General features: G+C 40.3%; 3 protein-coding genes and 1 pseudogene across 3 annotated transcripts; 1 reads left to right on the forward strand and 3 right to left on the reverse strand.

The window, feature by feature from the left end:
- Nucleotides 1–902: 902 nt before the first annotated feature.
- Nucleotides 903–1531, reverse strand: LOC115482912 (annotated as a pseudogene).
- Nucleotides 1532–4118: 2587 nt separating this feature from the next.
- LOC111596372 (transient receptor potential-gamma protein) lies at nucleotides 4119–14044 on the forward strand. The gene is given in 26 exon segments (XM_023310573.2): nucleotides 4119–4218; nucleotides 6020–6062; nucleotides 8895–9076; nucleotides 9134–9359; nucleotides 9362–9463; nucleotides 9466–9500; nucleotides 9557–9680; nucleotides 9683–9888; nucleotides 9950–10132; nucleotides 10203–10436; nucleotides 10438–10575; nucleotides 10577–10741; nucleotides 10794–10850; nucleotides 10852–11063; nucleotides 11148–11261; nucleotides 11980–12010; nucleotides 12012–12176; nucleotides 12248–12442; nucleotides 12504–12729; nucleotides 12792–12990; nucleotides 12992–13137; nucleotides 13193–13419; nucleotides 13421–13463; nucleotides 13530–13648; nucleotides 13709–13819; nucleotides 13821–14044. Coding segments are annotated over 23 exon segments (3363 nt in total). The 5' UTR covers nucleotides 4119–4218; nucleotides 6020–6062; nucleotides 8895–9076; nucleotides 9134–9151; the 3' UTR covers nucleotides 13944–14044.
- Nucleotides 14045–16667: 2623 nt separating this feature from the next.
- Nucleotides 16668–40102, reverse strand: LOC111596272 (fibronectin type-III domain-containing protein 3A-like). Its single transcript, XM_030223160.1, has 4 exons — nucleotides 39014–40102; nucleotides 30242–30414; nucleotides 21619–21917; nucleotides 16668–21550 (listed from the first exon to the last, which is right to left on the reverse strand). The coding sequence occupies exons 1-4, from the start codon at nucleotides 39969–39971 to the stop codon at nucleotides 17734–17736; spliced, it is 5247 nt and encodes a 1748-aa protein (XP_030079020.1). The 5' UTR covers nucleotides 39972–40102; the 3' UTR covers nucleotides 16668–17733.
- Nucleotides 40103–48342: 8240 nt separating this feature from the next.
- Nucleotides 48343–49995, reverse strand: LOC115482913. The gene is made up of 2 exons (XM_030223161.1): nucleotides 49506–49995; nucleotides 48343–49118 (listed from the first exon to the last, which is right to left on the reverse strand). The coding sequence occupies exons 1-2, from the start codon at nucleotides 49993–49995 to the stop codon at nucleotides 48343–48345; spliced, it is 1266 nt and encodes a 421-aa protein (XP_030079021.1).
- Between the last annotated feature and the right edge of the window lie 1605 nt (nucleotides 49996–51600).

Consider the following 51600-nt stretch of genomic DNA (forward strand, 5'->3'; position numbering starts at 1 on the left):
ATACGAAAGTATAGACAATTACAGCATGCGTACGTATACCGTTAGCATGCACTACTCATAGGTTTATTATACTATTGGTATATATGTAGTATATATTCAGTGTTACTACTAGAATTTATTAATAAATGTATTTTATTTTAAATACAAGCTAAGCTAACGATCATTTAAGTAAATATTAAAGCATTTTTAGGTACATTTAACTCTGTTTCTAAGTCATTTGTTTATTCCAATAACATTATTAATTGGGAATCCTTAAAAATAGGTTCGATGTATTATGTGTATATACATACATATGCATATATTAGTCAATGCTTCTTAATTTAGAAAAAAAAGTAGAATAAATTTTAAGCGGACGTAAACTAAATAATAAACGAACTGTTCAAATATATATGAACATGTTCAGAATATATTTGACACTAAAACAGGTATAAGTGATTAATGTAGACTAATTTACTTCAAATCTTAAATTGAACGTTATATTATTTAAAATATTGATGATTTACTTCATTTCTTAAATTTAATCTTATATTATTTAGAATATATTCTCAGATATTAATGGGTAAACGGTATAATCCTTAGTTTTGTTTTATTTTTTAATAGAACAAAATACATATTTTTTAAGAAATATTCCAGGCACGCTTTGTGTCATTTTGTACTAATTATATGGATCACATTTTTCTCATTTCATTTTATTTCATGACATTTCATTTCATGACATTTTATCAGATTTGGGTTAGAGTATTCTATTACTATTGGACGACTCTGTGCTTCCTTCGCCTTTTCCCGTTTCTGTTGTTTCTACAAGCAATTTATAGGGTATTTCGATACAATCATTGTCATCGCGGCTGCTTTCCGTATCATTCAAATGCGAATTGCCAGTATTATAGACGCTGCCAATATTTTCAGATTGCTTGTTCTTTAGATTTTTGGATATTCGCTTTATTCGTTTGGCGCTTTTTACCCGGTTCAAAATACTTTGGATCCAAGATCAATGGCATACTTCGTCGACCATTTCGCATAACATGAATGCTGCCGTGTGGCAACGATTCAGTTCGTGACGGAGCTAATGAGCCATCAGTCATTGACATCATGCCAAAATGTCGCATCATAGCAATCGCCTCCTTCTCCACGGTGCTTTTGTCATCCCAATCTGACATTGTCGCGTGCTCACCTAACGGCTTAGTGCCAGCTATCATTTGAATACGCTCCATCATGGCCAGACTGGCGCCTATTTCCTTTGACTTTGTGCTTCGATCTTTCTCAATCTCCGCATTCCGCTCCGCTCTTCCCGTTTAGCCAAATACTCGTAAGTTGACTTTGGACGCGGAGTAAAGTCTTGCTTTTGCTTGGCTTCATACGCTAGCTGTCCATGTATTAAATTGAAATCAGGCTGTAAATCGACCAAATCATCCTCGAAGTTTGTTGATGGAGCCCAGGCTATTTTATTTGCTAAATTTATATATATATTAGTAGGGAACCAAACGCTGTCGGTGCAAATGGATTGTCTACGAGTGTCTACCCCCGTCAACATAACCTTGTTCTTTTTATTTTGCATACAACCGACACATGTATGCAGGTATGCATATTTGCATTTGTATATGTATGCATGTGTGCGTGTATGTATAGTTGAGTTCAGTTGCATTGCCGGCTAAATTACAACTAACTATGTAGTTAACCAGTAACAAGACCGCTACAAGCCTTTAACACGCACTTTGAGCTTTATAAGACACTTACTTATTGATATAAATAATTTAAAATCCAATTCTTAATAAAAAAATTCTCATACAAATTATTTACAATTTCTTTGAATTTAATTTCATAAATTCTAGAGTTGTCTATCTCTACAAAAGCAGAACGCGTTTTGGTCTTATTTAGCTAGTTTATCGAATACCACATGAAATTATCATGTAAGTTTAACAATTTTAAAGAAACAAAATAAAACCAAATTATTTATACATTTATAGAGCTACATAAATTAATAAATAATTTATTTTTTTGCAAAGGTATAGTTTTTTACCCCGCATATGAATGTACAACTAAAATCAGACACAATGTACATATATTTATCTCGCTCTAACATCATGAATTACTATGCGCAATACAACAAAACGCCGAAAGAATTGCGCCAAAACAGTCGAAAAGCGAAAAGAACATAGAAAAGAATGAAAGTTTATGGCCGCGAAGCTAATCTTTAATACATGAAGTTTGCGCACATATATGTATACCTAAAGCACCGGTAAATATATAATTATCATCAATTAAATGCTCAACTTACCGTTTTCAAAATGCGATTGCACTGCGGTGCGGCGTTTTATTTGCACACCTTTTGTTTATGTTACACAAGATAATCTACACACCAAGCCACAAACATTTACATTTAGTGACCACAATTTTTAAATATTGGTATTTAGGCACATATTAAACGTATTAATTTTGGGAGAGTTTTCTAAAAGGCCGCCGTCGCCTTTTGCACATTTGGCAAATTTAGCGGCGAGTGTGACAGTGCGTGCGAACAGAAAAATGCAAATTTTGATGGAATGTGGATGTGGAGGTTAGTCGACTATTTACAAAAATACTGTAAATACTAAAACTTAATATCAATGAAGGTAATATCGATTATTTTCCAGTTAGGCGGCAAAACGTATTTTCTTTAAATGGGGGCTGGCGATTGATTTAAGTTACTACAATTTTTTATTATCTAAGAATGGTGTTCGAAATATTTTTTATTTCTGAAGCAAGTTTATCTGTATGAACGATCAAATTTACCATTGTTCATTGTTCCAATAGCCTTGCAATTGCTGAAAGGGCCTTAACGGGTTATTAGGCAATTTATAATCTACAGACTCTTAATACTCTTATATATTTGTTGCAGGCAAAGAGTTGCAATATTTTGGCCACACCTTTTTCTCTTCACCCACACTTTAGAAGCCTACTTCATCATATTTCGCAGGCTAGTCTAATGATGACATCCTTTTTTCAACATTGTCGGTTACTCCTGCCTGTCTTCAATACTACACTCATGCGCATTGCGGCTGAAACAGCCGGTCATGATTTTTATTAATGAAAATCCAAAAAGTTTTTGCCTTCAAACTCAGTGCAATCGCCTGGCTTCCCAGTTGCAATTCGACAACTGGCCAAGGCGCATGGAAATTCGGAAAAATTCGGATAATTCGCAACGATAATTAACGAGTGAAAATATAAACAACGAAAAAGTATAATTATAAATTGCAAGCATTTGGTCAAAAGCTAAAAATTTAAATATATTTACATTCAAAAAAATCCTGGAGATATTAAATCTTAAATTTTCTCTCTTAACGTGTTTAAGAAATAGCTCAACGAAAGAAAAAACTTTTGTTATATGGTATCTGAATGGCAATGTGTCAAACACACCCTCAACTTCTTTGCCTGAAGTTTCTTATGTCAATATTTCATAAAAGCAATAATTGATTTATAGGTCAATCTCCACCCAACTTTCTGACGCCCTTAAGCGTTACCTAATTAAAAACTTCTCTTGTGGCTGTGGGATTTGATAGTTCACATAGTTTTACTTTCTATACACATAACGGAAGTATATATGCTTATTTCGGTACTCTAATTAGACGTTGATTGTGCATTGTAGTCAGGTGTAACCGACTGAAAAATACTCTGTATAAGCTGTGCATGAATTAGAAAAATATCTTATTGATTTGTATATGGACATCAAAGTTTCTGCAACTTTTAATCAGATTTCGTAAATAGAGTAAATATATGAATTCACCAAATTGAATGTATTCAAAGGTTCAAAACAAAAACAAACTTATTCATGCGTCTAAAGTGAAAGGAAAAACGTAGAAATAAATTTTCAATAAAGTTGCGAAAAATTCCATGAACATTGCGTAAATTTAATTATTTATAGAAACAAAACGACGTGATTAAACAACGCAAACGGAAAAATCGATCAAAATATTAATTTAAACAAATATATACATATATTTATACGGAAACTATTTGTTTGGTTCGAGTGATTCAACAATAAAGCAGAGGCGTGCAAATTTTAATTGAGTTTTTCAGTAATTGGCAATTTCTTATTTCTTCAAAAGTTCAATTTTCAATTGTAAATTTCGAAAGATTTTTTGAGTTGCTGTTGCCAGTCGAAAAGTTGACGTGAATACTGCACTGGAGGTGCTTCGACAGCAGACGCGTTCGATTGCCGCACTCAAGAGGAAATCTCAACTCAAGGTAAATGCATAAATGGGAAAGAGCGAGGGCTCACAATGGCCGATGATAGCTGAGCACCCTCTGTACATCGCTGCTTTGTTTGTTCTCTGTGAAGTGGGTTGGCCACTTGTGCCAGTTACTCAATTTTATGCAGTTTTCAACCAAGTCAATGGAAATGGGCGAATTTGTGTTGCAAAGAAATTCAAAGGGTCTCCAAGTCAATTATTTCCATAACACTTATTTTTTTTATCTTTTGAAAAACAACTCAAAAATAATATGTAAATACCTGAGAAATATTATTTTATGATAAATTTACAAATAAGTAGTAAAATAAAGTTAGATTGTCTTCGTCAAAGCAGTCGACTGTTAAATAACCAGCTCAAATACAAGCTTTTCACTTACACCCCTTGCCGTACGTACGCTTAGAGGGCGCTAGTTAAAACTCTTTGAGCTCAAAAAAAAAAAAAAAACAAAATACAAAACACAAGCACCACGTAAGGAGCAACTGTCGGTGGCCTTAGTAGACGGCCGCTTCGGTTACAGTGAGTGCAGTGCCCTGAATTAAAATGCGCTCAAGGACAACAACAATAGCAACAGCAACAACAACAGCTGACATCAAGAAAATGCCAACAGCAACAAAGCTGCAACTAAACGTAGCAAAAAGTTGTTATTAATTGGAAGGCCAACGTTGCGAATACGTAACTTTGAAATATACAAAAGGAAATAGTTCACTGTATATATGCTATTATTTATTGTATAAATGTTCATAACTCTTGCAATTGAATAAAAAAACTGGCTTAGCAAAACTAGTATAATTTGGCTTGGTGCCGTTACAAGAAAAGCCACACTGCTCCTAGCTCGACATCGACTCTCACATTTCAGTTGTAAGAAAAGAGTACACTAGTCGTATTCTCGATAATATATTTATTTTTGAATAAAACAAAACCAAAATACACTGATAGAGATAGGCCAAGCGTACGTTTCGTCGCTCTCTTGCACTGCCAGAGAGCAACTGGAGTGAGAGCCGGAAGCTTAGTGCGATCGAGAGTAAGCCTCGCCATTTTGTAGGTCACTTTGTTGTTCCTTGCTTGAAATTCTATCTCGCTCTTTTAAATTTAGGCAGCATGTGTGTATGTATATATAAGTGTTCTATGTATGTATATTCTGCATGCACAAGCAGCAAATTCAATTTTATTCACATTTTTTCCCATTAAGTGGGAATCCTATTATAAAATAGTTAAATAATGTCGATTGCATTGTCGATTAATAGAAAGTTTGCAAACGACATATTCATATTGAAACAGGATTTTTTAGGTATTACAACTTTGTGCGTACTTTGACTTGTCCTTCTCTGTTGTCTTTGTGCGAGGCTTCTGAGAGCCAAGTACTACGTGCCAAGGACGCGAGGGTGCGTATTCCACAGGCACAAACACTAGCACAAGTTGATGCCGGCATCAAGGCACAAGGACACTTGAGGGCCATGCGTGCAACACTTGTGCTCTCCACTCGGCTTGTCCCTATCTCTTGTAGGTAGGTGCAACAGCGTCAGCATCAGCACAAGCTGAATTTAAGGGGAATTAACTGTACTATGAATTGTCTCAATATTTTGTGAGTTGTGCTATAAATGCTTCAAAGGCAAAGCATGGCCTATTTAATGATTTTTCTATTAATCGAACATTTTTTAGAATAACTAAATCAACTGCAGCAATTAGTTGTTTCACTAAACTACTAAGCCATATTCTAACATGCCTTTAATCTGTAGGCTATGCTTATCAGTTAACTGTACTAACACCTCAATTTATTCTGCTTTATCTTTTGCTAGTTGTCGAAATGGAGCGATGTCAAAACGGCAGAAGAAGGAGAAGGTAAGTGAAATAGAAACTCAACTGTCTTAGGGCTGGATTGGATTGGAAACTTGTATTAAAGAAGCTCGAAATAAGTTTAAGTTTAAGTTTCAAAATGTCGAATCCCAAGATTATCTTTAATGTTTTTCTTAGACGCTCGATCAGTTTTAGATAGATCATGCAGAGAGAGAGAGAGATAGAGAGAGGCCGAGAAAGAGACATATAGACAGAGAGGCCGAGAGGCAAAGAGATAGTGAGAGGCAGACAGTCAAATAGAGAGAGAAAGACGGAGAGAGAGTCAGGCAGAGACAGACAGGGAGGTGGATATAGAGGCAGACAGACAGAGGGACAAGGAGAAAGAGAAGCAGACAAAGAGGCAGAGAGACAGAGAAGCCGATAGATAGACTGAGAGAACAATAAAGAGGTGCAGAGAGAGAGAGACAGAGACAGACAGATAAACGAGAGGCAGAAGGAGTGATAGAGAGAGAGACAGGCAGATATATCGTTAAATCAAGAATGCATATAATAATTTATAGGCACGCCTAAGACTCCTTCTTTCTCTTGGCTGTTGTTATACCCTGGAATAGCCACTTTCAATGGAAACGGATAAATATGATTGGGAATGGAAATGGCAACGATATAGTGTTAACAAGCAGGTCAAAATCTGTTAAGAGTTGCTGTGTTAAAGGTGTTTGCGCACAGTTAGATTGTTTTTTAGGTCAATCAATAGCGTTTCAATGGTTTTCTGATTACTTTGTAGCCGCTAAGGTGCTGCATTTATATATTTGCATGTACACACTTGTATGTGTGTGCAGGTGTGTGTTGGCCATGTGTGTGTGCGTGTGCGTGTGTGTGGCTGTCGGAAACTGTTGACCATTTTGTTTTTGTTTTGTAGCGTTGCGTGTTCAGGACCTACGACAACCAGAAGGCAAGGCACCTAGGTTAGGTTAGCTCCTGCGCAGACTCATTTTTTCCAACTCACACACATGCATACACACACACACACTCGCTGCACTCGTGTGTCTGCGGTAAATCAATGAAGGTTCAACGTACGCTGTCACGAGCTGCAGAAGTGAAGACAAGCTTGCTACAAACAAAAGCTTGCAAAGCACAACGAATGTCAAATACCCTTTAAAAAATATAATGCTAAAATAAATTTACTTTTAATAGTTGAAGTCTATAAATGAATTTCTTTGTATGAAAATAAAGCTTAGGCAGGAAACGAAAAGATTTATGAAATGTTTTATTTTTTATTATTTTTTCAATCTCGCTTGATACACAATGGGGGCTAAGATTGCTAGACTACTAAACTGCTTCATCTGTCTATATATCATATTAGTCAAGGCATTTTACAATATATTCAGGGTTATGTAAAATAATTTGTAATTGTTCTTAATTTTTATTATAAAAAAAAATATTTTAAATATTTAAATATATTGAAATAAATTTTAAAAAAATATTTTACAAAATAAAAATATATAAAGTTAATAAAAATATGAACAAATATTGAAAATATTGAAATAAATTTATATACATTTTAAAAAAAAATTAAAAACTTAAAAAATAAAAACTAAAAACATTAAATAAAACTTAAAGAAATTAAATAAAAACAAATAAATATAATATTCACTAAACATAGTCTAAAAAACCTTAAAACTCTGCTGCAATGAAAGGGAAATCTCGACGTGGGGCATATTACATAGCAAATTTGCGGGCCCCACGTCCGTAAATGTGTGCGTACACCTATGTAAGCTTATGAAGGTCGTCAGTATTCGTGAAATGCAGCTACAGTAAAGCCTAGCTAATAACGGGCGCAGACTGTGCGAGCCGCTAAAATATGTTTTTACTATGAGAAATTGAAATTTTAGGAAATTATTTTTTATTTTAACTTAAATTATTATTAGCAAGTTTATATTAAAACAATATATATATTACTTTATTTTAATTTAATTTTAATTGTTACAAAATTTTTAAAAAATTTAGAGCTGTTCTTCAACATTCAGCTGAGAATTTTAAAGTTTGCTCCACTTAGTTAGGCTTCACTGTATGTGCACTGGCAGGTGGTGAAAATGCAATTGTTTATATTAATATCGTATGACATATGACAGTTATTTTGTGGTACATACATAAATTCTTAATGTGCTTCATAAATATATTCATGAAATGTTGAATTTTGCTGTCCGCAGTCCGAATCCTCTCTGGCAGGAAGAGCACTGTGCATGTGTGTGTGTGTGAGTGTGTGTGTGTGCATGTCTCTGTGTGTTCTGTATATAATAAGCATATGCAAAAAAAGAAAGCATGCAGCTATTGACCCAGATTTCTTGACGAAGCGCCGCGACCAACTGCATTCCCTCTAGCCCATTTCCCATATAATATTACGCATACGCCTCGTGTGTTTGTTTGCCTTTGGCTATATTAATATTATTATGCTTTTTAATTTGCCACTGATGCTGTTGTCCCTAGCCCTTAATGGCTTCCTGATTACGCTCACGATTGCGACGACTTGCCAGCTATAAAATCTAAGTTAATAAAATCTAATGGGATTTTGATTTTGTGCAAGGACATCGACGCGACAGTTGCGGCCTTGTGACTGTCTCCATGTTAGCTCGCAAGGCCATATTGCAGTAGATTCAGTTTTTTCCTGTGCCAGACATCCTTGAACAACATAATTAGACTCTGCGACTCTTCGAGCGAAATAAACAGACCTAATTGGGCCTAATCAGGTGAATCGCTGGGAACTTTCAGCTGGTGTCGATGGGTTCAGCTGGTCAGCTAGACGACCCTGTCTAGATTAATAGAACCTTTCATTCCGTTGCTGGCTTCACTAACAATCATCTGCTTTCCACTCTGCAGACGAAGGAAAAAAATTGCACTTCATTAGTCCGGCACGTCGGAAATCTGTGCTAGCTCCAATACTGAGTAAGATCAAGAATGGTGTGGATGGCACAGATGCCGGGGATAAGAAGTCGGCAGGCAGCGAGAGCAGCGGCAGCAGTCACATAGCCGTCCAAATCGAACCAGCCAGGCGAGTCAAGGTGAGTGAGCTGCCGATCGCAGAAGGAGCTCTTAAGACAGATCCCATCTGATTTCAGCGCCACAGCATACACGGCATGATGGAGGAGGAGAACACGATACGACCGCATCAGGAGATACGCCAGCTGACGCTGGAGGAGAAGAAGTTCCTGCTGGCCGTGGAGCGCGGCGATATGGCGGGCACCCGCCGCATGCTGCAGAAGGCACAGGACACGGAGTACATCAATGTCAACTGTGTCGATCCGCTGGGTCGCACCGCTTTGCTGATGGCCATAGACAACGAGAATTGGAAATGGTTGAGCTGCTGATCAACTACAACGTGGACACTAAGGATGCGCTCTTGCACTCCATTTCCGAGGAGTTCGTGGAGGCCGTAGAGGTTCTGCTGGATCTGAGAACGTGACCTTTCAGAGCGAGGGCAATCATGTGTGTATTACCCCAACTCCCTCCCCTCCTATGACTTAGCTTATAACATTCCATAGAGCTGGGAGTCCGCCTCGGAGGAAACGTCAACATTTACGCCCGACATTACGCCTTTGATACTGGCCGCCCATCGGGACAACTATGAGATCATCAAGATTCTCCTCGATCGTGGCGCAGTTCTGCCATGCCACACGATGTGCGCTGCGGCTGCGATGAGTGCGTCTTGTCCCGGCAGGAGGACTCGCTCAGGCACTCACGTTCCCGAATCAATGCCTATCGCGCCCTTGCCAGTCCCAGCCTCATAGCGCTGTCCTCCAAGGATCCCATACTCACGGCCTTCGAGCTGTCCTGGGAGCTGCGACGCCTCAGCTTTCTGGAACACGAATTCAAGGTATCCTGGACATGTGATGCGGCTATATTCTAGGCAGCAGCTAATCTGGATCTGCTTTCAGAACGAGTACCAGGAGCTGCGCAAACAGTGCCAGGACTTTGCCACCGCCTTGCTGGACCACACGCGCACCTCGCACGAGCTGGAGATATTGCTAAACCACGATCCCACTGGCCCAGTCTTCGAGCACGGCGAGCGCATGCACTTGAACCGCCTGAAGCTGGCCATCAAGCTGCGCCAGAAGAAGGTAGCCTAATATGGAAAAATGCTTTAAATCGATTTGAAAACCTTTCGTTCTCTCTCCCTCATCTGTCCATTTTGTGGCACATTCGAATGTGCAACAGCTGTTGGCCAGCATTTGGTATGAGGGCCTGCCCGGCTTCAGGCGCAAGAACATGGCTCTGCAGACATTGGACATCATTCGCATTGGCATCTTGTTCCCCATCTTCTCGCTGGCCTACATCCTCGCTCCATACTCGAGCATCGGCCAGACCATGCGAAAGCCGTTCATCAAGTTTATCTGCCACAGCGCCTCGTACTTTACTTTCTTGTTTTCTGCTGATGCTCGCCTCGCAGCGCATCGAGACCTTCATCGGCAGCTGGTTCTGGTCGGACGCGACGCCGATGCTGAATCAGGCCGAGGAGCTGCAGCTGCCCACCAAACGCGGCGCCAAGCCCACCTGCATTGAGTTGGCTGATACTCGCCTGGGTGAGCGGCCTCATCTGGAGCGAGGTGAAGCAGCTGTGGGATGTGGGCCTGCAGGAGTATCTGAACGACATGTGGAACGTCATTGACTTTGTGACCAACTCCCTCTACGTGGCCACAGTGGCGCTGCGCGTCGTTTCATTCTTTCAGGTGAGCATGTTGCACCTTTAACTATTGACAGTCCACACATTTTGTCGCGCAGGTGCAAAAGGAGATGAAATTCAATTCGCAGGCTACTGACCTGCCGCGCGAACGCTGGGGATACCTGGGACCCGATGCTCATCTCGGAGGGCCTGTTCAGTGCAGCGAACATTTTCAGTAGCCTCAAGCTGGTGTACATCTTCTCGGTGAACCCACACTTGGGGCCACTGCAAGTCTCGCTGTCGCGCATGGTCATGGACATCATGAAGTTCTTCTTCCTATACGTCCTGGTGCTCTTCGCCTTCGGCAGCGGCCTCAACCAGCTGCTCTGGTCGGTATTACTGCTGCCTCACAATCACTCACTTTAATACTATTTACATAACTGTCATCACTCTTAACGGCTTACTGGCTTCAGGTACTATGCTGATCTGGAGAAGAAGCGCTGTCCAGAGGTCTCGCCCAGCCTGCTGCTCAACATGAATGGCACCAATGATCCCAATGCCTGCATAGTCTGGCGACGCTTCTCCAAGTAAGTTCTCTAGGTGACCAGGCGAGACTAGTGCTGTTTCTGATAACTACATAACTGGACTTGTTTAGATAGTTCGTAATATGTAGCTTCAGAAGGTTATGTTATGGGTTATTGGGTTCTGAAAGCCAAGCCTTAAAAGCCTTTCTATTATCTAGGAAAATCCCTCTTTAAGCCTTCACTTAAGCTAACTTTAGATACTCTGGCTACTATACTATAATATACTATACAAAAATTGTACTACTATTTTTATGAACAAAGCTCTGTTAAATATATACTACTATTTTCATTAACACAGCTCTGTTAAATATATACTACTATTTTCATAAACAAAGCTCTGTTAAATATATCCTACTATTTTCATGAACAAAGCTCTCTTGTATACATATACTACTATTTTCATGAACAAAGCTCTCTTGTATACATATACTACTATTTTTATGAACAGAGCTTTGTTTACTACTATTTTGTGTACTACTATTTTTATGATCCCCGCTTAGTTCATAAAAAAGTAGTGCAGAGCTTTGTTCATAAAAATAGTAGTACGAACAAAGCTGCGTTCATAAAAATAGTAGTATTTTAGTAGCTCTTAATTATTTGAATATAAAAATATTCGAGCATATTTGCCAATTTCTTCTAATTGTATATGATCTGTTATGTATTGAATTATAACATCTATTTATCGAAACATATTTAATTATAAAACTGACTGCTTCTGCAGCCTTTTTGAGACGACACAAACGTTGTTCTGGGGCTGTCTTTGGGCTGATTGACCTGGACAGCTTTGAGCTGGATGGCATCAAGATCTTCACACGCTTCTGGGGCATGCTTATGTTTGGCACCTACTCCGTTATCAACATAGTGGTGCTGCTCAATCTCTTGATTGCCATGATGAACCACTCGTATCAGCTAATATCGGTAGAGTATACAAATATATATATATATATAGATCAGCTATCAAATAGTTAAGACTAATTACGAACTGCTAGGAACGCGCCGATGTCGAGTGGAAATTCGCTCGCTCCAAATTGTGGATCAGCTACTTCGAGGAGGGCGGCACTTGCCCGCCTCCATTCAATATAATTCCCACGCCCAAGTCCATTTGGTACGCCAGCAAGTGGATGCGTCAGGTGTTTTGCAGCGGCTCCTCGGCTGCTCGACGCGAGCACCTGAAGACAATACGCGTAAGTATTTCTACTAACTGGACTAATAACTTGGCTTACTCTAACTAACTTGTTGTGCTAGCGCAAGGCTCAGCAGGCCAGTGACCGGGACTTCAAGTACCAGCAGATCATGCGTAACCTGGTGCGTCGCTATGTGACCGTGGAGCAGCGCAAGGCGGAGTCGCAGGGCGTCACGGAGGACGATGTCAACGAGATTAAGCAGGACATTTCCGCCTTCCGCTGCGAGCTGGTCGAGATACTGAAGAACAGCGGCATGGATACGAACGTAACTGCAGGACAAGGTGGCGGTAAGCTGCTCTTGGACACACTCGAATCGCTCGCTAATCTCAGTTTCTTCCGCTTCTCGCAGGCGGCGGCGGCAAAAAGAATCGCCAGAAGGAGCGTCGCCTGATGAAGGGCTTCAATATTGCACCGCCGGGCTCGACGAGCTCGTTGGCCCCCGTGGCCGAGTTCTCCACGTCGCTGGATAACTACGATAATCAGCACGAGATACTCAGCTCGACGCTCTCCACGCTCTTCACGCCCAACTTCATGCACAGGCGGCAGAAATACCACGGGCGGCATAGTTGGCGCCGAGTCGCCCACCACGCCCACGCAGAGCCCAGCAGCCGCAACGCCCCCCGCAGCTGCCACGAAGTACAATAAGACCACGCTGAAGTATAACAAGCGCATTGCAGGGCACAAGAAGCGCTGGGGTGCGTCTAGTAGAGATCCTCCCAACCCGATCTAACTGATCCACTATGCTTGCAGGCACACTCATTGAAGCCGCCAAGGTGGGCAACATGAGCAAGATGCTGGGACGCTCCAAGTCTGAGGATTCTGTGTGCAACTCCTCGCATGACTCCACACCTGTGCACGATCAGGTGCGCGTCAGCTATGCGCAGAGCTGCGCTCAGCCCACAGTTAGCTACAGGCAGCACGGCGCAGATGCCCCAGCTGTGGGGGCATCGCTGCCCCAGGCCCCCGCCGCACACGCATGTGGGCGTAGGCGTGGGCGCGCACTTCTTTCACACAACTACAGGTGCAGCAAATTCGGCCTTGAACTGTATTTGAGTCGAGAGGTAAACAGTCTCTGTATTTGTTCCAGGTCTGACCGCCATTGCGGCGCTGAAGCGCAAACGCAAGAAATTCTCATCAAGCAAAAACATTTGCCCCGTCACCGAGTCCATTGCAGCCGCCAATGCGGCGGAGCTCTTGAACGATAAGGTAGGGTAAGGCAGCTGCCCGAATGCTCGACTCTAAATGGATTTTCTCGCACGCTTTCAGACACTCAAACGCGTGTCCAGCTATCCGGCAGCCACTGCACAGGTCTGCGGCCCGCACAAAGACCCGGCTCAGGTGGTGAAGCCGCGACGGCATGAGCAAACGCAGAGCCAAACACGACTCGGTTGAGGCCTCCGCAGAGTTCACTTTATCCATTGATCCATCCAATACGTCGGTCAACTCGCGCGAGCCCCTCATCAGCAGCAGCTGTGTCTCCACCATGGGCACCATTGGCTGAGTGCATAAATATTCAAAAACAAATCAAATAAAGTAAAATAAATAAATTAACAAAAACTTGAGCAAAAGTGAAGAAGTTTTTGCTGCTCAATTTTCATTCATTCACACACAATTGCATTTATATATATATATATATTATATATATCTATGCTTTATGCAGACAAGCCTTCGGATTTGATATGCTACCAATACCAAATATTATTATATATATATATATATATATATATATTGATATATATATGTAACTAACCCATATCGATGTTAAAAGCTGCCTTAGCATTAGAAATAAATCTTAGTATAAGCTAAAGGGGTATACCTGACCTGGGAGATGGCTAAAAAATATACTACAAAAATATATACAAAAATAAAAAAATATAAAAAAATATAAACAAATAATATACATAAATAATAGTTAATAGAAAGGTAAATAAAATAATTCACATATTTATGTGAGACGTTTTTGGAGGCATATTAAATGATTGTACTTGGACCTAGGACTACGAGGTGTTTTTCATGTTTCATACATAAGTGAGATAAATATAGAAAAGTATGAAAGTAAATTATAGCAAATAGCACAATATTTTATACACCGATTTTAACCAAACTCAACAAAAACAATAAACGAATTGCAAAACAGTTAATGATTTTAGCGCCTATGTCCTACAATACCTATAAGTATGATATATTTTGTAGATCCCGTAATAATACTAAAGATTTTTAGATGGTTTTTAGGTAAATGCAAATGTAATTTTGAATTGTATTACGTTGAAACTCACAAATAGTCTTAGATTTAGATTTAAATGCAACTAAAACTAACGGAGATAACGAATTAATTAAACAATGAATAGCAGGAAAATAATAATAATATAACAATAACTGCGATAAGCGAACATCCAGTTAGTTTAAATGTTATACTTAATTTTCTTATAAATATACACACATATACATATACATATACATATATACAAATACAAATACAACTACGAATACGAATACGAATACGAATACAAAATTTACATATCAAACAAAATACGATAACGTCCAACTAACAGCTAATTTACGTTATATATCAGTTAAGATTACTTAAAACCAATTTATGTTTATTGCTTTAGCTAAATATGGTAGAACAACAAAAGTGTTAACAATAAAGAATACAGAATAAAACATTTTAAGTACGCAAGTTAAGTTTTTTTATGCTGAAAATACTTTACTTAAACTAAGTTTTTACTTAATTATCTTTAATTTTTCTGCACTTTATGCTCGTTCATGAACTCAGATGAGTATATTGGCTGCGTGCAAGCCATGTGTTGGTCCATAAACTAGAAACTTCAAGTTTATATTATTACAACTTTTAAGCACTCCACTGAGTGACATGGCAAATCGGGAATATCAGAGGAACACAGAGGGACTTTACGTTATATATCCAGAGTCACAGAAACGAGGCAAATCTGCTATAGCTTTATAGTGTTAAGACTAGACTAGACTAGACTAGAGACTTGAAATTTTAAATATATTGAATGGTGCAATATCATATCAAAATAGTTCTACGGGCAGCAAAGTGCACTCAGCCTACTTCCTACATCTATCCAAAAAAAAATATAGCCACGTTCACTGTGAGTACGGTAAGTGCGTCTATAACAACTATATCCTTCAATGTTTCAAACTTAGCTGGATCTACTTTAGGCATAGCGCTCTTTGGGTTCGTGGCAAAGATCTACTAACTTTAATCTGTGCATAAATCTTGAATAAGTTTTATTATTTGACAAATTTGGAAATGTTTCCAGGCAGGCGCAAGTTCTTGTGACGTGATGAGATCTTCTGAGTCTTGTTCTTTAGTTTTAGAATTTTTTAGTATATATTGTCTCAGCTGTGTCTGATATTAGCTAAAGACTAGTTAGCACTAGTTCCCAATATATATATATATATATATATATATATACATATATGTATTATCCCCACCATATTAAAAAAACCATTAGCAGAATTTTTTTGTATATCGCATTTATTTTATATATAATTATATGTATATATAGAAACATATGCATACACATTTATATATATATATATATATATATACATACACATATTTGTGTACATACTTTTGCAAATAATTATAAATATGCATTATATATATATATACATATATATGCATATATATACATATATACGCCTGTATAATAAACAAATATATATCGACAAATAGTACAATATATAGTGCTAATATAATTATATATATATTGTATATATATATTGTAACCATTTACCGACGTAAACATACATATCTTCAGTATATATTTTGTAATTATTCATTAAATTTCATATTAAACTATGGAAAGAAACGATTATATTAATTTATTTAATTAGAAAAAATAATAATAATTGGAATATAAATCACTTTGCGTTGCATTAGGCTATAAATTTCAAATATTTTTTATCGTATGCTCTAAATAATTTTTATTTATTTATTTTTTATTTTTATTCATATTTCATATTTCGTATTTTTTAATTTTTTCTCCATTTTTGTGTAAAAAATATATTTATGTATATATTTATATAAGTATATATTTGTTTTGTATTGTGTGTATTTATATAAACGAGCTTTTCTTTGCCTAGCTGGGCTTCTGTTGCCAAATCTTCGCAGCATCCTTAAGGATCGTTGAGACCCAACATATATGTGCCGCCTTTAACACGAGATATAGTTCATGTAAGCTCAGTTATAATTGGATTGGATTGTATGCTACGATATATCTTTTATTTATATATATTTATAGCCGCGCTATGGATTTTCGATTTTGCATTTATAATAATAATAAATTGTGTGTATAATAATTCACATGGAAAGTTAAGAGAATGAAAAAAGCGTCTGTTGTTAAATTGGCTCGAAATGGACAAAGTTTCGAACGCAACAGTTCGGAATGGGCCATGGATCTGATTGCATCCAACTGCATTTTGTTTTTATTTATTTATTTATTTATTTATTTTTTGTTTTGGCTATCCATAACAATTGTGCAGCACTAAAGTTCTTTATGCTTGCATAGTTTCATTAGTTTTCAGATACATATATATATATATATAGTTACATATGCATTTGCCAACACACACAGATATAGTAATGCCCGCTATCAGTTTTATACCACGACAGAGCATAGTCTAATAAATTCATAATTTTCGGTATTCATTGTTTATAACTTCGTTCGAAATATTTATAGTGCATAAACATACACATACATTCATGTTCAACAACAATGCGGTAAACAGTAAAAGAGGCTCTGGTAAAGGTTGTAAGAATTTCTAGGTTAAGCTTAGTTGATTTCGTTCGTTTGTTTGTTTGTTTGTTTGTTTGTTTAGTTGTATGTACATTGAGAGTTGGTTGTTGCACAAAATGCTATAGCACATATGGAGATTTTTGTGTGTAGTATACATATGCTTGTGTGTAATCGATTAAATATGCAGTTAGTCACATACCAATATACATACATACATATATGTATGTGTGTGTGTGTGTGTGTGAAGTTGTAAACAAAGAGTTCTTAAGAATGTTCATTGTAGAGCTATAATATATATAATATTGTTGACGTTGTTTAAGGAATTGTTTGTGAAAGTGTGTGGGATTATTGTTGCCTTCTTACAGATAGAGATTTAGGAGATGTACAGTTGGTTTCATATATATATATACACAGACATAAACATATATAAAAATGATAATAATAATAAGAAGATAGAAATGCGAGTGACTTGCAATCACTTTTTTGAGACACGATTTGTGAGTGGCCAGACGATCGATCGCCGAATCAGCCACAGAGCATGTGCACCAGCATTGCCACCAGGAAGGTGACGAATACGAATGAAACCACAAAGAAGACGGCCTTCTGTTGGTCCGTTAGCCGCTTCCTATTGCAGTAGAGCGCCGTCAGCCTGGAGACGAAGCGTCTGATCGTGCCGCCGTGCGGCATGATGTAGTTACTGCTGTTGCTGCTGCTGCTGCAGCTGTTGCTGTTGCCGACGCCGTTGCCGTTGCTGTTCGCGGAGCCCATGACGCCAGCGCTGGCATGCGGCAAGTGCGCATGATGCATGTGGTGTGAGTGGTGTAGATGGTGCTGGTGGTGCAAGTGATGGGCAGCGCTGCTATTGCCGCGCAGCTGCAAGGTAGACGCAGACGGAGCAGCCAGACCCGTCGAGCCCGCTGGCTCGCCAGGGCACGCCTGATGATGCTGCTGCTGCTGATGATGGTGATGATGATGATGGTGATGATGATGCAGCGGATCGCCACAAGCATTGAAGCTAGCTGCAGCCAGCTCATGTTGCAACCGTCCGATTGCCTGAGCATCAGCTCCAACACCACTATTGCCGCTGATTGCCGAAGCACTCACCGAACGCATGTGCACACTGTTCGCGTCCGAGTGCTTGCGGCTGGAACGCTGCGTCGTCTGACTTGGCACTATGGCCGAGCCGTGCAGATGATGACAGGGCGCTGAGCTGGCGTCCAGCTCTTTGGGCACTTGATAACGCAGTGCCATCGACGTCTGGCCATGGAACAGCTCGCCGCCGCTGGTCACACGCACCGGGCACACGCGAAACTGGTAGCAGGTGCCCGCCACAAGATTGTCTATGGTGAACTTGGTCTCTGGTCCGCGGTACAGCTGTCGGTAATCCAGGTTGCTTAGCGCTACGGGCGCCGCATTACTGCTGCTGGTGCTGCGCGCCTTGGGTGAGTTGGAAGTGTCCGAGTCGGATGAGACAACGGCGTATTGCAGCTCATACTCGACGCGATCGTTGAAACTATTCTTCGAGTGCTGCCACTCGAGAGTCAATTGCACTAGCGGCTGGCTCGCCTGGTCCAGCAGGCAGACGCCTTCGTGCACCACTCGCGGCGCCTTAATATTGGCCGGCAGCGTAGCGCCCGTCTCGAATACATACTCCTCCGAGTACTCGCCGTCGCCGGCGCGATCCGTATGCGCATAGATGCGGAATGTATAGCTGCTGCGCTCCTGCAGTTTGTGTATCTTGCACATGCAGTTCGTGCCCGAGTAGACCGTTTGGAATTGCTTGGCCCTTGCCACATACATCTCCACGTAGTACTTGGTGAAGTCTGCGCTGCTGCCACTGAGTGCGCCTGGCGCAACAGCTGAAGCAGAGCCCGTCTTGCCGCTCTCGCCCCACTTGAGCTTCAAGTAATTGTGTCCAGAGCCGCTGCACTCCAGCCGCGGCGGGGCTGGCGGTGCTGGCTGCGTCGTCAGCTTGACATAGGTGCTAAAGAGTCCACTGCCAATCGCATTTACCGCCTGCACACGGAACTTGTAACTCGTCTCGGGTGTCAGGCCGCCCACCGTATAGCGCGTGCAGGCGTCAGGCGTGGCAATAGTTCGTTCGCCGTACTCAATGTTGTAGTTGCTGATGTCGGCGCCATGTGACGCTGGCTTCGTCCAGTTGAGGGTGACTTCCTGTGCGGTGAACTCGTAGCCCAGCATCTGTGGAGCGCCCGGCACGGCGGCTGGCGTCGCTACGCACACAGCATCCGTTGCGGGCCCAGCACCCGCCGCATTGCTGGCCAGCACGCGCAGGTAGTAGCGTGTGTAGGGCGACAGATTGCGCAGCTCCACCAGAGTCTGTGGGCCTTGGTAACAGCCATGGAACTGCGTGCTGGGCGGCTCAGCCTGCGGCTCATCCAGCTGCTGGCTGGCGCTCTGCAAGCTATAACCACTCACAGCCGAGCCGTTGAGCTGCGTCGGCGGCTTCCAAGTGACGGTCAAATGTGTCGCCGACTTGACCACAACTTCCAGCTCAGTGGGTGCACTGGGCGGTGCTGCGGCAGCCTCAAAGCGCAGCCACTGCGACCAGTTGCCGGCGCCGATGCGATTGATCGCCCTCACTTGTGCCTCGTAGACACCACCCGGCGACAGCTGCTGCGCCACAAAGTAGTCTTGCTTGCCGCGATACACGATTTGCGGCTGTTCTTTTGCGTCGAGGCAACGCAGTTGCGCCTCAAATTCCAGAACAGGTGCGCCGCCATTGTTCTCCGGCTGGGCTAGCCTTAGGAGAGCTGCGTAGGGCGTTGGTGGCGCATCGCAATGGGGCTGTGGCGGCGCGGCTGGTGGCACTGCCTCTGTGGTCACATGCCCGATCTCCGAGAAGGGACTCTGTCCGGCGGGACCCTCGCAGCAGACACGCAACTGATAGGTGATGCCTGGCTGCAGTCGCTCGCACATCGCTTCCGTTTCGCTGCCGGAGTAAATGCGCTCGAAGCTGGGTCCCGCGCTCAGTTCCAGATGATAGCGTAGTATATCCGAGCCGCCGGTGTCGGCTGGCGGCTCCCAGCGCGCCTTGAAGTGTGTGCCGTGTATCTTGCCCTTGGCATGTGGCTTGCCCGGCCGGCCGGGCCGTTCTGCAGCCGTGCTGTAGGTAACCTCCGAGGACCAAGGCGAGACACCAGCATCATTCTCCGTGCGCAAACGGAATTGATAGTTGGTGGCGCGTCGCAGTTGCAGGCACTCATAGCGGGTCTCGCCACCTTTGTAGCTGTTCAGGTAACCGTGTCCGGACTCGGCATCCTGCAATTGCAGCAGAAAGTCGCCGTCCTGCGAACGCCGCTCCCAGACGAGCTGCAGCGAGCTCGCGCTGCACGCTTGCAACTGTGGCGCCATCGGCGCCGTGGGCGGATTGCCAGCTGTGCTGTAGCTGCTCACTTGCGAGTAGGCCGACTGGCCGATCTCATTGACGGCAGCCAAGCGGAAACTGTAGACCGTTGTCGACTGCAGCTTGTTGAGCAGATAATGCTTGGCCTTGATTTTGGCCAGCTCCGTGAACTGCAGCGCATTGCCACGGCCCTCGTCATAGTCCAGCAGATAGTATTGAATGGGCGCGCCATTGGCGGCCGGCGCCGTCCAGCGCAGATTGATGGAGCTCCTTGTGCGCGACACTAGCTTCGGCGGCAGCGGCTGGTCGGGCTCACAGGCCGGCGTCTTGAACTCGGTGGGCTCGCTGACGCTGCCCTGCAGCTGCTGATAGTGCACCTGCAGCCGCACCAAATACTCCTGCCCCGGCTGCAGGTCTTGCACAATGCACTCGTACGCCTCGCCGCGGTACAAGCTCTTGTACTTGCACTGCTTGCCCGTGTCGCTGAGCAGCACTTGGTAGCGCAGATCCCGCACGTTGACCAGCAGCGCGTCCGTAATGGTTGGCGGCACCCAAATGATCTTGGCGGCGCGTGAGCTGACATCGATTACCTCCGGCTTGTCAATGGCCGAGATCTGCTCGACGATCAAGGCCTGGTAGTCCTCCTCATCCTCAGCTGCCACGCTGGACGTGTCCTCGCCGTCCTCGGATGTGCCCACTGAGCTGGCACCGCCCACACTGCTGCGCGTAGCTGCCGCCAGCTGCTGTCCCGCTGCTGCGTTTGCCACGTTGGCAACGTTGCGTTGCTGCTGCAGCTGTGGCTGCGGCTGTTGATGCGCCAAGTGACGTCCACGCACATGGCTGTGCATGTGGTTGTTGTTGTGCTGATGCTGGGCTACTGGAATGTTGTTGTTGTTGTTGCTGCTGTTGCTGTTGTTGTAATGCCCATTGATGTCATTGCGACGGGGAGAGGGCGAGTGCGTGGGCGTGGACATGCTGGAGTCTGGAGAGCAAGGGAATCCGTTTAATTCAATATATTTGCCATAAATAAATCATTATAGTACTCACTCAGCTCACGCTGCTTCTCCAGCTTGCGCAGCAGCTTCGTATGCTGTCGCTGGCTGCGCTCGTCTCTGTAATTGGGTGGCGATGGCGAGTGCGGGGAATGTAGATGCGTCTGTGACGTTGGCGGCGCAGCACCGACGCCGACGCCAGCTGTCGCCGCGGCTTGCTGCTGGGCGCCCGACTGCGGCGGCGGCGGCGGTGGCATATGATAATGCGGCGGCCCATTGCCCGTCGGCCCTGGCCCGGGCGGATAGCCGGGCAGCGGCGTATAGAAATGCGATGTGCCATTGCTGCTAATCTGAAAGCGAATGGCAAACGGCTTAAATAAAGCTGCGAACAGTCAAATTTTACGCAAAATAAATACAAATTCTGTAGTTGTCGACGTGGTCGTTGTTGATTTAATCTTTTGCGGCTTCATTGCACACTGACGCTGCCAGCAGTATCCACGTCAATGAAAAGAAATAACTATAAATAAACCTACGCGAATGTTCTTTTTTTTATTTCTGCTGATAAACAATCGCAAAACTACACAAAAACCACAATCTCATCGCGGGCGAAATTTCTAATCATTGCTAATTGGTTGTTTGACTTATGTCGCTCAAAAATTTTCTAATTATTTTTAACTTTTAATTATTTAGCTGAATTTTATGTTCTTTTTCTATAAATTAAATGATAAACAGTATCTGTTAAAACACTATTAACACGCTGTTATACTCAAGTGAGTCTGCAAAGAATGTTTATAGTAGAATGACAGCTCATGCTCAGCTTGTTGTGCTCAAATACGAGTGCTAGCGAATGCTTGTAATAGGGTAGTAAGTGAAATATGTGTGTGCAAACATAGTTGAGTTAGTCTGAATTTTTTTTAATAGAATGTATACGTCTTTTAATTGTTTATCTTAAACAATGTTTTAACCTCAACAATAGAAACTGTAATGAAACTAACTATCGATAAGCATCTGCCTTTATAAATAACCCATCTGGCAACGCTACTCTGCAAACACTTAACAGTTAAGCAGTGTTTAAACGCTGCGCGCGCATTTGCGGTGCAAAGCGAAAATTTAAATCGTTGTGACAAATTGCTCAATTAGAAGACAAAACAACATTTATGACAAGTCTGACGAAACAATATAATAAACACACATTGCATAAACCGGTTATTCCTGGCAATGCAATTTACAAAAATGCAAACGTTGGCAATTTTTTGGTACAGATCTTTACCACAGTCAGACGGGGGAATACCCTGTAATATGAAAAGCTATATTTCTGTCGATTTAAAGCAAATACTTAGTCACTTAGTTTGACTGCATAGATACACATAAACAAAGATAGTGCAAAATATTTATACTATATATTTTGTTGCAAAATATATAGGATATATAGATATGCTCTGCAGAGGTATAAAAAAGCCATTTGAATTAGCATACAATCAAGTGATAATGATATTGCGCAAATACAACGGAAGCTGGCTTTCGCCTTAGTAAATTTGTTGCTGAAAATTTGGTGGAGAATTCCAAAGTTAAAAAAAAAAACAAAGAAACAAAACTTTGTGCACAGCTGAGTCGAAGGTTAAGCACACTAGAAGGCATATAACTATAGAAAACCGACGGCTAAATACCCCAAGAAGCATATCAAGTACAAAAATTTAGCAAATATCAGTTGGGTTTATAGTCAAACTAATAGAATATGGCTAAAAGCTATCAGCCTACGTAGAGTGCGCTTCCCTTAATAACAGAGTTAATAAATTCTATTTACATTTATTATATATTAAAATATTATTTATGTTGCATTAGTTTTAAATTTTATAAATATCTTTTATTATATTGCGCGCAGAAACTAAAATACCCACGCAAAGAGAGGGTATTCTGAAGCGCCGTCACTTTTATTTCAGCAGCTAAGCGTGACGCTCTTTCTGCTGCTCTACATATGACTCCGGAAGTTGTTGGCGCTGCAATATTTTTTTTTTTTTTTTTTTTTTTTTTTTTTTTTTTTTTTTTCGTTTTTATTTCTTTATTTTGTTGCAGCTTATTGTCTTAGACTCTATAGCGCATTTAGCTCTAAACCTTAACTAATGGGAGGGCAGATATGCCAATTATTCTGCACTTGTAGCTACTATCTTAATTAGTTCTAATATTGTCTAGAGGATGCAATCTCTTCAGTCTTCGCCTATTGTTGTTTATAGCCAGGTTGCTTGCGAGATGGTTAGGATGCGCTGCAAGTCTGTCCGCGTATCTTGAACTGTGTCGCCCAATGAGTTCAGCAACTGTGGGAATTGCTAAATCCCTATGTAAGACTGAGTTTCTTACAAACCAGCTGGCTCCAGTCCATCTGCGTAGTGCTTTATTCTGCAGGGTCTGAATTTTGTTCCTTGTAGTCTTCGCCGAGGAGCCCCATAGAGAGATACCATATACGAAGGTTGGGACAACTATTGCCTTGTAGATGGCGGCCTTGCTGCTGTAAGACAACTTGCTTGAAGCTCTCAGCATCCAGTCGAGGGTTTTTAGCTTGCTTTTGCATTTTGAGGTTACTTGACTTATGTGCGCTTTAAAAGTCAGCCTTCTGTCAAGAGTGATACCAAGGTACTTTACTTTTGAGGCTTTGGGAATAGTGGGCCCCAATGCAACGCTTGGGCAATCTCCTCTTCTAGTGGCGAAGGTAGTATGTACAGACTTTTGTGCATTAATGGTGATACACCACCGTTTTGCCCAGCGTCCGAAAGAGTCCAGATATTTTTGTAGTGAGTCTGAAGCTTCTTGCGCAGATACGTGACGTGATAAGATGGCGGTGTCATCTGCATAGGTCGCTATGAGTACTGCATCTGTACTTCCTATATTTGGCTCGGGAGTTGGCATATCTCCTGTGAATAAAGTATAAAGTGTTGGGCCTAGAACACTACCCTGTGGTACTCCAGCCATAATTGGTCTAGTCAAGGATACTGTTTGCCCCCTTGACACTTGGAAGGTTCTTCCAATAAGGTATGAGGATAGCAACGCGAAAAATGGGGCTGGAAGGGTGGTCCTCACTTTCTGCAGCAGTCCCAGGTGCCAAACTCGATCAAACGCCTGTTTGATGTCTAAAAAGACGGCAGAGCAGTACATCTTTTCTTCAAAGGCTCCAAGGATATGGTGCACAACTCTGTGAACCTGTTCCGGTGTTCCATGCTGTCTCCTGAAGCCAAACTGATGGTTTGGAATGGCCTCCTGGCGTCCCAGATGTGTCAGTACTCGTTCCAGAAATATTCTTTCGAATATTTTGGAGAGTACTGGCAACAGGCTAATTGGTCTGTACGACTCAATTTCTCCCACGGGTTTGCCAGGCTTAGGAATCATCACAATCACGGCGCGCTTCCAGCAGGCTGGAAAGTGCCGGATGCGGAGCATGGCGTTGTACACCATAGTTATGTAGTCTATGGTGGAGTCAGGCAGTGCTCTAAGGACTCTGCCGTTTATTAGATCATATCCAGGGGATTTTTTTGCCTTCACTCTTCTGATGTGTTCAAGAACCTCTTCTTTTGTACATCCAGTTATCTGGTCTTCAGCTGGGAGGGGCGAGAGAACGATGTCTTCTGTTGCTTCGATTTCTGAGGCCTCTGCGGTAATCACCGGCGTGAATTGGTCTTGAAGGTGGTTTGCAAAAGCCTCAGCTTGAGCTTCGTCTCCAATGTGCCAGGAACCAGAAATGCTCCGAATGGGATGACGTCGTATTGGCTGCCGTTTGAGCTTTCTTGTAAATTTCCATAATTGAAACTCTGCGTCAGTGGGCGATTCAGCTCGTACCAGCGCATCGCTGATACACCTCTTTTGAAGCAGGGCGAGAGCAGCTTTAAGATGCCTCGTGGCTTCGTTGTACATGGATTTGGCATCAGGCGTGCGTAATCTTAACCAGCGTCTCCTGGCCCATCTTTTGTGTATTAGTAGGTGTTGGGCCTCCAAGGTGAGGGGGATGTTGTACGGAGACTGTTGTCTTGTTTGGCAAGATGGTGGGGCGGCTTGGTGCGCAGCTTTGACTATTTCTTCCTGCAGTTTGTTTGCTGCGTAGTCCACGTCTTCAGGAGTGTTAAGTTCCATTTCTATGTGCAAAGAGTAATGGAGCTCGCGCCTAAAGACTCCTAAATCTGATCCTGCTGGCAGTAGTTGTTTCCTAATGGGCAAGGGCTGTGGCTGCGCGTGGATTGTGACTATTAGTGGCAGGTGGTCAGAGGATAGGTCCAAGGATTCTTCAATGGTCAATTGCCGGTCACAGATGCCTTTGTAGACAGCGAAGTCGATTGCCGAGGGCCTGTGTCCATTAATTGGGTAACGGGTGGGGGCTCCAGTCGCCAATATGCTGAATTGTAAGTTTTGAATCGCCTCAAATATGACTTCTCCGCGACGATTCGCACTATTGCTTCCCCAAAATGGGTGCCATCCATTCCAGTCGCCGCCGATGAGGGTCTTATTCAACCTTTGGCCTAGAACCTGTTCCATGTGATGATCACACAGACCAGTGTTTGGCGGAAGATAAATTGACGCAACTTCGATCGCTCCAATAGACGTAGGCAGGGTGATGGCTGAGACCTGCATTGTTGCGTTGCAAATTGGCAGTAAAGGTGTATGCGGTATTGTTGCTCGTATGAGGATTGAGGATCCACCAAAGCAGTTTGCTCCTTCACCATGAGCCTGATAGTGTTCGTATCCGAAAATTTGTGTAGTGGGGCACTCATGAGTTTCTGTTATTAACATTATATCTATGTTTTCTTGTGAGAGAAACGCAGCCAGTTCCTGAGTCTTGTTTCTCAGGCCATTGGCGTTCCAGATACCCACACGTAAAGCCATTATTTGTAGGCAAGCTTGGTTATGATGGCCATTAAACTGTTTAGCATGGTTGCTTGTTGGGATTGTACTTCTCGCATCGCTTTGAGCTCGGCATTAATTGCGTCAAACTGACGTTGTTGTTGCTGAAGCATTTCAGTGAACAAAGTGTCACTTGTGGTATTCTTATTTGACGGTCCACCTCTAGCGGCCTGTGCGTAAGAAACACCACTAATAGGCGTTGCAAAGCTCGTGGCTTGGGTAATGCTCCGGGGCCTTGTAATTTCGGAAGCAGTACTCGGACCCGTAGACGGTGTTTGTGTGGGACTCCTTTTTTGTGCTGGGGATTGCAATTTGCGCAACCGCTTGTATACTTGGCAGCCCTTATAGTTGGCTGGGTGCTGTAACTCACAGTGCACACAAGTTGGTGCCTGGTCCTTTTCGCGGGTGCAGTCTTTGGATGCGTGTTTCCCGGCGCAACGCACACATCTGGGAGCTTTGTGGCAGTAGCGTTGTGTGTGTCCAAATTCTTGACAGCGATGGCATTGTGTCAGGTCGTTGTATCTTCTTGGCAGTTCCACTGTGCAGCGTTGCCTGCAGACAACTCGAATGTCCAAAATTTCTTTGTTGTTGGGGGCCTGAGCCACGTCAACAAAAAATATATTTAGCGGTGTTTTGTCCATACGGCTCAGTGGGTTGTGCACATTTGTAATTGTGTGGCCTTTGGTTTCCAATTCCTTTTTAATTAGTGTTGTATCAGTGCTGGAGTGAAGCCCTTTGAACACGACTCTATATGGTTTGTCCTCCTTAAGCTGGTAGCAGTGGAACTCCAATTCCAGCTTAGTAAAGTGGTCTATAACTCTGCGATAGTCCTCACTGCATTGGGTTAATACACCTATGTTATTCTTCTTTGGCTTAATTACGTATGATTTAGCATCAATTACTTTATCTATTATCTGTTGAAGTAGGGCCACAGACTTGATGTTTGGACACCATATGGGGGGCGGACGAGGTTTCGGAGTAGTTTGCTGGTCGGTCAATACTGGGGCTTCTGGAGCTACAGGTGATTCGCTGTAGTCTTCATCTTCTTCTACGAGCAGTGAAAATCGATTTTCTGATATTAATGCTGCATTGCTGGTGCTTGGTTCGTCGAAGATGAGCCTTTTCTTGATGGTTTTTGGTGAATTTGGCTGTTTACGTTTCGTGTTTTTGTTGTTAGTGATGCCTTGCACGGAGGCGATATCTATTTTTGAGTTTATTGGCATGATGGAGGCTTGCCTATTTGCCATCACAACGTTAAGCTGGGCTTGCATTTCTGCATTTACCTTTACAGCTGTAGCGAGGTTATTGACATTAGATGTCATCGCGGATTGTGCTTTTGAGTGCAGGCGCACTCGCGCCAAGCGACGAAATTTCGTAAATTGCAATTAAAGCAATTGAGTTACGCGGAAGCAAGCGATAAGAAAACGCTGCGTGTGCGGTTTTTGTTGCTGTTGCGTTGAAGAATGCACCGCAAAGTTCTATTTTTAGAACTCTGCAGCAGTAGAGCTTAAGCGAAGGCTGTTCGAATTCACGTCTTTACAGGTCGAACGACTGATCGCGATTGACAATATTTAAGTTTTAGTTTATTATAATGCCACTAGCTGACGGCTGTTGACGGCAGTTACCTATACAATCTAGTTTTGTATCTATGTGGCTATGTATATTTGTATCTATGTGTTTGTATCTGTATCTAGACATATATATTATTATATTATATATATATATTTATCTTTGTATCTATGTAGCGTTGTATCTTTGCATCTGCATCTATCAATATATTAATAAATATAATTATTTATGCCTTTTTCTTTGTAATTGTTTAACTAACAATTAGAAAATCGTTGTATTAAGCCTATAGTTAACTTTAAGCGTATTATAAATTTTCAATTAATAATAACAAATAAATTAGAATTTATTTAAACGAATTCAATGCCAATCACGAATTGAGTTGCTTCCACTTTATATCTCACTAACTCGATGCAAATCAGAATTATTATTCCGATAAGAAAAGTTATCTAATATTATGCTAAATATTTGTTTGTGCTTTTGCTTCATTTAAATTGTATTAATTTAATGGTTTATTATAATACTATTAATAATAAAATATTTAAATGTAGTTTAATATTTCATTGTAATAATATTAATAATAAATATTTAAATGTGATTAAATATAATTTAATATTTTGTTATTTAAATGTAAATTAATATTTCATTATAATAATAAAATATTTAAATGTAATTTAATATTTCATTGTAATAATAAAATATTTAAAAGTAATTTAATATTTCATTGTAATAATAAAATATTCAAATGTAATTTAATATTTCATTATAATAATAAAATATTTAAATATAATTTAATATTTTATTATTTAAATGTAATTTATTTCATTATATATTATTATTATATATTATTTCATTATAATAATAAAATATTTAAATGTAATTTAATATTTCATTGTAATAATAAAATATTTAAATGTAATTTAATATTTCATTGTAATAATAAAATATTTAAATGTAATTTAATATTTCATTATAATAATAAAATATTTAAATATAATTTAATATTTTATTATTTAAATGTAATTTATTTCATTATATATTATTATTATTATATATTATTTCATTATAATAATAAAATATTTAAATGTAATTTAACATTTCATTGTAATAATATTAATTATAAATATTTAAATGTGATTTTTTTAAACTTAGTTCCGTTTCGCCTCTCGATCGCTTATCGCTTCGTTTGCACTCGCAATTTTCTATTGTATTATTAATCTGAGCTGCTGCTGCTGCGATTGTTGCATTGACGACACGAAACAGCAAATTAGCAAATGCCTGGGTTAAGCCCGCTGCTTAGTTCCAGGAAAGCCTCAACTGAATCTGGTTTGCGCAATAAAAAAATTTATTACGTACGTAATTTACTCTATACACAATGCAAACAAAGCGAGCATATTCGTGTGAGGCCCTAAGATTCATATACAGCTTGAGATAACATTATTTATCTGCCTGTTTGAACGTAGTCAGAGATCTGAATTATTTCATATTGAAGAGAGCAACAAGTACAGATAACTAGTTACAGGGTATCTATATGCCCATACGCCTTTTCGTATTTCGCATTTCGCTTGAAAATAAAATTTGCATTGGCAATTGTTATTGTTTGTGTTTTGTATTATAATTGGCGCTCAATTAGTAAGAAATTTGATGTTTTTGATAATGAGAGGCGAGAAGCAGCCCAATTGATTGACCAATTGACCAACTGAACAACTGAACAACTGACTGACTGCCGACAGAAGACCTCTACTCAGCCTAGTCAATAAGAGCTGGCTTAAAGCTGCTGCATTTGTTAGCTACAAGTTTGGCTTACAAAATTCCAATAGAAACTTATCAAATTAAAGCATTTCATTGTGGAATTTTGTATATCCATGAGGCCACTTGAGCTGCTAATAGTTGCACACAAATGTTTTATAATTATTGCATTTTTCCCAGTAGAGAAATAGTGTAACTGAGTGCGAATGAGCTTGGAAATTCTAGACTGCATGTAGAGCACTCATTAGAGAAATTTGTATGTGTTGGGAATTCTGCTTCAATTTAATGAACTGCGCTACACTTTGCTGATTCAGTTGTAGTGGATTCGATGAGTTTCGCTAATGAGTGAGTTGTATCTTTTGCTGAATCAGTGAACGAGTTGAGCATTTTGGGTCAATGGCAGTCGCTCTGGCCAGCCTTTGGGTAACTTAATCAAATGCAAACACCTGAATGGGTACTTAAAATTATTGTTACTTACGAATGGCGCTGCATGCAGATGTCCCTGGCCGGTGTGCAGCTGCTGGTATTGCTGCGGTGGCAGCACCACATGCGTCAAGGTTCCGTTCTCATTCACATAAGGCGGCACCTGCACCGGCATCGTCATCGTCGGCGGCTGCCGGTTGTGGGAGACCATTTGAACGGCCGTTGGACCTATAAAGATAGCACGAAGGAAAGTAAAGGTTTAGTGCACAATCAAACCGGGCTCCAAGGCTGTGCAGTGCGTTAAGGATATCGTTAATGAAGCAAGTCCATCGTCATCGGAAAAGTGCTTTAAAACTTTTACGCGCTAATCTGCTTTAGCTCTGTCGTTCCACATTATGGCAAATAAATTCTTAAATAACTTTGCACTTTTCTTATGAATATTTGAGTACTTAATCAGGAACTTATAGCTATAAGCAAGAATAAGGGAATTGTTCTAAGAGTCTTAGAGAGAGTTAAATTTAAATCTTATATTGCTGCATTAATTTCTTGCATTGTTTAACTGCTCAGCATATAAATATTCGTAGAGCTCGGGCTCTGACCTAATCAGCCGTAAAAAGCAGACGCGCATAGCCAGCCGTACTTCAACTGCGACTCCATTACACGTTTGCCTCCACCACTTAGGTGTAAAAATGTCGGTTTAGTGCGTTGAGGCATGCCGTTGCAAAGTAAAATTCATGATAGTCGATAACGACTGCGACGGCGACTGCAACTGCTCAAAATGCAATCCATTTAAAATGCAGCGAATGTCTGTCTGAATGTTTATCTTAGTGAAGAAAGTGCACGACTTGAATATACTCTGACCACACAGACAACAGAGAGTCGCGTAGATATATAAAAATATTTCTAGAGAAAGCTTTTTGATTAAACATCCTAATAATATATGAATCACTTAAACAGAAATTTATTTATGAATGAGTTTGTTTTTTTTGAAATTGGTTGGTGAGAAGTTGTAATATTTTGGGGTTTTTTTTTTGTGAATTGCGCCTTAACCCACATACACCATTTATTGACTCTAAATATCCGCTTGGAAGAGACAGCGATTTATGGTTTCTTTGCACAAGCTATTATACCCATTTCTTTATAGAGAAAAGGGTAGAAAAATTGCCAAAAATTATGATTTCTAATTTAGATATATATATAGACTGATAGATATTATATTTATATATATGCCAGCATTACAAATATGCCCTCAGCAAGAGTATAAAAGCTGACTAGACACATTGAAAGTGTTAAAAAGCAGCAGGGGTTTGTGTAGCGGGGATTGGGAATCGGGAATTTCCGTTGCGGGTGGAGACGCGGTGGAGCTTACCATTTGGCCAGCAGACAGTAAAATGCCAGCCCGAGCGGAGTGTTTGCAACTAAACTGAAACTTAATTAATGCTAAACAGCTTAACGGCGCACCAAGCTGCCTGGCCGTATAACGTTGGTATTCATTTGGCAAGCAAATCTTGCAAGGTAGTTAATTAAAGGGAACTAAACCCGTCTTCGCACCCACATACTTGCGCAGGTAACACAATCCCGAACTTAGTGACAGGTGTGCTTTTGTCTTTTATAATAATATTTTAAATACTAAAATTGAAATTGTTAATTCGAGAGGCATTGCAAGTTCTAGTTAAACGCATTGATATTAAGTAATTGCAAAAAGTATTTCATGACAAATGCGGAAACAAGTTTAATATTTCGTTATCAACTGTACAAATGCAGCTGTGCACGGATTCCCCTCGTATAAAGTTTGGCTTGCCCTCCGCTGGCAGCTGGCATGCCTTTGCGCTGAGTCGCAAAACATCTGCAAAGCTCAATTATTCCAAATCATTGGCAATGAAATCATGGCTTGAGCAATTGCCAAAACTAATTTTAAAGTCTATAGACACTGAGGTACTGAAGTACTTGATTCTCTTAATCTCTATGACCACGACTCGGAATATTTGTCGGCTTTTATTGATGTAAACTAAATATACTTTACACTATCAAAAGAAGTAGATAGCTATCTATACTCACTGCGCCCTTTGCACTAAGTCATTGGCCCAACTGTTAGTAAATAAAGTTAGTTTAATTAATGATTAGTTAGTTGCCACGATATACCCTGGCTATAGGCAACAGCCTTGTTTAATGAATCATCAAACCAATTTTTAGCGTAAATATTTTCAAATAAGTTTAGCTCCGGGGCATAGGTTAAACATTCATTAACAACACTTGCCTATTTATTTATTTATTTAAGTCAATATTAAGCTTGAGTGAAATTCACTAAAACTAAATTTTAAGTGAGCTCACTTTATGAGTCACAGCACTGCATGAGTAGCTGTCACAGTAGAAGCTACTGTGTTTGACTTAAAGAGGAAGAAGTTCCAATCGGCAAGCTAGACATATGTACATATCTATATCTAGATTATATATATATGTATAAATATATATATATATATATTATTCAAACGACAGGAGCTTATCTTCTTGAACTCTGTTTCTGTTGCATGAAAAAGAGTTAAGCTCTCTACTGCTTTCGTTTCCTTACTGAAATATGTATTTTTTTAATTATAATTTTCTACATTTTTTTTTTTAAATTTACATAATTTTCATATATTTTAAATTAAATAAAATATGCATTTTTTCTTATTGTTATAATGTTGTAATTATTTCCTCTTCTCCCCAACTCTCAACATCGATTCTTATCGATATTTAATAAATTACGATGACATATTTGGACCAATTTCCTATAAGATCACGCCGGACAGGTCCACTCATGCAGCAATTGAGGCAGTGGCAAAAACAGATGCACAGCTTCATATTATTCAACTGGCTCTGTTTGGCAGGATTTAAGTTTCGCTGATGACTTAATCGACTTTTACAGCTTGGTGTATGCATTCGCGTAAACATTGTTGCCACTTCTTGCATGCAACTGAGTTGCAAGCAGATCAGCAACTTGCGTGCAATATAAATTAATGGGTTTTGCCTACCAAAAACTTGTCAAGTTTAATGACGATGATTGCTGCTCTCTCTCTCTCTCTCCCTCTCTCCCCCTCTCTATCTTTGCATGCAAAGTACTCTAAGGAGCTGTTACAATCTAAATTGCAGCTGCCATTTTGATAACGTATATCTTGAGACGTATATGCATATAACTGTTTGACAGCATACTAAATCCTATGAGCAGTGACATCATCATCATCATCTCCGTTCGAGTGTAGTTCTATCCACACCCATGATCAGAGCCAGATATGGCCTCACCCTGACCTCGTTAAGTTGCCGCATTTGCGAGTGCCCATAAAAAGTTGAAAGATTTGCAGGCAACACAGGCGTCTGCTTGCCAACTCTAAAGATGTGCGGTCAGGAAATGGGATTGAGTTGCCCGAGTTGCCTGCGTTGCCTGAGGTGTCCCCACACAACGCTGTGATTGCATAACTGTAAAAAAGTTGAACGTTTGTCTGTCTGACCTTGTCCCGTGCACCACAGCCAGCCGCACGCCTTTGCATTGGAAAGGTAGCAGAGCAGCCAGCAGCCAGCAGCCAGCAGCTCTTGCCACACAGATATAGTACTACGGCCATTTCGAATGGCATTCAAAAGTTTTGCCAGCAATCGCTAATTGAAAGCGCTCTTGAGTTTTCCACTTGCACTTGCACTTACACTTGGCTACACTTCGAGTGCGACTAAATTCATTCACATTATTTTAGCGTCGTTTACCTGGAGGCAACAGCAAACACAAGATACGAGAATTAAAACTCTCAAGTCCTCAATGATGTTAGAAGGAATGATGTGAAAATCGATACTCAGTTGAGTTTCCATGAATACAGCTTTGGTTCCATGGAATATTTTTCCAAAATTCCATTAGCAAAAATATTTCGTTTATGAAATCTGTCGTAAACTAAACAAATTTCCAAAAATTTCCAAGTAAAGTCTATGCTTTTAGCCTTAGATCTGCATGCCATTTGTCGTTCTTTGTTCTGTGATTTCCAGACAAATATGAATTGAAGACATAAATAAACCTTTAGTTGTTGCTCGCTTATTAAGACAACTTTTTGTCGCTCTTTAGTGTAGCAAAATTATGAAAATCCATTCATATTATCATATATATTTTTATTGATAAATGTTCAAAGATTAGCAAAATTTCTTAAGCATCCATTTCTGTTCCGACAGTTGAGCCTTACCATATGCGAAAGATAAAAAGCTGTCATAAATAGCTTAAGACTGTTTTCAAATTAATTACAAATTCCCAACTCAACAATGACAAATTTTGTTATATGTGTGTGACACTGAGCTAAAAAAGTGTACTTATTAAGAGCACTTGTTTGAGTTTTAACTTTTGTGTCGAATATTTTTTATTTAAGTCTAAAGTGGTACACCTGTAAGCTGCATATGCAAGGTAAGTTAAAGATGGAAGTAGCTTTTTTCTTAAAAAAATCATTAAGCGACAGTATAGCTTAGGCTTCGATAAGTCGCTTTCAAAGCTTAATCATATTGTATATGCCATATTTTAGTGGTTAGAAAAAGCAAATCATCAGCAGCGACAAAGCCAAAAAAAAAAGAAAAAAAATCAATTGAAGCATATATAACATGCAACACATACATAGATATATATATATATATACATATATATCTCTAGTATGTAGAACTGCGAATATAGAGAATTAAGAGAATGGCACTCAGCTTGTCAGCGGGCTGAAGTAGGATATGAACTGTATTCTGCTAAGTGTAAGAGAGGCAGAGCGAGCGAGATAAAAGTTGGTACAGTTACAATTTTTAATGCACGTTGCATGTGTGTTGCCACTTCCTACGGCCCCGTTCGTCATCCCTTCAAACAGTCATCGCTCCACAGCCGTACCGCCCCGCCCCGCCCCGCCCCGCTTATCTTAAGTAAGTTCTGTTGTTTGATGCCAATTTTTTGCATTGCTTCTCCTTTTTTGTCGGTTGTTGAACCCGCTTGGGCGCTAGGGCCATAAGTGGCCCTAGCCAAGAGTACCAGCAGTGACAACAACAACAACAGCAGCAGCAGCAGCAACAACAATGAGCAGAGTAACAGAAAATAAATGAAAACTGCGCTGCCATTCCGGCTGCAGTTTTTTCCACCAGAGTCAAGAGAAATACGACGAAATAAATAAAATGCGTTCAAAAGACACATAAAATATGTTCAAATAATAAGCACACACACACGCACTTACACACACACACACAGCAGTTAGTTGCTGGGCGCCATTTTTATATGTACATGTGCATGTATGTGTGTGTGTGTGTGTGTGCATCTACATATATAGCTTGAGATTTATGCTTGCATAATTTAAATGTTGTCAACTAATATTGTTTAATTTCCAAGTTTGTAGACTATTTTATGTGTTGTCTCTGCCCATTTTTGGCTCCAGCACATTTGCCGAACGTATTCAAAGACTATTAAAAAAAAACCAAAAAAAAAACACAAAGACACAGAATTCGCAACACGTGGAATGCTGGCCAAAGGTAAGCCACAGCTTTGCAGCGGCCGCCTGTCTAGGTTATTCACGCGTCTGGCGACAAGGTCACATCCAGCTAAGCGAGATACACGAAAATACCGTCAACAGCTCAGCTAAAGAATTGGCCAAAACAAAATACCTTTAACACCTGCCTAAGCACTTGTTGCGCTCGTTCACGAATTTAAAGCAATTTAAGGATTTCATTCACAGTGAAATTCGATTTATATATGAAGATAAATATAAAGATACAAAAATTATAGAGACTTTAGAGTACTCTAGGGGTGAGTGACTGACTAGAAGAATACCTCAACTCGATGCAGAGCAGATGAATGATAATAATAGGAAGCAGCTAACACATAATATAAATAAAATGCGTGCAATATATATAAATGAGAGCTTGAGGTCTTATAGCTTTGAAGAATTGCGTGTTCATATGGAAAACAGGTGCACAAGGCTTGAACAAATTTATATATTTAAAAACTTTTATAGAGAATAAATAAATATTTTGCGTACAACGTAGTTAGTCGTCTTGATCGAGTGACTAAATTAAATTAGGCTTTAAACTTAATAAATTTATAAAGGATCAGCTTAAAGACTAAATAAAATAGATTAAAGCCTAGCTTTTAATGGAATTACATTCCTATTAATCGTGGCTACTATAAGCCACAAATACGAACGACTAGATATTTGCTTAAATAAATGCAAATCTTTATTATTTATGATTATTAGACATACTAAATTAGATTGCTTCCTAGTATAAGATTAAATAAGACAGATTTCTTGCTCATGCTAGAACATTAAATGAAATAAATAAATATATATATATATATATATATATATATATATATATATATATATATATATATATATATATATATATATATATATATATATATTCATATATATATATATATATATAAATATTCATATATATTCACTTATGTACAGTATAAAGCAATTAAATCTGTACATATAATATGTATCTAGAGACGTATGGATAGGTAGCTAAATGTCGGCATTGCTGATTGTTCAAGAACTGGTTGGGCACTCACGATGACATTTTCGTGCTTTAAGAGCCCTCATAAATTTGAGCTGAAGAAAAAACTTGTTTTGCTTGAAGAGCAGATCCATATGCAAATAGCATCAGAAATGCTCAAGCGTGAGTCAGAGGCAGCGAGAAATCAACTGTTTCAGTAAGAGATAGACAGAGGGAGAGAGCGAGCAAGTCGAGCAAGTGCTTAGAGAAATAATTATCATACAGTTAATTACAAAATTACAAAGGTCAGGGCTCGCTAGACCAAAAGTGGCTAAGGGCAGGTCGCGTTTAGGTTGCACATGCTTGAGACCTTTAATTAAGTTATTTACAGTCATGTTTTAGGTAATGTTAATGTCATTATAAAATAGTTTGTTCACTAACCTCATAAATACCCCATAAATTCCACTGGTATTTCAATGAAATTTGATGTGAGTTTTAGATGGAATCTTGAGCATATATAAGGGAATCAGTTAAGCATTATATATATTATATAATAGTGAATCGGTATCTATTATAGATTATAGTGCAGTAGAGTCTTCAGTTGTTGTTTCTACTGCAATATTATTAAATCCTTTCTAGTAATATCTAATATATCCATGAGTACATATCTCTTAGAGCTAGAGTGAACTAGTTACTTGGCATTTAGCACAATGAGAAGTTCACTGTTGATAAGAGCAGTGGCTGCTCTGGACTATGTGGGCATGTAAAGTATAAACTACGCCAATTCAATTTAGAGATGCCTGCCTCGAAAAATGTGTTCCACTGCTTCGCACAAAGCGGCAATCTCGGCTAGCACTTTTTGAGGAAGTGGGTCATAAAAGCATGCTCAGCATTCTTATAATTATAGCTTGCTATGCATACGCCATGGCGAGGGCGACCGCGCCCCGGGAGCAAATTCCATTAGAAGTCTAGCCTGAGTCCAACACGCACTTAGTGCCATTTCCTTTGCAAGTTTATTCGATTAACTACAATCAGTGCAGAGCCGGAGGGGGAGAGTGGCGAAAACATTGTTGTAACACAAACAGAGTTGGGGCTGGGGTTGGGGTTGGGGTTGGGATTGGTAAGTGTGGGGTGGCCCAGGCATGGCCAGTCATGTAATTGGAAATTATGGCCTTTAATGAAAGCATATACTTTAGATTCTATTGCCACATGGCTCTTGGCACCTTGGCACGTTGGCAACGTGTGAGTGAAGAGAACATGTGAGTAGACAGCAGTCCAAGCACATGCAATTACCACTTTAGGCTAAAAAGCAACTGTCTCCACAAAGTTTGTTGATGGAAACCTAATTCAATTTGCCAATTAGCCCATAAGTTTTAGTTTGCGTATGCCACAGGCCTCAAGGTGTCCTTAAAGATGCCTGAGATACTCAAGCTGAATCAATTAAAGATCTCTGTTCGGTAAAGATAAGGCTAGAGCAGATCCAGTTTAATTACGTTATACGAATATTTATCTACTTCATGTAACTCATGTTTAATTAAGTCAACTGTGAGTCAGCTTGTGACATTTTTTTTGTGTTTTTTACAGAGCGTTACTATTTAGATAAGTCACATACAAGCAACACGTCTATACAGGGTGTTCCATTTGTGATAGAAGCAGATGTGTTGGATTATATTATGAGCTTATTATAGCTATATTATGAACTTTAAATTAAACTTTTAAGCTTTTAACATGGTTTTTAAATTCTTGCAAATATTTTGCTATCCAAATATTTTTTACAATTTATCGTAATCATTTACTATTTTTATTTTATTATAATATTTTTCGCGCTCATTTAGCGCAATTATATGTTATTGAGAGTGACTAAAAAAGTGTATCAAAATTATAAATTATGATTGACTTTTTAACGATGCCTGCTAAGTTAACTAGTCACTAGCCAGCTCTAGTCACTTTTCACTTATATTCTTATATTTTCTTCTAGTCCAGACACCCTGTTTGCCTCTAGATTAATTCGCTCGCGTTTATTGTGTGGGCGTATCTTGTCAAGCCAGTAGCCACTTTTTACTGATACTATAAGTTTGCGTTGGCTGCAGTTTGTGTTTGGCTTTGGCTTGTTTTTCATTTTCAATTTTCAATTGTAAGTGCGAAACTAATCTTTCTAGTCTTTCGGCAGAAAGTTGCCGCAGCTTAAGTGGGCTTCGGGCATAGTTTCTAGACTCATCGTTGATTTTGAAAATAATTAACCACAGCCAGCTGTAAAGGGTCTTAATAAACTTTCGTGACGTGGTGAGACGGCTGCTGGGATTACGACGGCTGTAATTAGCAGCCCACAGCCGAAGGAATTTTCGTTGGTTTAACTCACCATATTCCGCCGAGATGGCGCACATGGGCTGATGATGATGCTGATGCTGATGCTGATGCTGATGCTGGTGTTGATGCGCGTGCGGATGGTGTGGATGCTGTGGACAGATGCCCTCGTGCGGGTGCGGCGCTATGTAGTATTCCGATGGAAAGAAATCGCCTGGGTATTGAATGTAGAGCGGGCCGGGGGGCAGCGCGGCTTGAACTGGCGGCCCGATGCCGTTGGTGCCATTGCTGGCGCCACTTCCCTGGCTGCCACCGACGCCGCTATTGCTTGACACGCTGCTAACGCTGCTGGCCGAAGAGTCACCCGAGCTGCCATTAGGCGAGATGCCACCGTGTCCATTCTCATGGGTCTGCTGTTGCTGCTGTTGATGCGTGGCTGAAGGGTTCGGTGGCCCATGATGTATGCCATTGTTAGGCGGCGGCGGCGGCTGCAGCATATGATGATGATGTTGCATAGCTGCCAGCAGAGCCAGCTGCTGCTGATGCTGCTGCTGCTGCTGCGGATGATGTAACGCACACACTGGTGGCACAATTTGGGCACCCTGTGGCGGTGTCGCCGTTTGCTGCAGCAATGGCGGCGACGACGGCAGCGAACAATTGTTTGAACTGCCGTCCGAGGACGAGTGCTGCTGCGGCTGCTGCTGCTGTTGCTGCTGCTGTTGCTGCTGCTGCAACTGAACCGTTGGCGCCACCAGCTGTGGTGCCGCTTGCGGTGCCGAGACCGGTGTATTCTGCACCATTACGATATTAGCAACTGGCGAAGCGGACTTCAATGAGCTATTCAGGCTCGTCGTGGACGATGTTGCGGATGAGTATCTGCCCGCATTGTGGCTGCTGACGTTGTTGTGAGTTGAGTTACTGCTGCTGCTGCCGCTGCCGTTGCTGCTGCTGCTGCTGCTGCTATCGTTTATGTTACTGCTACTTTGTTGCTCGATAACATTAAGCCGCACCATACTAGGAGCTTTAGTATCTGCAACAGTTTCTCTCTTCCGTCTGCTTGTTCGGCGCACTTTAACAGTTTAGATTCAATTTATTAGAACATGCTTTTCAGACATGGCCTAAACAATGCTTGTTAGCCGTTTAGCTTTATCTGCAATAAAACATTGTAAGAAAATGGCAAAAGGGTTTGGCTACAATTAATAACTGACTACAAAGCTTCACTCGGCTTTACGTTTTTGCGTTTGCTGCTTCTGTGCGAGGCGTTATTGAGAGTTAACTGATTCGAGTAGAAATCTGAGTTCGATGGAAACAATTTTTTTCAAATCAATTTATGCTGAGAACACAATAGGAGCTATACTCTTTAAGATGTTCAATATGTGGCATATCCAGTTCCATAAAACGCTAATAATATTAATTCAAGACGAGTTTCTTTGATTTTAAGTCAATTAAATTTTTTTAATAAAAGAGCAAGTTTTAGAAATGATCTCGTTAAAAAGTATTATTATATAAAGAATTGTTGCGCTTTTAATATGATACAAAATATATAATTTAAGTCATTTTCAAAATATCAATTACAAAATATCTGCAAATCTTATCTTAAATATATTTATATAATATATATATATAATATTTATATAATTTTTATTAATTATATTATATATGAATATATATATATTACATCTATTCGTATTCAACTTCTTTTCAAGCCCAACAAATGCAAAGGATCCAAGAAAAACTTTTGTAGGCAATGGAAAAGTTTCGATTTTTTCAGCAGCAAAGTTTTCTTTGTTACGTCCAAGGTCTAAATATGTTTATTGTAGCACGAACAGCTTAACGGTTCTTTGCAAAAACTGAACCTTCGCAATCAATAAATAAATATTTAAAATAATTACGAAAATTTCCCCCAATGGTAAGAAACTCATGAATTCAGTTTAAGATTCGTTGATAAAAACTTTGCCCAGCCAAGACGAGGTAAGGCCCTCTGTAGTATATGAACTTTGTACAGTCTGAGTTGACTTTTTGACTGCTTTCTATACCAATAAAAGGTATTTTAATCTTTTTGTTTTGGATTGCAACATTGCATTGCATTGCCTTTCCTGGGATTCCCCACTCAACCTCTTTTTGTCTGTGGCGAAATGTGATGCCTTTGTTGTGTGATGGTGGCAACTGCAACCACTAAATAGTCTCTTACTTTGTTGTTGTTGTATGTTTTTGTTTTTATTTTTATTTTGCTGTTAATGCAGCTTTTATTTAATGGGCTTCTTTTGTATATTTCGTACATTCTATCCTGTTCTTGCATTTATCGCACCTTCCAAAGTGTTGGGGCAGTTTTTCGACAGAGGTGTTGGTCATTTGGTATTGTATAACCAGGTGTACAGTTCATTGAACCATCTCAAAAGCCATCTAATTTGCACTGGCGGACATATGTTGGTATTGTAAGAAATTCGATTACGTTAAATAGCGTAATTTCTTAGTCATCAGTCATCAGTCATTAGTCATCAGTCATCAGTCATCAGTCATCAGTCATCAGTCATCAGTCATCAGTCATCAGTCATCAGTCATCAGTCATCAGTCATCAGTCATCAGTCATCAGTCATCAGTCATCAGTCATCAGTCATCAGTCATCAGTCATCAGTCATCAGTCATCAGTCTCAGTCATCAGTCATCAGTCATCAGTCTCATCAGTCATCAATCAGTCATCAGTCATCAGTCATCAGTCATCAGTCATCAGTCATCAGTCATCAGTCATCAGTCATCAGTCAATCAGTCATCAGTCATCAGTCATCAGTCATCAGTCATCAGTCATCAGTCATCAGTCATCAGTCATCAGTCATAAGTCATCAGTCATCAGTCATCAGTCATCAGTCATCAGTCATATCAGTCATCAGTCATCAGTCATCAGTCATCAGTCATCAGTCATCAGTCATCAGTCATCAGTCATCAGTCATCAGTCATCAGTCATCAGTCATCAGTCATCAGTCATCAGTCATCAGTCATCAGTCATCAGTCATCAGTCATCAGTCATCAGTCATCAGTCATCAGTCATCAGTCATCAGTCATCAGTCATCAGTCATCAGTCATCAGTCATCAGTCATCAGTCATCAGTCATCAGTCATCAGTCATCAGTCATCAGTCATCAGTCATCAGTCATCAGTCATCAGTCATCAGTCATCAGTCATCAGTCATCAGTCATCAGTCATCAGTCATCAGTCATCAGTCATCAGTCATCAGTCATCAGTCATCAGTCATCAGTCATCAGTCATCAGTCATCAGTCATCAGTCATCAGTCATCAGTCATCAGTCATCAGTCATCAGTCATCAGTCATCAGTCATCAGTCATCAGTCATCAGTCATCAGTCATCAGTCATCAATCAGTCATCAGTCATCAGTCATCAGTCATCAGTCATCAGTCATCAGTCATCAGTCATCAGTCATCAGTCATCAGTCATCAGTCATCAGTCATCAGTCATCAGTCATCAGTCATCAGTCATCAGTCATCAGTCATCAGTCATCAGTCATCAGTCATCAGTCATCAGTCATCAGTCATCAGTCATCAGTCATCAGTCATCAGTCATCAGTCATCAGTCATCAGTCATCAGTCATCAGTCATCAGTCATCAGTCATCAGTCATCAGTCATCAGTCATCAGTCATCAGTCATCAGTCATCAGTCATCAGTCATCAGTCATCAGTCATCAGTCATCAGTCATCAGTCATCAGTCATCAGTCATCAGTCATCAGTCATCAGTCATCAGTCATCAGTCATCAGTCATCAGTCATCAGTCATCAGTCATCAGTCATCAGTCATCAGTCATCAGTCATCAGTCATCAGTCATCAGTCATCAGTCATCAGTCATCAGTCATCAGTCATCAGTCATCAGTCATCAGTCATCAGTCATCAGTCATCAGTCATCAGACATCAGTCATCAGTCATCAGTCATCAGTCATCAGTCCATCAGTCATCAGTCATCAGTCATCAGTCATCAGTCATCAGTCATCAGTCATCAGTCATCAGTCATCAGTCATCAGTCATCAGTCATCAGTCATCAGTCATCAGTCATCAGTCATCAGTCATCAGTCATCAGTCATCAGTCATCAGTCATCAGCCATCAGTCATCAGATTAGTCCCATTTGTTGACATAGTGCGTCTGCTGCAACGCCTGCCGAGCCCGCGACATCTGCGACAATCTGCGACACAAAAAATGAGGGGAAACGCTTCCACCTGTCTCAATATGTGCTCTTACGACTGTCTCAAGTGCTTCACACCTACTAACGTTCCAGACAATGGGCAACACGCACCGTCGCGACGTCAGCAATGACACCCCCACGTCTCCACGTTGACAACTCCACGCGGAAATTTACGCAGCTTAGCAATCGCCTTCTGTTTTCTATTAAATGCCAGACACTGCACCGTCTGGAAGAGACACCCAGAGAGACCTGCTGAGACCCTGGCGCATTTGTGTCAGAAGTGTCTAGACCAGCTCTTAAGTGGAAACGTAAGCGGCCAAATGAGGGGTGTGTCTCTCGTGTCATGCCACATGCCCACACCTAAAACGCCTTGAAAACTTCGCCCGTTTCGACTGTAGCCAGTCAGCGACTCGGTATATATATTATCAAAAATCGAAAGAATCAATAACCCGTATCCGTTTTCAGCTTTAGCCTGAGCCATTGTCTAATTTATTCATGCTGTTTGGCTATTAATTTCGTATGAAATATTTAAAGTTTTGCAGATGAAACTTGTGGCTCTGTGAAAGCTTCCCTAAATGTGAAATTAAGGCGTAGAAGGCGTTGTAAAGGTGAGTTGTAAGAGAAATATTTTACTCGATCAAGTCAAGTTCGATAAACAATTCAACTTAGGTTTAGAACAAGAAACAAGAGCTATTATTATTATATTTGCATTCAAATCAAAATTGTTGTGGGAAATTGTATTAATTTCCTTTTCACCTTAAGTTAACAAATCGAGTTCAATATTCGAGGAACCTTTTTAAGCCAGCTAAAAAGGTCAAAGTACTAAAAAAAGTAAGAAAATAGAATAGAAAGCTTCTATTGTTGCAGCCTAATAATTAGGTCACTTAACGCTGAGCCGTCTTCAATATATTCAGTCGAGTATTGGCTTAAATTTGCTTTGTAATCAATCTGGAATTTCGCTTGATGTTTTCTTATTTATTTGTGTACCTGTAAAAATCGAATATTTTTGAGCTGTGGCCACCGCAGACTGTTGGAGCCAAAGTGAGGCATCAACCGCAGCAACTGCAGCCACAGCCAGAGGCAATTTTCTAACGGCAAATTTCTAACATTTACCTAGTTACCGTTAATAGACATGTTGGCCAAGTTGAGTGAGAGCCGACGCGACCAAGACATAAATAAGTACTAAGAAAAAGAAGCAGCGATGGAGCTAGCTAGATAGAGTCGAGAGCGTGCGAGAGAGCAAACGAGAGTGCCACACAGTTGATGATGATGATGAAGATGCTGAAGATGTTGAAGATGTTGAAGATGATGAAGTCGATGATGGCGCACATTTCACAGCTTTCTTTGCGCTGCACTTGAGTACATCAGCTGCGACGACAAGCGAAGTCTCTAGAAATTGCCAACGTGCCACGACTGCAACTGCAACTGCCGCTGCCGCTGCCACTGGCACTGCAAATGTTTGTCTGTCATTGTGCTCGTTTTAGTTCAGCAAGTTGGCGGAGAGGGCAGACGCAGTCTTTGGTTAAATGTTTTTGTTTTGTTTTTTTGCTCAACTCTATTAACCGATCAATAATTTGCGGTTTCACACTGGCAACAAGTCGTCGCACTCAGTCAGTCAGTCAGTCCGTCAGTCCGTCAGTTAAATGCAACATCTTGCAGCATTGCAACAATCAAAGTTAATTGCATAAGCCACCCATCGGCAAGTCTCAATAGTTGTTATTTTGATAAAATTACAATTTTCTATATAGCAGTTCCATCTTCTCTACTCCATTTCCACGCTCAAGCGAGAGCAACTTATCTAAATAGTTAATATCTGTTTTGGCATTTCTGGTTATTGTTCAGGCGTTTGTCGGTTGCATAATCCAGCTTTTGGCACATAACAATGCAAAAACAAAAACGAAAAAAAAAAACTTTGTGGCTAATTACAGAGCTATTGCATAAGCCCATTCAACAACTGTTGTATGTTTATATTAAAACAAAAAAAAAGGAAAATTAGTTAGCAAATGAATGTGCTGCGATCAGGTTAATGCACTAACAATGGGCTCATGTCGCTGTTGTTTCGATTCAGCTCTATTAAAATGTCCAAAAGGCAAGCTGCACTTTGGTTTATATTTAATGTGTACTCAATAATGTATATTTAATTTTTATTTATTTTTTATTTATTTTTTATTTATTTTATTTTGTTTTGAGATATTTAATTACTATTTTATTTAGCTGTATCAGGTTTTTCATAGCTATGTATAGCAGAATTCAGTTAATTTGTTATCGAGTGATTTTGATAGCGTCTCTTGAAATATGGGTTTGACTTAAGTTGAGTGTGGCAAGAAGGGAAATGGGAGCAGTAAATTCCAAAGACAATATCTCGATGACAAGAAAAGTCTATCGTCTAGATAACATAATAAATCTTTTTTGAAAAGTATGTATCTTGACCTTACAACATCTCAAATGTACCAAAAATTTCATTTCCTGCACTTTTAGTTGGGCAACTCTTGAAGCTCTGCAGAAACAAAGCAATTCTAGTTTCAATTTCTGATATAAAACTTCAATAAATGTTGACTTATGAGTACAAAATTCTTCTTTTAAGCATCTCAATTTCTGCTGTGCAGTACACAGTTAAAATCAATTCAAATTGATGAGAAAATATCTCAAATAGTTTACGTAAAATCTTAATAAACATATTCACTTTGTTTATAGCTTCAATGGCAACTAAAAATTCATAGAACATTAATAATTATGAAATCATATTAATAAACAAATTAAAATTAAAGCAATATGCCAAAAGCTATTATAATGTACCAGAAAATGTTGTTTAAAAATAAATTTTTATTAATATTATGAGATGGGAGAGCATATGAAAAGCAAAAAGATGTAGACTTGCATAAGATATACAAGATGAAATATCTAAAGTATCAAATCTTTAGATTTATTATTTATTATTATATGATTTATCAAGACTCTTTTGATTTTATAACGATTCCATTTAGCACTTCATATGTCACTCACAAGGTTAGTTGCCTTCTTCACAGAGCTTAGCCAAGGAAACACAAATAGATCAATGTAAGTTCTTTGACTCCTTGACAGCAAACGGATACAAAAGTTAGGCCACAGTGCGAAGAGGTCATAAAATCTAAGATGTATTTCGACAACAACAAGAAACTTATCACATAAATGCAGCAATTATGCTGTTGAGAGCAGACAAAGCCTTAAATGTCGCAAAATACAATGGAACCAAAGGAACTCTTTGATTAAGATGAGTTCTGTAACGAGTCCAGTCAAGCCTTAGGACATCGTGAGAGTCTTGTCAACAGCATATTATGATAATTAATATTCCTGTTAACCAATTGCTATGATTATTACGCAGACATCATTTATCCTACAATGATTAAGGATTAGGACTTACATCATTTTCGGTCGCAGTGAATTATAAACTCAGAGCACGCAGTTCATATCAAATGAACATTGCGAGTGCGTGATGTTTGTCTTAATATAAAAATGATAAGTAAGCATTAGGCAAAGTCGTTGACATTTAATAGAAATGACTACATAAAGCATTTCAATGCTGGCTCGACTGATTCGAGATCAACTTCGAGTTGAGTTGAGTTGTGTAAATAAATATAATTCTATTAAATTATATTAAATATAAAGTTCAAAGATATAAAGTTAAGAATTCACCAATCGAACAGCAAAAGTTGCAAATGGCTAGGATTTCGCTCATTCGCTTGCGACTCTTTAATGGCGGCGCCTCTGTGCGCATTCATACATACACTTAGATATCAATATATGATTATGTGTATTTGTGTTGTCGGCTTGACAACAGTAAAAAGAACAGAATTGCTGGCTGCTGGCTGCTGGCTGCTGGCTGCTGCCATTTTGCTCGGCCTAACGCACGAGCCCCATCCACTGCACAGCCCAACACAATGGTCTTGGGCCAACTCGGTGCCAGAACGGACATTTCCCAACAACAATGGCTACAAATTTTCGGTGGCTCTTGCCAAGAAAAAATGCCAACAGCATTCGAGAAAGGCTGGAGCGGAAGAGATTTGACAGCATACGCAACATGGCCGAAAAATGAGTGGCGACCAAGACCAAGTCGAGAGCCGAGGCAACGCGGCTGGCGCACATGTCGTATGAGTCGTCACTCATACGACAAGGCAGCCCAAAATCGCAATGGCAACGGCAATGGCATCGGGAGTCAACGGCACAAACGCCCCTAAACAGATTTGATAGTTTTTATCGATTTAAGTGGATTCGGCCTAACATGCAAACAGACTCTGCGAAAAGAAATATGTAAAGAGCGTACGCGAGACGGAACGAGCGGGCAAACATCGTCGCGTTTTGTTCGCCTGCTTCTTCTTCTCTTTTTTTTTCTGTGTTTTTGGCAAATGTCGCGGCCTGAACAAATGAGCATTAAACAAATACGAAGTCTGCGCCTTCGGAGCTATCGAGCAATTTGTGGTGTGAATCAGTTGAGCGATATAGCTGATTCGCACAGTGGGCCTTTGCTTGCTTTTTCGCTGCAAAAGTCGTAGCCAGGCTACGTCTATAAAATTGCTCAAGCCTTAAACTGAATTATTAAATATATTAAATTATTATAAATATAACACTATGTCATTTAAATCATTTTATGATATATATAAATATATATAGATACTTATATAAATATATATATATAGATATTATCAAACATTTCAAGCCAAATTACTTAAAAACTGTGCTCAACTAGCTTTATCTCAAGCTTGTAGCTAGCATGAGGAAACGACTGTAAATAGTTCAAATCGCCCCATGAATATTGCTGAAGTTTCCAGCACATGCAAAAAGGAAGTCTGAACACATATCTTTCAAAATGCGCAATAATTATGCCACAACTCAATCGTCGAGTCGCCCCAAAGAGCTCTCTCGCCTACAGCTGTCTACAAATTCTACAGTTGCGTTTCAATAAATTGTATTCTTGATGTTTCTATTCTGATATGGCTTAACTACTTTGTGTCAAGACTTAAGCTGTTTTTGCATTAGAATCTCCACTTGGAGCTATATAAACTGCCTGCTGCTAGCACCTCTAAGAACCCTTCTTTCGTCCTTCAACCAAGCTTAATTACAATAACAACACAAATAGTTAAATAATCAATAAACATCGTATTTCTTGAGCTTTCGTAAATGTTTTGTTATCCGTCACAGTTGATAGCCTTACATCCCGAGTTTCATTTTATCGGTTGTGACTTGATCAATAGCTTTTTATAGTTGTACGCTGTCACCAGTGGTATACCCTTCTTTGGCTTTTCAGCCCTGCCAAACATGTCAACAGAAATGATCGACGGATGATCCTTAACATCATACATCGTTCGTATTGATTGATCTCTTCTTGCCGTTTTAATTTGTAACTCTAGGGTGTGACGCCTGTACTTATGTATCTTGGCACGTCCCACTTTAACTCCTTCGAGCAGCCGTGGTTGTTGGGGATGTCGTCGGATCCATGTCCACGGCTTCTGATCATCGAATGGCTCGTGCATTAATACTGGTAGCATCACACCCAAATATTGTGCTCCCTCGCCTTTGAAAGCCTTCTTCTTTGGTGGTGGTTTTTTCTTAATCAACTGCTTTTTGTTTTCCACAACATCTGAGTACAAGTCTGAAATTTCCGCAATGTCTCTGTTACGACGATCTTGACCAACGCCACCTTTGCGGGCGGAGTTACCTTTACCATGATGATCATCATCATCATAAGTGCCATCAGTACTATAATTACGATCATTTCGATCATCACTAGGATCATAGCTACCACTACGATCATAATTACCATTGCGATCGTAGTTACCATTACGATCACGGTTACCATTACGATCCTGGTTACCTTTGCGATCATAGTCACCTCTGCGATCATAGTTTCCTTTGCGATCATAGTCACCTCTGCGATCATAGTTACCTTTGCGATCATAGTCACCTCTGCGATCATGGTTACCTTTGCGATCATAGTCACCTTTGCGATTATAGTTACCATTACGATCAGGGTTACTACTACGACCGTAGCTACCATTACGATCATGACTACCATAACGATCATAACTTGTATCATCATCATCAGAGCTTTCATCAGAACTTCCATCTGAACTTCTATTTCCTTTTCCTTTTCCTTTTTCTTTTCCTTTTTCTTTTTCTTCTTTTTTTTTATTTTTCTCTTTATCTGAATCTTTATCTGATTCTTTTCCACCGTCTCTATTAAGGCTACGGTTGCCTTTGTCATTGCCCTGTCCCTTGCCTGAATTAGTACCGAATCCCAAGCTAAACGTCGAATTCTTCAAAAACCCCACCAAATCTGTGGTATTGCTATTTCTATCATTCCTGTCAGATTTTAAAAAATTCTTACAAGTTGTTCCCTTCCTGCTGCTAAACATCGCATACTCTGGTCTTTTACTATGCGGCTCTTCTACCTCGCACGGCATATTTAAGTAGTGATCCAATATTGAAACCACTAACTGTTGAATGTACGGATGAAATACTTGGCGAAGATTGCCCTCACGATCGAAAATTCCATCGTAGAGCACACAAGTGTCAGGCCTAACGAACGGCACTCGGCAATGGGTCCAACGCGAACATTTTGGATTAGTTATCTCGCCAAACTTTTTCATAGTTAGCTCAAACATGAATCTGGACACCTGATCGACTGGCTTCTGTACTATGTTGGCCAGGTGCCTTAACATGATTCCATTTTGCAGAGCCCATCGCCTTTCCTCCGAGTGCCAAATTGGATTGAACTGCTTACATTTCCTAGCAGTCTCCGTCTCCTGCTCACAGTTGATCAGTCGAAGAATTCGGTTCTTTGGCTCACCGCAGGAGGAGGAGCAGAATATCGGCATTGAGATTAAAATTTTTAAAGCTTCTATATATTAAAAACGTAATTTTAAAACTGAAGCTCGAAGCACATTGCTGACATTAGGTACTTGAACTCTGACTTTTAAAGCCTACTACCGATAGCAAAAAGTGTTATAGAAAGCATGAGTTTCTCTTGTTGAAAGGACACACGGAAAGATCCACTGGGAAGGATGGTTTTGCTTGCCGCCGATCAAAGGATCGCTTTGGGTTGTCTATGGAGGGCATTTGTCATGAGTAACTCGCAGGAATTTGCCTAGCTTCAGGCTATATTGGTTTCGTTTAAATGTGTGCAACAGTCAGAAATAGGCTTGGCAGTCCACATAAAGTAGATACATTCTTATATCAGGACGATAAGCTGAGTCGACTGCCTGCCTGTCCGTACGTCCTTCCATCCAACCTCATCTGATAGAGGCAATGCGCGCTGTTCGGAGAAATTCTTAGCTCAACTCAGGTGTGGATATCTTAAAGTCGGGCTCACTACTAAATGCTTAAATGTTTATAAGCTTTTGTTAAATACAAGATATAGAGTATATATATAACGCAGATCAGACGGGGTTCAGATTATGTCCAACCAATCAGCTCTTAAACTGCGGAACATACATGGATTCTTTTTCGAGTTGGACCCGAATGTTCCACAACTCTACTATCAGATGAAATGATTATTATTAAGAACTACCTCTCGTGTCTTAAATAGTTAATGTGCTTCATCTTCTGGGTGTCTCAGCATGGAAAAAGGTTTGTAAAATATTGCTGGATATTGTCAGGGCATTAGAAGCCTGATAGTATTACAATTGCAATAATCTTAAGTTAATATATTAAGTTTTATTCAATAAGTTCTCACACCTTGGCTGATGTTAAGATTAAATGTCTGGTTAGTGGATAAAACCGATGGAACGGCTTCTGTACTATGTTGGCCAGGTGTTTTAGCATGCTTCCATTGGTTAGACCCCATCGTCTCTCTCTCTGAGATGCTTACATTTCCTAGCAGTCTCCGTGTCCTGCTCACAGCTGAGCGCGCGAAGTATTTGACTGTTTGTGGCTGGCCGCAGAAAGGGGAGCAGAATATCGGCATTGAAATTAAAATTGAAAACCGTGGTGCGTATACTTAAGGAATTTTATTTGTTATGACTCATTGCTAACTAAAATCTGTATTAGTGACAGCAATACATTTGCTCTTCCCATGATCTCCTACTATCGACGGCAGCGTATGACCTGGTACTGTAAACAATCTGTGTGAGGTCCATGCTGTGGACCAATATCTCAGTAGCACATAGCACTGTTAACTTAAGTTATGGGACGACATGCTCTGATATCCAGTGCCGAGCACTTAAAGCCTGTGCGGATTATGCTTCCAAGCGGAGGATTGTTGTCGTTATAAGGTGCGTGGTATACTATGAACACACGATCCATAGTTGGTAACTTAACATTGTTATAACGCTGTAGCAGTGTTTCAGATTTCATATCAAAGGGCAAGTCCCATTTTATTTGGGGCTCTTTTGTAATGCCCATGCTTGGCCACAACACCGAATAGAAGCTAGATATTTCTGCTGCCAACAGAGTTCTCGCGATATTGATGCTTTAGAGGATCG

Source organism: Drosophila hydei, unplaced genomic scaffold (genome assembly GCF_003285905.1).
Source record: "Drosophila hydei strain 15085-1641.00,03,60 unplaced genomic scaffold, DhydRS2 tig00000141-arrow-arrow-pilon, whole genome shotgun sequence".
Taxonomy (NCBI): Eukaryota; Metazoa; Arthropoda; class Insecta; order Diptera; family Drosophilidae; genus Drosophila; species Drosophila hydei.

Excerpts from the sequence above, each read along its gene's own strand:
- LOC115482913 (XM_030223161.1), bottom strand. The coding sequence starts at position 49,995 with ATGCCGATATTCTGCTCCTCCTCCTGCGGTGAGCCAAAGAACCGAATT. Across the intron at positions 49,119-49,505 it reads CAGCAGGAAGGGAACAACTT|GTGACTATGATCGCAAAGGT; the intron begins GTAAGAATTTTT and ends ATAATCGCAAAG.
- LOC111596272 (XM_030223160.1), bottom strand. The coding sequence starts at position 39,971 with ATGGTGCGGCTTAATGTTATCGAGCAACAAAGTAGCAGTAACATAAAC. Across the intron at positions 30,415-39,013 it reads CGCCATCTCGGCGGAATATG|GTCCAACGGCCGTTCAAATG; the intron begins GTGAGTTAAACC and ends CTATCTTTATAG. Across the intron at positions 21,918-30,241 it reads ATCTGCATGCAGCGCCATTC|ATTAGCAGCAATGGCACATC; the intron begins GTAAGTAACAAT and ends ATTCGCTTTCAG.